Below are 72,089 nucleotides of genomic sequence, written 5' to 3'. Positions count from 1 at the left end.
TTGGCCTTTGATTTTCATCAAGTTGATCAGCAAGTCTTCAACAAGAACCGCCATTCAATATGATAACACCAAAGTCTGTCATTTTCTTCTTACGAAAAAGATGTTCTTAAAGGGTTAATTCACCCAAAAATGAAAATTCTGTCAGTAATTACTCACCCTCATGTTGTTCCAACCCTGTAAGACTTTCGTTCATCTTCAGAACACAAATTAAGATATTTTTGAGGAAATCTGAGAGCTGTCTGACTCATAGGCTTCTAGGCAATTTTATTCTGCCGGTCCAGAAAAGTTAGTAAAAACATTGTTAATAAAATAGTCCAAGTGACTACAGTGGCTCAACCTTAAGTTTATCAAGTGATAGAATGCTTTTAGAGCGCAAAAAAACAAATAAAAATAACGACTTTATTCAACTATTAATTTTCTTCTGAGTTCACAAGAGCGCCACGACGCATGCGCGAGAAATGAGTAGATGGTTCTCGATGTAGTGTTTAAAATGGTTCTAAAGTGTGCATTTCCTGGATGTCTGAATCGTGAGAAACCAACGAGAAAACGTAAAAGTGCCTTGCCAGTGCTGCAAAATGAATGGCTTAATTACCTTTCACACTTTCCCATCAAATGATCGTGAGCGTCTTCTTCTCAGTTCTCATGCATGCGTCGTGGCGCTCTCGTGAACTCACAAATAATGTATATTTTCTTAAACATTAACCTTTTCAGAAAATTTTTGACAACTTCTTAAGATCTTTTTAAGCAGTGCCCTGAGGAATATTCTTATGAACTTCATGGAATTTATCCTGAAGTTGGCATAAAATGGAAGTTTTGATAGTCCTTCATTCCCTATTGTGACATATCCAGGTTAAACATCTTCTAGATTCTCAAACAAGATCAAATGTAGGGTGGGACTTGATTGGATTGATTGGATCTTTGTTGTTGCTATTGCTGTGATCTCATGTGAGTGACATGTTGTCATGTGCTCGTGCCAGTAAACATGTCATAGAGAAGAAATGTCGTTGCAAGTTTTTTTGATGAAAGATTACGAGGGAACTTGAATATTTAAAAAAAAAAGGTTGATGTGCATGGATAATAATTTATAATAAATAGCGGAATATAAGAAAATAGTGGAAAATAAGAATTGTCTATTTTGATTTCATGGTGACTTTTAAAAATGTCTAAAGTTCTTTCTTAAGAAGATTTGCGTGAATCCAGCCTCAGGAAGTTTACATTCTTATACAAGACTGGTTATTTTAAACAGAAGGGCAACTTGTTTCAAAAGGAACAAAAATAATTAAATAGATGGGGTCCCTCATAGGTAAACTGGACAATTTGATTGGGATTTGTATTATTATTATTATTATTATTATTTTCCACAATGGATTTTTTTATGCCTGAAATAGTATATAATATTCTGCAAGCATTCAGGCACTTGCCTAGGGTTTTCCATTTTATAAAAGAATGCTGAGTCCATATTTTCCTAGCTGTGTTTTGTAAGATGATTGGATATCTTAACTATTTAAATGTCTTTTTTTATATGTACACATCAAAAAGTGGAAAGACAAAAAATCTACAAAAATATATAAGAAATCATGAAATTGTCAAAAACAGTGACTTACCTGTGACATTGTATTGTTGCCTTTGACCAATGGTGCCTTCACGTGCTATGGTAATTATGGTAAATACCAAAAGCCGACCTGGAAAATGCACATGAACACCCCCTCATGTGGTATTTTCCACTGGGCAACTCGTAGAATATGAACTGGAAATGGGGATTCAGATTCTTTGTTAACAATGAAAAGGGTAGATGACCTGAACTTAAAGTTATATGGGAATGTAGGGGGAACAATATGGGTGTTCTGTTTTTAAGTAAACTTTTTTTTAACATGGGCCACATGGGTGTAGACAGAAATTACATTACAGTTTTTTCCAATTGCTAACACACTAAAATGACATGCACAGCACAATTATTTAAACTGACATACAGAGAGCAAAAACTCTTCTCAAGTCTCCAAAAGCCTAAACACATTTTCTGCTTTACACACATTTTGCAATTCGAAATGGTACTTTTTAAATGCACTGAACACAGTTATCTGCATAAGACACAACAATCTGACATAAAGTCACATGTTTGCCATTTCAAGACAGTGCCATTCAAAATGACACTACATGAGCTAATTGGCCAATACATGTGCCACCTGGCCAAACACCTCAATGGTTAATTGTTAACACTTCAATCTTTTTCAGTTTACAGTTTTTGTGAGCATATGTTTGTTCAGTCCAATGTAAATATATCTGCTGTGCATATGTTGCACTGACTTGTTTGGTGAAAAATAAAAAAATAAATGTTTCAACAGCATGTGTGTGTGTATCTGCAAATATTTCTGTGCATGTTGTGAACACTCTGAAAAATGTATATGTTACCGGCAAAGTGTGAAATCCCGGTATTGTATAGAATGCCTAGGCAAAGTATAGAATGCCTGATGGTTTTTGGCAAAAATACATTACTTAATTCTATACATTACCTAGTCAAGTCAAGTCAAGTATATTTGTATAGCGCTTTTCACAATACAGATTGTATCAAAGCAGCTTCACAGTATTAAATTAAAATAATACAACAAGGTTTGTTTCTAGTGGAATTTATTGATTGATAAAATTAAATTAAATATCCCCAAAATATTCCCAACTGAGCAAGCCAAAGGCAACAGTGGCAAGGAACCGTAAAAACTCCATCAAGTGACTTAATGGTGACCTGAAACTCCATCAGGTGACCTAATGGAGAAAAAAAAACCTTGGGAGAACCGAGGCTCAGTTGGGGGCCAGTTCTCCTCTGGCGTTTATGAACTAGAGGCCGGATTGTAGTATGAACTGTAAGATTAAAAATATTATAATATGAATGCCTGGCTGAAGAGAAGATGCGTCTTTAATCTAGTTTTAAACTGGGAGAGCGAGTCTGAGCAACGAACAGTATCAGGAAGACTATTCCAGAGTTTTGGAGCTAAATGTGAAAATGCTCTCCCTCCTTTGGTGGATCTGGATATCCAAGATATGACCAAAAGCCTCGAATTAAGTGATCTTAAAGAGCGCGATGGATTATAGGGCGATAGAAGATCTGTTAAATAGACTGGAGCTAAGTCGTTTAGGGCTTTATAAGTCAGTAGCAATACCTTGTAATTAATACGGAACTTTATAGGTAACCAATGTAGTGATGATAAAATTGGTGTTATATGATCATATTTTCTTGATCTAGTAAGAACTCTAGCGGCTGCATTTTGGACTAACTGTAGCTTGTTTATTGAGGATGCAGGACAACCAGCAAATAAAGCATTACAGTAATCTAGTCTCGAGGTCATGAATGCATGAACTAACTTTTCTGCATCAGAAACTGATTGCATATTACGTAGCTTAGCAATGTTTCTAAGGTGGAAAAAGGATGTTTTGTAACATATGAAATATGATTTTCAAAAGACAGGTTGCAATCTAGTATAACACCCAGGTCTTTTACTGTAGAGGATAAAGTAACAGGACATCCTACTATGTTAAAGTTGTATTGTGAGAGGTTTTGTGGGCGGTTTTTTGAACCGATAAGTAGTACCTCTGTCTTGTCTGGATTTAATAAAAGAAAATTACGCGTAATCCAATCTTTTATATCTTTAACACACTCTGTCAATTTGGATAATTTAGCGTTTTCATCCGGCCGTGATGAAATATATATTTGAGTGTCATCAGCATAACAATGGAAACTAATTCCATGTTTCCTTAGAATATTTCCAAGTGGCATCATATATATTGAGAATAATAGAGGGCCCAACACAGATCCCTGCGGCACTCCATAGTTTACTGAAGTTATGATCGATTTTTCTCCATTTAAATAGACAAAATGGTAGCGGTCAGATAGGTATGATTTGAACCAGCTTAATGCTTGTCCTTGAACACCAGTATAATTTTGTAGTTGATATAAGAGTATTGTGTGATCTATAGTATCGAACGCAGCACTAAGATCAAGTAAAACTAGTATTGAGATACAGCTTTGGTCAGAAGCTTAAAGTAAATCATTTGTGATTTTAATGAGCGCAGTTTCAGTGCTATGGTGCGGCCTGAATCCAGACTGAAACTTTTCATAGATGTCATTTTCTTGCAAGAAAGAGCCCAGTTGAGCGGACACCACTTTTTCTAATATTTTAGACATAAATGGAAGATTTGAAATGGGTCTATAATTTGCTAGGTTATTATGATCTAATTGTGGTTTCTTAATGAGTGGTTTTATAACTGCCAATTTAAATGTTCTTGGAACATGTCCTAAAGATAAAGACGAGTTAATAATATGGAGGAGAGGCTCTTCCACTATAGGTAACACTTCTTTCAGTAGTTTAGTTGGTATAGGATCTAATAAACATGTTGTTGTTTTAGATGAAGTGATAAGTTTATTTAACTCTTTTTGTTCTATAGTTGTAAAGCACTGTAATTGTTCTTGCGGGGTGATAATTGAGGCTGAATTATAAGGCACGATTGAAGATCGAACGTTTACAACTGTGGTTCTGATGCTTTCTATTTTCTCAGTGAAGAAGTTCATGAAATCATTACTACTAAACTGTAACGGGATATTTTGTTCAGGTGACATCTGTTTATTTGTTAATCTAGCCACGGTGTTAAATAAAACCCTGGATTATTTTGGTTATTTTCTATTAGTTTGCAGAGGTGCTCAGCCCTGGCCGCTTTTAGGGCCTTTTTATAACGTGACATACTGTCTTTCAACGTGATTCTAAAGACCTCTAAATTAGTTTGTTTCCATTTACGCTCTAAATTACGGGTTTCTCTCTGTAGAACATGCGTAGTATTGTTATAACATGGTGCTTTAATTTTCTCTCTGACCTTTTTTAATTTAATGGGTGCAACAATATCCAATGTCCTAGAGAGAATGGTGCTCATAGTGCTAGTTAGTTCCTCTGTTTGTTTGGGTTCAGGCAGCAGCTGAGACAGATCAGATAAGCAATTTGAGAAATTATCTATGGTGGATGGAAAGATTGTTCTGCCTGGTCGATAACGCGGTGCCGCATGACATATTACAGCAGTACGTAATATGCAAGTTACCATGTAATGGTCAGTGACATCATCACTTTGTGGAATGATATCTATATCGGTTGGATCGGTTCCATATGATATAATTAAATCAAGTGTATGATTTAGACGATGAGTTGGTCCGGTGACGTTTTGCTTGACCCCAAAGGAATTTAATAAATCTGTAAACGCAGCCCCTGACGCATCATTTGAATTATCTACGTGTATGTTAAAATCTCCAACAATTAATGCTTTATCGACGTTGACCAATAGATCTGAGAGAAAATCGGCAAACTCTTTTAGGAAATCAGTGTAAGGCCCTGGCGGTCTATATACGGTAGCCAAAGCTAGAGATAATAGGGATTTTTTTCTTACATCTGAGAGCGTAACATTTAGTACAAGTACTTCAAACGAATTAAACTTGTCACCTGTTTTCTGGGTAACATTAAGAATATCTCTATAGATTGTTGCAACACCGCCGCCACGACCAATCAGACGGGGCTCATGCTTATAACAGTATCCTGATGGAGTAGACTCATTTAGACCGAAATAATCATTTGGTTTAAGCCAGGTTTCAGAAAGGCAAAGTACATCGATGCTATTATCTGTGAGCATTTTATTTACAATAACTGCCTTAGGTGTGAGTGATCTAATGTTTAGAAGACCTAGCTTTAGAAATTGTTTTTGTTCACTTATAGCAATATTTTCTGTTTTAATAACAATTAGATTTTTTCTAGATCCTGCAGTAGATTTATTATTTGATCTCACTAAACGAGGAATAGACACAGTTTCTATGCAATGTTCTACACTAATATTTATATCAGTTAAGTTGGTGCAGCAGAGACTGTAATTTGGACTTTTGGTTACTAGTCAAACAGTATTTAACATCTTGGAGATGTTATCAGACAGAAGATCTGCTCCGATTGTACTTGGGTGTAAGCCATCAGCGCGGAAGAGCCTAGGACGCTCCCAAAACAGATTCCAATTATTTACAAAGAGCAGTTTCTGCTCATTGCACCATGACATTAACCATTCATTTAGCGCGAATAATCTACTGAACTTTTCATGCCCTTGTCGGTACGTGGGAAGCAGTCCAGACATAATGATCGTTATTTCAGGCGATGTGCTGCGTACCGTCTCGATCAGGCTCCTGAAGTCTTTCTTCAGAACCTCCGTCTGCCGCAGCCTGATATCGTTCACTCCCGCGTGCAACACGACAGCTCCGACACACTCGTCACCGTTCAAGATCTCGGGTACCCGCACAGCGATATTGAAAATACGAGCACCAGGAAAGCAGTGACTGCGCACCTTACTTTTACCTAATGCAGCGTGGGCGTGCCGGACGATGGAATCGCCGGTGATGACAGCATCGCGTTCCGTTTCGCGAAGAGGGGAGAAGCGGTTCTGGGTGGAGATCTCAAAAACCGGGAGGGGCAGAGAGATTCTTGCTCTGGTCCTGGCTTGCGTGCGTCTTCCGCTGCGGAACCACCCAGGCTTCGTGGTGGTGTGTCGGAGCCGGAGTGAACGAAACCATGGCTGATCGTGACCTGAGCACTTGGGACCAATGCTGAGAAACGCACGGAGTAGACGAGGTCGGGGTCAGCGAATTAATGTTAGTCACTGATTTGTGTGCATCGGCGCGTGATGTTTCAAGAGTTAAACACCGGTCTCTAATCGATGCAACGGCGCGTAGCTGTTTCAAGAGCTAAACGCCGGTCTCTCAGCTCGGCTTGTTTCTCTAAAAGGTTGCGGATCTGCTTCTCTACAGCTTCCAGCTCAGACAGCACCGCGTGCAGCTCGAATGTGTCCTTACCTGCACCAAAAGGTAGACAACATACATCTGATATATTTGCCATTTTAACAGATGGACAGTAAGTTAACAACGACGCTACCAGTGATGCTATCAATATTAATACTAATTTATGACTGAAGTCTTGGATATAATCTGTCTTTTTAGTGGTACGGGTGTAATGTAGACACACGATAGGCGAGAAAATGTTTGTTTGTAAGTGAGTATAAAGAAGACGCGCTCAGCCGTGACCCACAGGTGAAAACCGGTGTTGGGTCACAAATCGGCTTGAGACGCGTCTGCTTAACAGTCCACGTTGTAACTATGAGGTTTGAGCAGCAGTGCTTCTCAGTGAGGAAAAGTAGAAAATGACCGTTGTAAGTGAGTTTAAAGAGAAAAAAATCACGGATTATGAATCAAATCGATAGAGCTCCAAACACAAACAACGCGTTCAGATGCGACGCATGCGCAGATCAACCTATGCATTCTATAGAATGCCGAATTACACACTTTGCCAGTAACATATACAATTTGAACTATTTTAGTATTATTGAAAAGCACACTAAAGATGAGACTGCTTTTCATTATGCCCAACAGTGTGTAGTTGGTTAGACAAAAATCTGGTAATATGAATGAACTGTGTGCCATTTCGTGCAAAAGTTTTGATTTTGATAATGCTATATGTAGTTTTGGTTGCAGTAGCCTACTTCATTTTGCAGAATGCAGTTTGGGTGTGTGGTTTTGTGAATTGTTTTAAGTATTTTGATAAAACCAGCCTAGTTTGTAAAACTGTGTGTTAGCAATTGGAAAAAAACTGTAAAACAGTATATGCGGTCCCTTGTGAAAAATAAGTTTATTCAAGTGTTTTATATTAGTATGCTTCTTTTAAACTAAAAATAAAAAAGTATACTTTCAGTCTACATTTTATATACTTCTAAGAAATATACTTTATGTACTTTTCAGAAATATACTTAAAGTCCACATGAAATCAAAATTGACCATATTTACTTTGTTTGCCTAAATTGACCGTTTTGTGGTGAACAATTCATCCATGCAAGTCAATCCACACAAAAAAAAAATTTTTGGCTTCGTAATCTTTAATCAAAATCTGAAAATGCCCCTCCCCTCTGCTTTGGAGGACCTTCCCTGATGACGTATGTTTGACGGCTTGGTTTGGGAAACGCTTAACCACTCCCCTCAAACCGTTAGTCTGTTATGAGCAGAGATGGAGAGGAGGAGCGCTAGTAAAACCCTGCCCTCTGTTCAATATTCTGTTTCACTGGGAAATACGTCACAACACTGGAGAAAAGTCATTTGCAACTTCCGGTTTACGCGGACTTTAAAATTACACTTAAGTGTACTTGACTTGTACTGAGAAAAGTCCAAGTATATTTGGCCTGTACTTGTACTCAATCTTTTGATTAAGACTTAAAAGTATAATTAAGTATTCAAAGTATACTTGGCTTGTAATTGTGCTAACTCTTTTGATTGAGTAGCTATTAAATATACTTCTTTTACATTGTTTTTCACATACAGTCGTATGAAACTTACATTGTTTGAAAATATTGATTAGAATATTGATATAAAACAGATGTTTTAATTCTGCGTATCTGAATTTTTGTGTAAGCTAGTCCACTGGTAGTGTACATAGGAATTTACTTTAATTCTACTTTACTCTTTCCCCACCATAGGCCTATTTCACAAAATGGCGACCGACACCGGAAGTAGGGTAGCGATACTTCCGGTCGCACCGCCGCCCGCTACGATCGCCATTCATTCTCAAAATGGACTGTGAACAGCTTGTTTTCTCTGCCATTAATATATCTGGCAAAAGTAAGAATAGCAGATGTTGTCCGTTTTGTTGATAGTTTTCAGGGAGCTGTGACAAGATCGAAATTGGACAAAGGTTACAAATTATTCTTGACGTTTGCTTACATAAAAAAAAAGTTCCATTCATTTAAATGGCATGGCACTTTATGATTAAGCTCACACTTACTATAGCTAAACAAAATAAATAAATAAATTGAAATGATGTCTGATTGTAGGCTATGTTTGAAATCTAGTGAATTTTTCAACTATCTATGTTTTCACTGTTATAAGGTAGGGGGCGCTATGACACATCTTCTAGTACAGAATCTCCGGATCAAAAAACACAGGAGAAGAAGGAGCTGAAACAAGTGATAGAAGATTGCTCACGCAAATGTAAAATAACGTGATCATCAAACATTAAACAGCATGTAAATCAAAACTGCTTAATGTTACCAAATGAATGTCGAATCCATGAAGAGTAAACGACTTTGAAGCTTTGGGGGTTGTTGGACTCGATCCACTCCATCTCTGTTTTGATCATCGTTCTGAATCTGATCAAGGCGTAGTCTTTGACAAAAATCTGGTTTTCTCAACTTTTTAGTTTTAAATGTTGCCTTTCTTTATCAAACTTACCGACATTCAAGTGTTGATAAAAAGGGATGCATGAAGCTAATAAAATGTTTTTAAAATTAGTTAAAATAGCCTACAGTTAAAGATGTCCGCGGGGTCTTAAAGGGACACTAAGTGGGAATTTCTCCCATCTAGTGGTAAAACTGTATTTTGCATTCAAACGAATAATGCTCTCCAGCGCCTCACTTTTCCAAATGCGCGTTGCATCTACGGTTGCCGTTATGTACCAAAAAGCTATGACAGGATGTCTTATAATAGCACTTCGAGTTTTCCTTCGGGTGAACAGGTTTGTTATTTAAAACAAACTGAAACTTGAATCAACGAAAAAAAGAATGTTACAGTATAAATTACTGACTGTGAAAAACATTAACTATGATAGTTAGTAGTAATGCCGCCTTTATTCGTTATATTTTTGAAGTATGTGCATTGTTAGATATCATCATCATCCGTGGCTTCTCTAACGTTCCTTTACTCAATAGCTGCTATGCATCAAAGAGCCTGAGACAATGAATAGAATAGATAAATAGATATAACTATAAATGTTCTACTGTCTATATAGAGTTCCCAACAAAGCAATGAAAAATAAGCTTGTAATTAAGACCGTAACATTGACTTACCTGTCAAAAAGAAAGCAGGCAACTTCAGCATCTCTTTTGAAAGCTTTCTCCTGCATTAGCTATCCCGACATTAACCCTTGTTTTTGTAATCTCCGGTCACGTTTCCTTTTACGGTCTATTTTGGACTTTTTCGCCGACGAGGACTCCTTATCCTGTGACTCATATGTATGAATGTGGTGGTTACAAAAGTATATAAGCATTTGTAAATAAATAAGTAAATAGTAGTAAATATGTTATATGTAAGATATATGGATGACGAGAATTTATTCCTTAAATGTGTTTATTCCGTTGATTAATGTTCCCTGCTCAATCGTTCTATGATTTGATTGCTTTCACCTTTGGGGAGTGTTCGCCTGCTTGGGGAGGGGGTGGGGCACGCGCGCCGCGCGCTGCTCAAACAATACAGACTCTGATAAGTGAAGCAGCAGCAGCTCCGTGTCCTGTATTAATTTATACACATATCTCCCCTCATCAGGTATGAATTACATAAAAGCAATGAGAGTATGTTTTTTGACATGTAAGAGTTTAAGAAATGTTAACTACGTTGTTTAAAGTGTTTAAGTTTACTGTTATGACGGACATGTAAAAGTTCGCTTCAAGTCATGTCTGTGTGCTGCGTCACGCGTGCTAGTTACACATTTTCATGCTAGTGATGGAGACCATGCGGTCTCAGAGAAAATACGCAATATTAGAGTAAGGTCCACAAATAACATGTGTTTTGGTGAAATAATACAATGAGTAAGTTGTAAGTGCCAAATAACTGTGAAAATGAGTGTCTGTACTAAAAAGTGTATCAGAAAGAATAATTCTGGCAAACATGAACACATTTTTAGGATTTAGTCACATGGAAAATGTCATAAATGTTATCAGTGAATATTTCATAGTACATAATGCTTAATCTGTAGACACAGCAGTAAAGGAAAAATACTGTATGTACTGTATATGTAATTCTGTTCTATATTTTGTGATTACTATTGAAGTGATGCACTGTCATTGATTGAGAAAGAATAATTCTATTCTATAAGAGTGATTGAACTGTTTTACATTGTATAAAAAAACAATACAGACTCTGATAAGTGAAGCAGCAGCAGCTCCGTGTCCTGTATTAATTTATACACATATCTCCCCTCATCAGGCGGTGAGGGTACTACATTTTGGAGGCACCGCTGGGATAGATGTTCGATGGAGTGACTCCCTGACCGGTAGAGCCCATTTTGCAACATCGTCCCCTTCTTAGTGACCCAGATGAGCAGCAGTGTGAGATATTCCGGATGAGTGGTGGTAAAGACTGATTGAGCAGTGTGTGCACTTGGAGTTGTCACAAGGTCAAGTCAGTAAGGTAAACACCCTCAAAAGCCTGTCTACACCGCAGCAAAAAGAAAAAAAATGGATGAGTTTAAACATCTTCAAGAGGAAATTTGTGAGAAATTATGCACACTATCACGGGAAAAACTGACAAAACTCAGTGTCTTTCTTCACCTAACACGAGAAGATGAGACAAATGTGACTCGTTTATTCCTGTTGAGCCTCCTTAGTAACCATTTACTAAGAGCTGAGCTAGAGGAGTTAGAAGATGGCGGTATGGCTGAACTGTTAACAATTAATGACAAACTGATCCAGCTCACGGGAATCACAAGTAATGCTCCTGAAAAAGATACAGAGAGGGAGGAAATTAAACTTGGAGATGTTAACACAGCCCAGAGAACAATACAAGAAAGTGGAGAGAGGACAGCTGAATTGTTTTCTACCATGTATATTAGCCCCGCAGCATCACAAAATACAGCAGACAGACAGACATATGCAGCCCAGAACCCATCTTATTCTTCACCCACATATCAGAGACAAGTGAACGCGACATGGCAGAAAGACTTCAAAATTTCTGGTCTAATAGGAGATCTAGGGCAGAAGGACCGTCTGTCATTCTCCAGTCTGGCACGTCAGATAGAAAGTGGACTTAAAAAGGGCTATGCAGAACAGGAAATAGTAGATTCTGTCATCAGGGCTATCACACCAGGGTTTCAGCTGCGGAGTTATCTTGAGGGGAAGGCAGGGCTGACACTCCCGATGCTAAGGCGGATACTTCGTTCTCATTATCAGGAGAAAAATGCGACTGAATTATATAAGCAGCTCACCAAAGAAGCTCAGCACGCTAGAGAAACGCCACAAAGCTTCCTAATTCGAGCTCTTGATCTGAGGCAGAAAATTCTGTTTGCGTCTCAGGAGGATGACTCCGGGTTGAAGTATGATCCCGCCCTAGTTCAGAATATGTTCTTGCACACCGTCTTGACTGGATTACAAAACGACCGCATCCAAAGCCACCTTCAACCATACCTTTCAGATCCCGCTGTCCCAGACGAAGTGTTGCTGGAGAAACTCAATGTAGCTTGTTCCAATGAATCTGAAAGACAAAATAAGCGAAAATATGAAAAAAATGGTACTGTTCATGCTGTACAGTTGAATGAGCCTGCCCCTGAACAAAAGCTTCAGTCCAAACAGTCGAAGTTCGATTTAATGTCACAACTGAAAAGCCTGAGTGATGATATCATACAGATTAAAGAGTCTATCCAGCAGCCCTTACCTGTTCCTCAGCAGTGTTTTGCAGTTTATGACAAAGACCCAGCATCAGCAGTGTCCCAACAGACCTCAGGATGGACCCGAGTCCAAGAGAACCAGACCTGGAAACCCGAGACGGCTACATACCAACGGCAGGGAAGCCCATACATGTCTCCACACCAGTTCTCACAAAGCCAACAACAGGTGAGGGAACAGAAAATACCTCCTCTACCTGCAAACCCAGTTCAGTTGTCCACTGTTCCATCAGAACATTCTCTCCAGCCACGTCAGCATTATTCAATCTTAGAAACTCACCATGGACAGCCATATGTGTACCCTTCTCCTCAGCAGCCCCCCATGTCCATCAATTATGCAACTCAGCCGTCAAACTTTGCAGCACCGCAGTATTATCCACAGCAGTATATGGAGCCACCACGACAGCACCCCCATCAGTTCCGTCAGTCCCATCCCTCACGAGCCAGACAATGTTTCCATTGCCAGCAGCGCAACGCAGAAGAACCTTGCACCCATTGTTACCACTGTGGCAGCAGCGAGCACTTCTCAGCTGGCTGTAAGAGTAAAGGCGCCAGACCTCAGCGTGGAGCTCCGTTAAACAGGAGCGGGTTACCCCCAAGGGACAGGGTGTGACCTGAGCAGCAGAGAAGTCCCAAAAACATGAGAAATGTAGCATTGGCCATCAGAGACAGCTTGAGTCCCAGTCGTTTGATAGTATTTTAACTGCCCCTTGTCAAGTTAACCAGCATTCTGCCATCACGTCCTTAGTTGGAAAACAGTGCCTTGTTACCTGTTATCTACAGGGAAAAAAGATTGAAGCATTATGGGATACAGGCTCCCAAGTATGCATTATAGATGAGGAGTGGAAAGCCAAATATGCACCTGAAGTGACACTGAGAAATATTTCCGAGGCGACCGAAGCACCAGACAGTCTGCGCCTGGTGGCAGCAAATGGAGCGAACATGCCATACAGTGGATGGGTGGAGTTGACTTTCAAGCTGGCATCCCCTGTAACCAATGAGAAAGAGTTAAACATTCCTGTGCTTGTTTTGAAGGACCAAGAATTGCCCAGACCTATCGTCGGGTATAACGTGATAGAACAAATAATGAGACGAAGCGAAAGTGGATCCCTTGATGTGACTAATGCTTGTTTGTACAGAACTGTCAGAAGTGCTTTCCCTAGCATAAAGAAGAAAAGTGTACATACCTTCATCAATTTGGTGACTGCAGAGAGGCTCAGCGAGTACATAGTAAGAACCAGGAAGGAACCTGTGAACATAGAGAAGCACACCATTATGCAAATTCAGTGTCTGGTAAAAATGCCTCATGTGAAGCGAGATAGTGTGCTGCTGTTTGAACCACATGTCAACCCACCATATCCTGATGGCCTTGAACTGTTTGATACCCTCCTCACTCTGAAAAGGGGTGGTCGCCCGGTGATTACAATCAGTGTGCAGAATGGAACAGACCATGACATCACACTCAGCGGCAGAACAGAGCTAGGAACATTGCAGCCGGTTAAGTCTGTCTTACCAACGGCAAACCCACCATGTGCAGCCACAGCCTCTGTTGTTCAGGTTCCACCAGAATCAACTAGTGGAGATGGCAACCAGGATTCATGGGACCCTCCAGTTGATGTGAGCCATTTAACTCTGCCCCAACAACATCAAGTGAAGCAGATGTTGCATGAGGAATGTCATGCCTTCTCAAAGTCAGATGATGATATTGGCTGTGTTCCAGGTTTACAACTGAGCATTGATTTAAACGATAACACCCCTGTTGCCCGCACATACACATCAGTCCCTAAACCATTATACCAAGAAATGAAAGACTACTTACACGATCTGATTGCTCAAGGATGGGTGGCCAAGTCTCATTCCCCTTACTCGTCCCCAATTGTCTGCGTTCGAAAGAAAGATGGCAGTCTCAGGCTGTGTATTGACTATAGGGGCCTGAACAGCAAAACAATCCCTGATCGCCAGCCAATACCCAGGGTGCAGGATATCCTCGATGGCTTGGGGGGCAATGCATGGTTCTCTCTACTGGACCAGGGAAAAGCATACCACCAAGGGTTCATGTCCCCAGAGAGCAGGTATCTGACTGGATTCACCACACCATGGGGCCTCTACGAATGGATCCGTATCCCCTTCGGCCTTATGAATGCGCCTGCAGCCTTCCAACGGTTTATGGAGGAATGCCTGGAAGGATTGAGAGATAAAATTTGCATACCCTATCTAGATGACATCCTGGTCTTCACTGAGTCCTTCGACGATCAGGTGGAAGCGTTACGGAGAGTGCTTAAAAGGTTGCAATCCCATGGAGTCAAGTTAAAACCTAAAAAATGTGAGCTCTTTAAGAAGGAGGTGCGTTACCTGGGAAGAATTGTCTCAGCTGAAGGCAGTAGTATGGATCCCGCGGACACAGTCGCTGTAACGGCACTTAAGGAAAAGAAACCGAGCACAGTAGGAGAGCTGCGCAAGATTCTTGGCCTGCTCAGCTATTATCGGCAATACCTCAAAGACTTCTCCCGGATTGCCAGTCCCCTCTATGATCTGCTAAAAGCTAACACTGACGGTGAGCCACAGAGGAAAGGAAAGCACAACATAAGAAATAACAAGCGGAATCATGTGGTACCATCAAGTAAATCGATTGAGTGGACAGAACACCATCAGGAGGTACTTGAGAAATTGATTGATTGCCTGGTTCAGCCTCCAGTTCTAGGGTTCCCAGACTTCTCCCAACCATTCATACTCCATACGGACGCATCCAACCAAGGTTTAGGAGCAATTTTATATCAGAATCAGAAGGGAAAGCTGAGAGTAATTGCCTATGGCTCCCGAACGTTGACAGCAGCAGAGAAAAATTACCACCTGCACAGTGGGAAATTGGAATTTTTAGCTCTGAAATGGGCTGTAACAGAAAAATTCAGAGACTATCTGTATTATGCACCAACCTTTACAGTGTTCAGTGACAACAACCCATTGACCTATGTCCTGACCTCGGCAAAGTTAAACGCCACCGGGTGTAGATGGGTATCAGAGCTCGCAGACTTCCACTTTACCATACGCTACCGTCCCGGTAGAGAAAACATAGATGCAGACTCACTCTCCAGGATGCCAGTCGACCTGGAAACGACAATGAGAGAATGTACTGAGGAGTTCTCATCTGACTGTGTGGGAGCGGTAGTACAAGCAGTGGAGATTCAGCGTGATCCAGATGTGTCCCTTGCTGTGGCCTTTCAGAGTGCTCCAGTATATGTGGAGGAAGATGATGGACTCCTCAAACCCCTGTCAAAAGAAGAAATTAGACAAGCACAAAAGGATGACAAGGACATTGGAGTAATCATTGAACACTTACAAGCAGGATCCAGGCCCCCTCAGCAGTGGCGTTCAGTCAACTCGCCGGCCAAAGTTCTTCTGAGAGAGTGGGAGAAGCTGAAGCTAGATGAACATGGCATCCTGTTACGCCAGACGTCACAAAGAAAACAGCTGGTGTTACCAACACAATTCAAAAGAACTGTTCTGAGAGAGATGCATGATGAGATGGGTCATCAGGGACTTGATCGCACCACAAGCCTCATTAGGGATCGGTTTTTCTGGCCCTACATGCAGAAAGACATTGAAAATTATGTTCTGAGAACCTGCTGCTGTATCAAACAAAAAAAACCCTGTCGTGAGACAAGAGCGCCTCTTAAAAATATCAAAACGACCCACCCATTTGAATTGGTGTCCATTGACTTTCTCCATCTGGACAAATGCAAAGGGGGCTATGAGTACATTTTGGTAATCGTCGACCACTTCACTCGATTTGCCCAGGCATATGCCACCACCTCAAAATCTGCAAAAACAGTAGCTGACCGGTTATTCAATGATTTCGCCCTGAAGTTTGGGTTTCCATCTAGAATTCACCACGATCAAGGGGGAGAATTTGAAAACCAGCTACTCACCCAACTCAAAAAGTACAGCGGCGTTGCCGGCTCAAGGACCACCCCCTACCACCCCCAGGGGAATGGGCAGGTGGAACGATTTAACCGGACATTATTGCAGATGCTGAAAACCTTGACTGAAAGACAAAAAGCTAATTGGAAAGATGCATTGAACAAATTGATCTTTGCCTATAATTGTACCAGATGTGATGTGACTGGCTTCTCACCTTTTCAATTGCTGTTCGGACGCTCACCAAAGTTGCCCATCGATGCTCTCTTCGGACTCAACTCCGACAATGACTCCCAAAGTTACAGTGAGTACGTGGAACGATGGAAAAAAGGAATGCAGGAAGCTTGTGAGATTGCGAGAGAACAGGCAAACAAGTGTGCAGAGAGAAACAAAAGGAATTATGACCAACGAGTGAGGTGTACTGACCTGTTCCCAGGAAGCAGGGTCCTCGTTAAAAACCTGACTCCAAGAGGTGGGACCGGGAAACTGCGAAATTTCTGGGAGGATGAGGTTCATGTTGTTACACGCCAGGTGGCAGATGGTGCTCCAGTCTACGAAGTAAAACCTGAACAGAGTAAAGGCAGATCACGAGTTTTACATCGCAATCTTCTCCTTCCATGTGACCATCTACCTCTTGAAATCACACCAGCTCAAAGTACTAAACTAAAACAAGGACAGCAACCAAGAAACAGCAGAACTCAGCCCGCCCGGGGAAGAGAATGTGAGTCAGAGTACGATAATGAAAGTGAAGAGGATGAATACTACTTTCAAGTGGAGCCCTTCCAGATAAGACCACAGGAAAGCAGTGATTGCCTAGAAAAAAGAAATGCGTTATCGCCACAGTCAGTACCTTCTGAGCCTCGATCTAACTCTCCAGTGGTGGAACCAAGGCCACAGTCACCTCCAGCTGAGTCAGAGATGGATCTCCCAGAGTCTGTACCTGAAATAAGAAAAGAACCTAATGAAAATGAACCAACTGCTGACCTAATGCAACAAGACTTACCTGATAGGGAAGCAGCTGCAGCGCCTGGGTCCAGAGACAGGATCTCAGAGGGAGAAAACGGGTACCAGTTCACCAGGAGAAGACGAAGACCGCCTAAAAGGTTTACCTATGACAATCTTGGGTCCCCATCATGCTACAATGTGCAGATAGTGGGCAACAACCACTGAAACTGTGGACACTTTGAGTCACTTTGAGACTTTCTTGTTGACACTTTCTGAATCTTTTTTTTTCTTGCTTTAAGGACTTTCTGCCATTTTTGCCGGGGCAAATTAATGGACTGTTTTTTCCTCCCTAAAAGAGACTCTGTGGTTTTAAAAGAACTTTCTTTTTTGACACTAAACCATGGGACTTTTACGAACAAGTGCCTCTGGACTATTAAGTAATATGGACTCTTGTATTGTCAAATGATTGCTTGTGAAAAAAAAAAAGAATGTTGTGCAAGAAAATGTTGGTAACAGTGTTGTGAAATCTGATGTTATGTAAAACAACTGCTGGGTGGAGTTAAATATTGTAAATTGAGCATTGCTGTAGCCTAACTGATTACTTAAACAATGATGTCGGGACGACATCTTATTTTGAGGGGGAGAATGTGGTGGTTACAAAAGTATATAAGCATTTGTAAATAAATAAGTAAATAGTAGTAAATATGTTATATGTAAGATATATGGATGACGAGAATTTATTCCTTAAATGTGTTTATTCCGTTGATTAATGTTCCCTGCTCAATCGTTCTATGATTTGATTGCTTTCACCTTTGGGGAGTGTTCGCCTGCTTGGGGAGGGGGTGGGGCACGCGCGCCGCGCGCTGCTCAAACAATACAGACTCTGATAAGTGAAGCAGCAGCAGCTCCGTGTCCTGTATTAATTTATACACATATCTCCCCTCATCAGGTATGAATTACATAAAAGCAATGAGAGTATGTTTTTTGACATGTAAGAGTTTAAGAAATGTTAACTACGTTGTTTAAAGTGTTTAAGTTTACTGTTATGACGGACATGTAAAAGTTCGCTTCAAGTCATGTCTGTGTGCTGCGTCACGCGTGCTAGTTACACATTTTCATGCTAGTGATGGAGACCATGCGGTCTCAGAGAAAATACGCAATATTAGAGTAAGGTCCACAAATAACATGTGTTTTGGTGAAATAATATAATGAGTAAGTTGTAAGTGCCAAATAACTGTGAAAATGAGTGTCTGTACTAAAAAGTGTATCAGAAAGAATAATTCTGGCAAACATGAACACATTTTTAGGATTTAGTCACATGGAAAATGTCATAAATGTTATCAGTGAATATTTCATAGTACATAATGCTTAATCTGTAGACACAGCAGTAAAGGGAAAATACTGTATGTACTGTATATGTAATTCTGTTCTATATTTTGTGATTACTATTGAAGTGATGCACTGTCATTGATTGAGAAAGAATAATTCTATTCTATAAGAGTGATTGAACTGTTTTACAAAACAATACAGACTCTGATAAGTGAAGCAGCAGCAGCTCCGTGTCCTGTATTAATTTATACACATATCTCCCCTCATCAGGCGGTGAGGGTACTACATATGAATGAACGGTGTATAAATAACCGTGCAGTGCAGCCTTTTAAACTTGCCGCGGCAGTGACAAGCGCCTCTCTCTGCTCTGCTTCTCCGCTTCTGCTGGCTTCAGTCACGTGACGCTGGTTCTGAACGAAATGCGTTGTGGAAACGCGTTGGCCTAGTACTTTTTGTCCCTCTCTGATAAGTTATCATCTCGCTCACTCGGGGTAGGCTACTGCTCTGTGCTCTTACCTGTCGTGAATACAGGGGTGGACAGCTGTCATCCCATTCGACTGGTGTTTGGATTTCATGTGATTTCTCATTGTGGTGATGATATTATGATAGCTCAGTATCATTAATTAATTTGATTAAAAGTAATTCCATTTTGTAATATCATTTAGTAAGATCATTTTCATCCAAGTAATTCCAAACTTCGCGAGGCAGACGACGACATTATGTGATCAAATACAATCAACACGCTCCACAGCGCCACCCAGTGCATTTATATAACTACGAGTTAGTGCTTGGATTTCTCATGGATTCACAGCATTTACTGCCAGCAAAGCAAAGTAATAAAATTAAAAAGTACTGACACTTGCTCTGGTGCATCAAATCAAGCACTCCGTAATCACAGGTAATTAAACTGAATGGCCAGTCAGGCGTTTGTCATGAGAAATGTTCCACAAAAGAGCTATGGTTTGCATACAGTTATAAGAGTTGATGTTACAAATACATCTTTTGAATATACTCTGTGAACTCAAGGTTTATTTTCCCACTTCCAATTGTTTTGTTTATTGGTCTAATCTGGTTTCTCTTTCTAATAAACCTTGCATTTGGGTTCGTCACTCAATTAATTCTCTTGTGCTTCATTCCCACTTTTCTGAATTATGTTGCATTGATAAGGAGTTATCAAAAACTGTTATATAGTATAAACAAGACTGTTTAGTTGTGCTATCTTACAATCAATATAGTAAATGTAAGGTGTCACCGATGTAATGGTTAAAACTTGAAGTGGTGACGAGGTCTTAAAATGTATGTATGATGTATGATTTATGTATGATGTATGATTCCTGTATACCCTGTAAATGTATTTTTCAAGTATAAAACATAATTTGAACATAGTAGTAGGCTATACTGCAAGTGCAAAAATAATATATAAATAGCAAACTATAAGTACAATGTTATGTTCACTTAAAGAAAACTTGTAAGTAAACTTGCAGTATAAACTACTAAACTAGTAGTTTACTGAGAGTAGCCTACACTTCAGTGTGTACTTTCATAAAATAAAAATGTAAACTACTAGTATACTTATAAGTTCACTTGTAGTAGCCTACAGATGCATTACAAATGAGAAACCTAGTTGTATTCTTAAAGTTTGCTACTGTTACACTTATAGTACACTTAAAAGTATATTTTTATATACTAAAAGTGGGCCAATTTAGTTCCAAGCAGTTTTGAAATAGTACACTTACAGGTTTACTACAATATTGATATTAGTATACTTACTACATAAAGTATACTTAAAAATATACTTGAACATTACTTAAGTATACTTCATAAAATTAACTTGAAGTATACTTCTTTTTCTTAAGGGGTTAGATGAGATTTAGACTAGATTGTGCAGTTGAATCAGCATCAAAAAGACTGGATTTTATATAAGCACAACTGACCAGATGTGCTGTTGGACTTTTAGAATAGCCCCATCAGCTACAGCTAAATGTACAGGAATTACATTTAACATTGAGTATTATTATTTTGATTAGAATATATTTCAATAAAATATTATAATTAGAATTTAAAAACTAATTCTTTTATGAGTTATCCAAGGCTATTGTTAAATGAAGGGAACTGACTTACATTTAAAACGGGTTTCTCATATAATTTCACGAACTTCCTGTTAAAGCCCCGCACACTTTTGGATTTATCCGAATACAGCATACAAAAAACAAACAAACAAAAAAATCAGATAGATAGCCTACACACATTGGGTCCGTTGCACACCCCTGGTAAGCTTCACTCGGAGATCTAATCTCACCATCATCAAGTCCTACATGCAAAGCAGGAAACCTACAGACAGCAGACCGCACTTTCTCGACTCACTGCTCCGTTTCGAAAGGTGGCGCTACTGTTCCCAATGGAGTTAGTCAATCGTCGTCACACACAGAAGTTGTTGCGAGACGGAACGGAAGAAGAGTAATACGCAATAGTAATAGCTTGAAAAACAAAAGTGTCCACGATGGGACTAGAGTCTATTTATTCATTCATGATAAAGCGCATGATGGCAGTAGCCGATGAAATATTCGACTCTGTAAAAGACAGTATAATTGAATATGAGAAGGAGATAGAGCGTCTAAAGCAGGAGAACTGTTCTCTGAGGAGCCGAAACTGCAGCTGTGCAGAAACATGCCATGGTCAGTATCACATTCACTATTATAAACCAATAATAAACAAGAACTGTATTCCCTCTATAATGACCTTCTTAAAGAGAGGTATCCAATGTATTAGGCTAACAAAATTGAAGTCATATTCCTATAGAGAAAAAATAACCATGGTTTTACAATGTTTGGTCATGAAAAATGGTAATACCATTATTTGAAGTTAGTTATGCGAAGGTTTCCAAATAACGATCATAAATACGCTGTAAAGATATTTATCAACACCAACATTTTTAATTGGCTATTATTACATTGTTTTTTAATGTAAAGGTGAATAAATAAATATTGTGAGGAAAGACAGACTCTTTAATCAGTTTCTCATTTTAATGTTCTTTAAAGTAAATTTATTTATGATTTTCCGAAAACTATACCAATACCTCTTGTTCAGAATAAAATACATAAGGTTACTGAAGTAAACTGGGTTGTGATCTGCATTTCACATTAACTTGAACACTGCTGTTTATTGTTTCCCTGTTTTTACAGTTGAAAACTAATCTTATGCCTCGTGTCACACAGATACTCAGAGAGATGGGTGTCTGCAAGGTCAGACGGGTTCAGAACTGTCAGAAATACGAGTAAAGTTGGAGGTTGCCAGTGTGATGTCTCATGAGCCTTTGAGTCAAGCTTCTCCTCTTTCTGAAGCAGTCACAGGGCAGGAACACCATGAGTGCCTCTCACTTCTGCCAGAGGTGATGCCGAAGAATGAAGATACACAGTCATCAATCACAGTTAAGTCAGAGCTGTGTGATAATCAGGCCAGTGAATCGAACTCATCTGCAGTGCAGTCTGGCAGCAATTGTCATGTTGAACTTAAACTAGCTGAACAAGAACCGTCGTCTCTACAACTTGAGCTTGAAACCTTTGATGAGGTGTTACAAAAAGCAAGGCGAAAACACCAGAGTGCATTATGCAAGATTTGCAGCAAGTCTTTCAGGAACAATGGACATTTGCGGAAACACATGTTAGTACACCAAAAAGAGAGACCTTTCTGCTGTGGTTCATGTGTGAGACGTTTTAAAACGAAATCCAGCTTGAAAGAACATGAGAGACTTCATGCAGGTGATTATCGCTACAGCTGCCCAAGATGTGGAAGGGGTTTTTCTCGATCAAATCATGTCAGAAAGCACCTTAAGGCAGCTTACTGCGATACGCCTTAAAAAATGAATTTAAATTTTAATGTTTTATTAGATATACTGTATTGCAAATTAAAATATCAAAACAAATATCTGAGAGAGAACTCTGCTTTTCTTCTGATGATGTAATGTTATTAAATGAAATATTATTTAAAATATTTTGACTGCTTTATGCAGCGGCTGTAACTCCAGACAATTAAAGTAATATAATTTTAGATTCCCTTTTGATGTGTCCATATTTAAGGCCCTAGTACAGTCCCAGCCATACGAGGTTCTCAGTCTGGCTCCTTGCGTATATTATATTCTACGCATTTTTAAAGATTAAAAAGCAAATGTGGGTCACATGACATGATGCTGCTAGTTTTTTTTATCTAACAAAACAAAGGTCAACAATCCCTTTATTTATTCTACACCACTCAAAAAGCAATAATAATATGAGTTTTGTAGTTTTAGGTGATGATAGCAGTGATTCTAGTGCATAATCTCTTATACCCAGTGGCAGTTTATATTATATTAGAGCCCTGCGCAGACTGTTTTCTTAATCCCGCTCCTTTCTGAATTTCTAACCATTACCGCCCGCACCTGCAAACATTCTGTCACAGCTTGTAGAAATTGTAGAAAAGGCACACTATTTAATTGAATCACTTATATATCATTATATAAAAATGATATCACTGGTGTTTATGTAGCCTAGGTAATTAACATATAGCAAAAAGTAAATAAATACAAAAAAACATTAAACGTACTTTACGAATGAATTAAATAATGAATCATTTGGCCTAGCCTGCTATGGAGCAAGAGAATGTTAATGATCGACTACGGTGAACTTCATTTGTTGACTCCTTTCTTGTTACACGGTACTGTGGGACCCGTGCTGTATTTATTGACCGTCCACTCCCACCGCAGCAAAGGTAAAACTGCCCTCTCGCACGAGATTTGCGTTGGGACTTGGGACTCGCGGGATCCCAATCCCAACGCAGCTCTCTATATTATATGATCTACCACAGAAGATCTGCCTATGTTAACAAGACTGGACAGGAACTACTGTCATGGAAATGCTAATGTCCTGAAAACAAGTTGATTCCAAAACTAAAATATATTAGGTAGTTTCAGTACTTTCAATGTAATAGACACAACAACTTGTTTTAAAACATCTGTGTTCTTAACTAGTCTAATGACTTGTTCACATAAACCTTGAAAAATCACACAAGTTTGCCTCATCTTAATTTAATCTTATTTTCAACACACAATTTATATTAATTAAACACTTCTTTGTCGGATTAATGCACAATTGCATTCTGTACCACAATGGGTGAAGTGCAAACTGGCTTTGTTGAAAACCTAGCAAGCTGCCGTAGTTATTTAAGGCAGCATCCTACCTGAAATGTAAATATGTGTAGTATGGATGGATTTCCAAGCAATTCTTTGAGCATCTTTATCATGGAGATCATGGTGAAACAAGAAATTCCAGTTCTCTCTCTGTGAACCACTAGGTGGCGGCAATATGCTAATATTGGTGTCACCATCTTGTGTGAAAGAAACAGAACTTCTACTAGGGTGAGACGCTATCAGGGTAGATTCAGCAGAATGTAATCAATCCCTGAGGTATTGAATGAAAGATAAAAATGATTTCATGAATGAGAGCTTTAGTCCAAAAAATACAAGTAATTTGCCAACACTGTGTTTTTAACTGGTCATCATATTTGTAGACTTCATTACAATAACATTTCTTTTCCTACAGAAGGACAAGCAGAAGATCGGTCAGTAGAACCACTGGACTCACAGCTCTCCCATTTGGAAATAATTCTACAACCAGACAGTGTAAATGTGGACACAAACCCACAGCACTCTACTAAATTAAGTATTTCTGATCAGGGCCCTGGAAAATTTCACAGGAAATGTGACAGGCCAATCAAGCTTCATCAGAGCATGAAAAACTACATACGTTTGCCACAAAGTGAACGAAAACACCCCTGTTCATTTTGTGGCAGGAGATTCTATAAGAGATGTCATCTCATAGAGCATTTAAGAATTCACACCGGTGAAAAACCATTTGGGTGCAATAAATGTGGAAAGTGGTTTGTACAATGGAATCAGGTAAAGGCACATATAACTAAGCATCATGAAGGAGATATGTCACAGATATCAAAGAAAAAAAGCCTAAATTTGTAAAACCGGTTTTGTCATCACCTCAAAAGAATTTAGAATAATGTTAGTTGTTAGTAATATTTTATGTTCTACAGAGACTTTCATCTAATTTGTGGAAAGGAAATGGAATTCACATACTGTTTCCATACATCATTTCTGTCATTCAAGGAGATTTCAAAGTGATTTTTAAAAAGTTGCTAACATCTGCACTATATATACGTGTGTGTGTGTGTCTGCACCTGCGCTTGTGGTTGTTTTTCTCCCCGTGGGGGCTTCAATCTGAATGCACACTGTGGCGAGCAGGACGAGGCCGAGGGTGGTGAGAGAACGGCGCAAGGGCGGTGGCGTGATTGCTGATGAGCGACACCTGCGCGACCCACCGGTCTCGTATCTCTCGCGGAGGAGCGGAAGCATAAAAGGAAGAGCGATGATCGTGAAGGATGAGAGAGGACCAGGCCTGGACTATTTTATTTGTTGTTTTGTTTTATTGTGTGTGAATGCAGTCGACCGTAAGTGGCTGCCGTCTTTACTTTCGTTTTTTTGTATTTGTTTATTTATTATTAAAAGTCTTTGAATGCTCGCCGGTTCCCGCCTCCTCCTTCCCACAACAACGAACTGTGTTACACACACTGACTCATGGGGACTCATGGTGTTTTGGAAAATTTAGCTCCTCATGAGGGAACAAGCTTATAAATCATACAGAATTATTATTATAATTTTTTTATAAAGGGTTGGTATAATGCCCTTTTCACCAGATGTAAAATAAGTCTTTGATGTCCCCAGAGTGTGTATGTGAAGTTTAAGCTCAAAATACCCCACAGACTTTTTAAAGGTGAGCAAAAATGCACCGTTTTTGTGTCTGTCCCTTTAAATGCAAATGAGCTGCTGCTCCCAGCACAGAGGGCGGAGCTACAACAGCTTGTGTCCTTTTATCTCACACAGACATGCACCGAAAATTGTTCAAACCGAAGTCAGAAAGATGGAGAGACTCACGAAGAAGTGAAAACATGTAGACAACATTTCTGAATGGTTGGTGAATTTATGTAGCTTTTGTGTAGTTATCTTCTAGTCATTGATTAGCATATTCTGTCTTGATAGTCTATAAATCGTGTTCCAGGGGCAGGGTTTATGTACATTTTTAGGGTTCATGATGTCACTAACCCGGGAGGAATGTCGTGTAGTCCCTACCAGCCATTTGATGTAGCCTAGTCCTTAACAAGCAATTTCTTTAAAAGAAAATCTCCCTTTGCTTTGAACTTTGAGCATCGTAACTTATCAGATGTTGTTTATGCTCAAACAGCAATATTACACACTAACTAAAGTTAGAAAAGTGAAATCATATTCAATACCCCTTTAAATGTAAAACTGCAGATAATTTTCTGTGATGGGTAGGTTTAGGGCTAGGGTTTGTGTAAGGGGATAGAACATCAGTTTGTACAGTAAAACCATTACGTCTATGGCGAGTCCCCACAAAGATAGCAAACCAGATGTGTGTGTGTATTATTTATATAGTGCTTTACAGAAGAATATTGCAGCGCTAATTTCTGAAAATCCAGGTTGTCATTGAGCAGTTCAAGCTTTGTAAATTGCCCATATTTGTTATTATGCCCTCAGAAAGGAACAAAAACCGTAAGGTGATACAAGATATATAAGATATATTTAAAAGGCTTCACATACAACTGATGAATGTATTAATCAAAAGTGTATAAATTATTAATTGATTTATTTTTTATTTTTTTATTGCTTAGTGTTTTAATACTGTTGTTCATCTCACATTGTTTGCTAAGGTGCATAGATGGAATGTACTGCGGTGTTGGTAAAGCCCCATCTAGGATCGCAATTTAAATTGTTCAGTTTGGAGCGTTTCATTTTCAGTTAAGTCCATCATCATTTTCTGAAGTTATACATAAAATGATCAGAAACATCCTCAGCTGTCTGGTTGGTGCAGCTGCAAGTGACATTTTATGAGTAATCAATTATTATTTTATGAGTATTATAATTGTAAAGGGCTCACAAACTTTTTGATTGCAACTCTATTTGATAATTACAAAGAAAGACACAATAAGATTAAAAATAACTTTCTGCTTATCAATCTCCTTGTTATGATGGGGTTGAGACAAAAAGAGAGGTGGATCTTGATGCTGCATAGATAATAAAGAAAGCAGTCTTACACAGTCAAACACGTAGAAACTGAAACAAAACTAAACATTACACTCTAGGGGCCCTATCTTGCACCCAGCGCAATTGACTTTATACACCTACGCATGTATCATTCCTATTTTGCACCCGCGCACAGCGGACTTTTCCCTCCACAGACGCACGTCGGTAAATTAGGAAATGAACTTGCGTTCCCGGGGGCGGTTCAGCGAAAAGACGTGTTCCGGCGCAAACGTTCCCTGGAGCTATTTTGCAGGTTTAGAAAACAATTCTGCCACTGACCAGGAAAAACCTAGTCTAAAGTCAGTGGCGCGTAGCGCATGTTATTCATATGCTATTTTAAGGGCCATGCTTGGCCATAATCAATGTAGAGTGTGCACAACGCGCATGCACTTTGCTTATCTCATCTACACACAGACGCAGCAGTTCTCATTTTTAGAAAACCATACATTATTACAAGGAAAAATATTAACACATGAGGGAAATCATTGTTGTGTCCATGAAGATGTGAAAAATAGGCATAAATCTAGCTTACACATTTACCCAAATTATTATACGCCTGTTTAACCGAAGCTAATTTGGGTGGGTTTCTCCCATCCCCAATGTAACTTCTCTGTCTTTTACGGCCCTGACGAGAACGTCGGTCTCCTCGGCTTTGAACCGCTCCTGGCGCGTGCCTGGCAAATCCGCCGTTATAATAGCAATCCGCCATGGAACAAGCGCCTGCTCTTAAAGGGAATGTGAGATGTCGCTCTGATTGGTTTATTTCACGTTACGCCCAAACCACACCTATGAATAATGAAGCTACTTCAGACCAACCCATTTTAGATTTGCGTCGGGCGCAAGAGTCATTTATGCCGCCGGTATAATAGCAACAGTGCCCAAGACCCGCCCACAAAGTTACTTGCGTTTCGTGCTTGATACTTGCGTTTCAGATCGTTAAAATAGGGCCCTAGATTTCCAAGTGATTGTCCGGAGTTGGTTACTTTTTTTTTTTTATTAGGGTTGTCAGTTAATTTAAAATGTAATCAACTTATGTGGCATGCAGCCTGTGCCAAGTTTTGAAGTAAGCATAATTTATAAGTAAATGAGTTATTGCTGTTATTGCTGAGTTAGGGTTAGGGTTAGATGTAATCTTGATTAAAATGTAATCTACATTAAAATGTAATCTTGATTCATTTACGTAGGCTAATTGTTTAATATAAAGCGTAAAAATGCAGCTTACAAGTTTACATGTATTTTCCAATTGTGCATTCTAATTTTCATTACCAATTAAAATGTTGCACAGTCTGTTTCAATTATTTAATGAAATACCGAGTATTTGATCATGCGTATAAGTATATAAGTATACGTGCTGTGTTGTACGTCACACGCATCACGCATTTGGGTGAACTAACCCTTTAAGAACTGATTTCATTTGACTCATGTAAGTTATGTCATGTAACTCATGGGTAGGGATTGGTATCATTAAGTGGGCATTCATTATTCTTATCGGTCCTTTTTGTTATATACATATATATATATTTTAATTTAGAAAAAACAGAAACAATGTAAGGCCATTGGCCAAATTAGATACGTCTCAATGTAATAATAATTCTAACACTATAATACAAATAAATTATCATCAAAATTCAAAACTTTATTTTTAAAGTAATAATCACAATCTTTCTTCCATGTTTTAATTTTAACTGTAGGCTTGAACGTATCATTTAACCCTTGTGTGGTGTTCATATTTTTGTTATTCAGCCAGTGTTCGTGGGTCTGGTGGACCCACTGCATGTTTGGGTTTTTAATTCAACACAATACAATTTTTTAAGTTAAAATACTCAACAGATATGTTTACTTCATCCCAATTACAAGCAATATAAACTACATATATTGTTAATATTTTCTCGTTACCTCTGTTAGATCACATTTAAGAATTGCAACCCTGTGTGGGAACGGCAGGGGTAGAAACACAAAACTCACTCTTACACACACACACACACACACACACACACACACACACACACACACACACACACACACACACACACACACACACACACACACACACACACTCACTCACTCACTTGGATATGTGGTTTACGGGGACTCTCCATAGGCGTAATGGTTTTTCTAATGTACAAACTGTATAATCTATCCCCCTACACCAGGGGTCGCCAAGTAACTTTGGCCGCGGGCCAATATATTTTTTTAGCCAGTAGATGGCGGGCCAGCTACACAGAGTAGGCCTATGGATACAAATTAAATACTCTTATATAGGCCTATAATCGCGGAATATGATGGGTCCGTCACCGTCCGTGGATCATTCGTTCAATCGTTTTTTTTTTTTCAAATTAAAACCAAAAATAAAAAGATGAAAAACGACTTGTTTTTCCATTATTTATTTCCTGAACTAAAATGGAAAAAAATAATTATTGGATTAGACAAATTTTATTTAATTTTGAATTTAACACCTTAGGCACCTATATCAAGGTAATCATTTTAAACAGATCAAGAAGCCTACTATTGTGGTAACAGATTACAGCCATTTTAATAAAGGTGTGAATAGCAATCATGCCTCATTCGCTTACAGTCCGACTTTTGAACTTTATTCCTTTTTTAATATTATTATTTATTCGGGACACACACATACACACCTAAGGTGTAAGGAGGTCTGCGCGGGACTGTTCTTTTTTTCTGTCCCGCTCCCACAAGGTTCTATTCAGCAACCGCTTAAAATACACTCTGTGTTCACCCGCTTTATTTCCCGACCTGACGGTCCGCAAAATTTAGATCTCGTTTCCATAATCTCACATTCAAATGTCTCTAACGGAAAGAAGGAGATTAAGTAGCCTATAATAATTATAAATGCTATACAAAAATTGTGTTCGTGTCAATATAAATATTAGGCTATTTTAACATTACTGTCAGCAGAGAAAAAAAATGCCACAGAAAAAAATTATGAAATATAAATAACATAAATTAAATAGGACAAAGCCTATCACTCAAATTTCTAAGCAACATAAAAAGAAAATCATATTGCCCTACTGACAAATGAAGTAGGCTTTTTTTCTGCCAAACTATTTCAAACATCCTTGCAAAAAAAGAATGTTGTTGACTGACAATGGTTTCAGTAGCCTACCAAACAGCTCCTCAGAGGTGTACAGGCGGTCAGAATTAAGTGCGGATACGCTGTCAAAAGATGTCGGGAGTGGGCTATTGTCAGTTAGACCGCCCGCTCCGTCCAAAGTACACCAGAGTTCTGACCGCTACCGTCTTTTGACGAGCGAATGGACACAAAGTGGTCAAGCGTATAACTACGCGGCAGGCGCGATATTTGACGCGCTATTCGCGTCCAGTGTGAACGCATAGTTATACTTTAAAATGTAATCCCGCGCCGCATGATTCCCTATAGGCGTTTCACACAGTATGCGCGCGACTACGGCTTTTCTTAAGTAGTGGAAGAGTTTTGTGCAGCATTTAGGACTTCCAAAATAATCCGGCGGGCCAGAAAATATTGCTGGCGGGCCAGTTTTGGCCTGCAGGCCGCCAGTTGTCGTTCCCTGCCCTACACTAACGCTACCCCTAAACTTACCAATCACAGAAAACTTTTGGCATTTTTGGAATGTCAAAAAACACCATTTAGTATGTTTTTTTAAGCCGTATGGTTTATGAGGACACAGATGTCCTCATAAACTATGTTTATGTCGGAACACCCATGTCATTATACACATTTGTGTCCTCATAAACCATACAAAACACACACGTGCACACACACACACACACACACACACACACACACACACATACACACAGTAACAGTGGGCCCTGACCGGAGGAGGACAGAGTAAAGGTACACAGGACTTTTAATTTCCACACTTTTATTAACCCCGGGTCCAGTGGACCTTTGTGTAATATAAATGTTGTAGGGGGGTGTACAGTGTGTGGTCATTGAAAATGTGTTCAGATATATATTCTTCGCAGAAAATGAGCCAAGGCCAATGAGTCTGAGTTTGAAAAAATAATTAAACGCATCATTTTTCTCTTGATAAAAAAAATGAAAATACAAGGGTTAAAGGTAGGGTAGGTAGGATTTTTCTAAAAAAAAAAAACATTCCAAATTTGTTTAAACTGTCTTTATATACCAATACATAATTAAAATGTAAGCACTCTGAAAAAAAGAGGATAAAAATCGAGTGACTGTAGACCTTTTAATCTGCAATAAACACAGCTCATTATTTCCATTCACTCCACCCCCTCCCTTCTGAGCTCCTTCCAAAGCCACGCCCCCAAAACACATGAACGCACGACACCAAACGCTCAGGCTCAGCTGGAAGACGGCGCATTTATTTATTTACCTGAGACGAGTGGAGAGGAAGGAGCGCAGTGCATGCAGTGACATCATGTCAGAATCACATGTAATAAAATACCTAACTTTATCACTATGAATATAAACAAATAAGATTTCTTTTAGTACTGACCAGAGCCATAGAGAGAAAGAGTTGCGACACTCTTTGATGTCGCCGCTATGGCTGTCACGTGGTTCATGCAAGCCCCAATAGTTCCAAAACATAAGCTGGCTGTCATGTTCTTCTATGGGACTGACAGCAGCGATTGCATTATTGACCGGTAAATATAAAATAAAACACACACCCAAGTACTTTTTCAGCTGTTATTGCATTTTGTGAATGTCAGTTTTGCATTTGGAGACAAGTTTTAGGCTATATTTTTGGAGGGAAAAGCTTAAGTGTTCATGTTCGCATGGGTAGTAGCACTGGCTTTAGCGGCTCTAACTTAACTTTTCCATATCATTCATCTGATGATGGACGTCTCATGATATTTATTTTAGCACAACTGGGCTGTATTAGGCTATTGATTCCAGTGATTTTGCTTATAAATTTTGATTCAGCCATTAGCCTACCTTCGTGATCACGCAAAGAGGTCTGCCGTGGCGGACCGTTCAGAATTCGCTTAGAAGCTAGCTCACTTCTTCTGATGAAAGTGGCCACCCCCAGGACCACAACGTGAAACATGATCATGTTAAGACTAAGAATATTATTTTAATATTAAGCCATACACATTATCAAAACTATAACAGATTAAAAACGAATTTAAGCATTGCTGATACAAATGAAGGTTTTCAAATAAAATATTTTTATTAAACAATGACAGACAACAAAAATGTGTGCTTGTGTGAGTGTGTGTGAACAAGAAAAAGAAAAACCAGGGGCAGGTGATCCATGAAACAGACAGGACTGGTGATGGCCATAACAATCCTAGAGGTCCAGCATTGTTCTCACAAGCCGCTTCACTCAAGACAATAATACATAATGAAAAGTTAGTATATCCCAAAAAATTGAATTAAATAAAAGTTGCTATAAAGGTGGCAGCGATTCATTACTGAACTCTTAGCTGACGAAGTCGCGCTAGCTAACTAGAAGGCAGTGCTTGAATATTGGTTGAAACAACCAGTATAAAATATAAATAATTACGCTGTGCATGTACAAATGAAGACCAGTATAAGCATCGCAAAGGGTCTCTGATACAAAATAAACAGTTGACAATTCAAAAGAGGTCGATATTTCAACAACTTAACTCTGGAACAACTCGACGCGCAGCAATGTAAGTGAATGGTGTCCAATGCCCAAATGACAGTGTTTGGAACTATTCCGATCTTCAAATCCCGGAAGTAGGCGGTTAAAAGCGCCGCCATTATTTACAACGGAGGTCTATGGGAGTGTCGCAACTCTTTCTCTCTATGGCTCTGGTACTCACTATCAAGCTAGCATATCGATACTGGTAAAGTTTGATTCGGTAACGAGCTATATTTATAGGTAACAAGCTATATTTATAAGGCAAAGCTAAAAACAGGTTGCATTGATACACGTTTTTCCATTACCATCAGTTACACTGTGATGAAGGTGAATTTCGTGTAAGATTCATAACATATACGGTGTTTTGCATGTAAGAGTTTCCATAATGAAAACATTGTTGACTCTAATGAAGACTAACGTAACTTACACTCCGGAGACAAATACCGCATCGTCGGTTCGAGGACAGGTCCGGGGTCGAGGGCGAAGCAGAGGAGGTCGTTCAAGAGTGCGGGCAACCAGGGTCCGAGGAAGTAGTTTTTGCCTCGTTTGCCTTCGCTGACTGAATATGCAGGTGCTTTGAATTTTGAATGCTCTTTCTCTGCCATCATTTTACTATTCGTAGGTTCCGCGCCTCTCAAATCAAACGTGTGCGCGCGCATATGGGCAGATCTAGCGACAGGGGTGGTAGCCATTGGTTGCGAGAGTGAGTGACAGTCGCCCAAACCAATCAATTGTTTCGTCCCAAATGGAAATAATGAGCTGTGTTTATTGCAGATTAAAAGGTCTACAGTCACTCGATTTTTATTCTCTCTTTTTCAGAGCACTTACATTTTAATTATGTATTGGTATATAAAGATAGTTTAAACAAATTTGAAAAAAAGTTTTTTTATAAAAATCCTACCTACCGTACCTTTAAAGGGTTAGTTCACCCAAAAATGAAAATTCTGTCAGTAATTACTCACCCTTATGTTGTTCCAACCGCGTAAGACCTTCGTTCATCTTCGGAACATAAATTAAGATATTTTTGATTAAATCTGAGAGTTGTCTCACTCCTCCATAGGCTTTCAGAGGGACCGAAACTTGCTGGTTCAGAAAAGTTATTAAAGAGATCGTTAATATAGTCCAAGTGACTACAGTGGCTCAATCTTAAGTTTATCAAGCGACGAGAATACTTTTTGTGCGCAAAAACAAACAAAAATAACGACTTTATTCCACTATTCATTTCCTTCTCTCTGGGCCTCTAGTTGGTTCACGTAGTGTTTTTGCGTAGCGCGCCTGTGTTACACGTCACCACGTAGGCTCACAATTGGCCGAAGCGGGTCATGTGTGTGATGCGTGATGACGTGCAACACAGACGCGCAGCGCAAAAACACTACGAGGCCCAGAGAGAAGGAAATGAATAGTGGAATAAAATCGTTATTTTTGTTTGTTTTTGCGCACAAAAAGTATTATCGTCGCTTGATATACTTAGGATTAAGCCACTGTAGTCACTTGGACTATATTAACGATCTCTTTAATAACTTTTCTGGGCCAGCAAGTTTCGGTCCCTCTGAAAGCCTATGGAGGAGTGAGACAACTCTCAGATTTAATCAAAAATATCTTAATTTGTGTTCCGAAGATGAACGAAGGTCTTACGCGGTTGGAACAACATGAGGGTGAGTAATTACTGACAGAATTTTCATTTTTGGGTGAACTAACCCTTTAAGGGGTATAGGAAAATGTTTTTGATCCAAGCTACCTGATGATGGCAGTAATGCACTGTTTAGTGCGGTTGCCAAAGAAAGAAGAAGAAGAAGAAACGGAAGTTTGTACATTGTAACAAAATGATCAAGATGGGACTTGTGTCTATTCATTCGTTTTTGGTGAAGCGCATGACAGCAGTAGCCGAAGAAATATTTGACGCTGTCAAAGACAATATGATTGAATATGAGCAGGAGATAGAGCGTCTAAAGCAGGAGAACTGTTGTCTCAGGACACTGGCTCACAGCCGAAACAGCGTCTGTGCAGAAACACGCCATGGTTAGTGAAACACTCACTCTAAACTATTTTATTTTGTCATGGTCAATGGGAATACCATGCTTTTTGGCCATGATAAATGGTAGTACTATGGAATTATCGGAAGAACCCTGTTTCAGGTAACCTTCATGTTACCAGTCAGTCACGTTACACGCTGTATATCAACGCTCAATGATCTCACAATGTTGTTCTCACTTTTATCATATTATAATGGATGGCATGATGATAAGTTGTATTTAAATTGTCATTATTAAATTGTTTTTATTTAACCATGTAACGCCTGACGTATGAAATAATAGTAAGAAAAGTCCATATATGTTTATATATTTCAAATAAGATTTATGGTTGGTGTCATATTTGGTACATCAGGCTTTTCTTGCCCATCTAATGAGAATACTCATACCTCGGAGTAGCCTATTCAGTGACCCAAACTGAGCAGTGTTGTGCCGATGTGGTTGTTTATATAGTCAAAAGTTAAGCATATAATAGCTTTGCAATAATTTTTTTAACAGAAATTGTTAGTTTTTTTTATATCAGTTTTAGTTTTGAAGGGCAAAACTTACTGTATAATGCAATGCAATAATAATAATAATGATTGAGAAATGCACAATGCACAAATAAACTATCCTCAAATACAGGTTGTGTCATTACTTTAACAAAGCTGCAAGATTCAGGATAAATTAAATCATCTAAATAGTCAACTAAACAACATGTAGGCCTAAATTAATAGAGGCTCTATACTGCAAATGGCTGCAGTCTATTTTAAAAATATTGAATTAAGTAGAACTAATAATAAAACAATTAAATGAAATCGTTTTGAATGAATGATTCAGTGACACTTTTTTTTTTTTAAATCACTTCCCACCGTCTGGTCTAACGATGTAATAGATACAATCTTTATTTAAATCATCATTACTTTCAGAAGGCGATTTACTCTCTTTTGATTGCTACCGTAGACATCAGTGTTTATATCCAAACTTTTAAACTTTTATCCCTGTACTTCTGTCATAATTTGAATTTTAGTAACAGAAATAATGATACTGTGTATTTGAATGACAACTGCTCTCTCTGGGTCAGTGGCAGCGCCCATGTAGATTTCAATGTTCCGCTATGGTTGTACTTGTCAAATTTGTAATACATACCCGAATCGTTGTCATTTAGGAATGAGATTGTGTGGGTGTTTGAATTGAGATCACAATCTTTTAACAATTAATCTCACTGCTCTATTTTAACATTTTTAACGATTTAATATACTGTATGTTAATGTTTTTGAAAGAAGTCTCATATGCTCATCAAGCCTACATTTATTTGATCAAAAATACAGGAAAAAAACAGTAATAGTGAAATATTACTTGTTAAAAATAGTGGTTTTCTATTTTAATGTACTTTAAAGTAATTTATTTGTGTGATGCAAAGCTGAATTTTCATCAACCACTACTCCAGTCTTCAGTGTCACATGTAACATGATCCTTCAGAAATCATTATAATATACTGATTTGAAACTCCATTACTCTCAATATTGGAAACAGTTGTGCTTAGGGTTGCCAACTTCTGGAAAGGAAAATGAGGGACAATCGTGGTTCTTTTAGGAAAATAAGGGACACTCAAAATATTTGTACTGTACCACACAGTGTTATTTCAGTATCTGCAGTTAAGTGTATAAAAGGTTATCAGACATAAACACATTTGGGTCATTCCGTGTGAAATCAACCAAATTTCAGAAACTTTCCAGGCTCTAATGTTTTTTTTTTTTTTTTTTTTTTTTTTTTTGTGTGTTTACTTTATAAAAATCATTAAAATATGTCACAGCAAAAAGACACGTGTACCATAACCTGAATGAGGATTTTCTTTTGCTTGGAGACCCATGACAAATGTAAACAATATGTGATCTAAAGTCGGCTCTCAAAATATCAAGCATGATTGATGTCCTCCGACTGGATAAAATCATAGTCTAAAGCTAAAAAAAAATCAGTACACTTTGCCTTTTTATTTGAAATGTGTCAACTCTGACTTCACAAACTCTGCAAACTGGCTATTACCTTTGATAACTAGTGTTGACTCCTCCAGACTGTAAATCAGGACAAAAATCTGCCAATTTTGTGTAGTGTATTCCTGTAAATTGGTGGTGAATGGCATTTTAAATTGACTTGAACATTATATTTAGCATTTCCCTGTCTTACAAGTAAAAACTAATTTTGTGCTTCATGTCACACAGATACTCGGAGAGATGGATGTCTGCAAGTTCCATTGGGTTCAGAACTGTCAGAAATCCAAGTAAAAATGGAGGTTGCAACTGTGATGCCCCATGAGCCTTTGAGACAAGCTTCTACCAATACTTCTCCCCTTTCTGAAGGTTTTAAATGGCAGGATCCCTCTCACTGCCTCACACTTCTGCCAAATGTGCTGTCGAAGAATGAAGATATTGGTGGTACAGATACACAATCATCAATCACAGTTGGTACAGATACACAATCATCAATCACAGTTAAGTCAGAGCTGTGTGAAAATCCGGCTAAACATTCATACCCCTCTGCAGTGCAGTCTGGCAGTGATTGTCATGTTGAAGTTCCAGCACCTGAACAAGACCTGTCGTGTCTTCAACTTTACATTGAAAGTTCTGATGAGATGTCACAAAAGACAATTCAAAGTTACCAAAACACATTAATATGCAAGATTTGCAGAAAAATTTTCAGCACCAAAGGACGTTTGCAGAGACACACTTTAGTGCACCAGAACCAGACACCTTTCTGCTGTGGTTCATGTGGGAGTCGTTTTAAATCGAAATTCCACTTGAAAGAACATGAGAGACTCCATGCAGGTGATTATCATTATAGCTGTCAATCAGATTGTCAAATGACACTATGTTTGCCAGTCTTAATTCTTAATCCTCAAAAAAACAAAAAAAAAAAGCCGAAAGACGGGTTGAGTTAGGCAGGTCAATGAATTGGGACTTTAGGCAAAAGAATGAAATTAATTTCAACACTGTGTTTTTAATAGAGCTGTTAAAATTAACACATGCCATTCATTTGTTTTGCACAATTCAAATCTGTACTGGTGCGCCATCTGTGAAGCGGCTCTCTGTGAAAAAACACCTGAAACACACGCACAGAACGTCGCTTCAGACACCGCGGCAGTGCCACACTGAGTTCTCTTTTGCGCTTGAATGGACAAAAAAAAAACAGTGCACAATTTTGTCGAAATGCCCGTTATTGGCGAGTATCATCGTAAGCAGTGTCTTAAATGAGTTAAAAAGTGTTAAATGAACGTAAAGAGTGACACACACCTGTTCTCACCTGGGGCCTCATGTATAAAACTTTCCGGAGTTTTCATCCTAAAAGTGTGCGTACGCACAAAAGTATGCCAGAACCTGCGCAACTAGTCTTTCCTTGTTGCCATCTCTAAATAATTTTCCAAATTTTAACATTGTTTATTATGAAATGCTCTTCATATGCTGATTAATAATGCTAAATGTAATTAATGTGTAGTCTTAACCTAGTGTAGTTAAACGGTCAGAGTTATCTGTATGACAGATACAAAATAATTGTATGAGCTGCAGTTTTGTTTTCTGCTGCCTTTTAGCGAAAGTATCTATTTTGCTGCTCACCGTGTTTCTGCTACTGTTGTTATTTAAATAACCGCGTCGTCTGCAGCTCTAACTTTTAACTTTTTAGCAAGGGAGAGAGAGAAGCAACACGGGCGGAGCGGAAAGGGCTTGAATGAAGCACTTTTGGCTCTAGATAAAAAATATTATAGATATAGCTCCGAAAGATCATTATTATAAACAACACTGAGTGCTTGTGGTGTGGATCGCTCCGTTGTTTTGATGCACTGCTCACTTTAATCTGTAGAAATGTTAAATTTGCGCAATTGTGTCCCATGGTCCGGACCGCATTCCGCCATTTAAATAACACTGATTTAGGCTATCACAATCGTGTATTTATTTTATTTGATCTGTCAGTACATCTCGTCTCTTTATACCGGACTGTCTGATATCCATATTTAGCATATATTTACAGGGGATGCTGCCTGTCATCCATTCGCTGTACCTGCCTGGTGTACAGTGAAGCAGGGTTAAGTAGCAGCTCCAAAATCAACTTACTGGACCATTTCACAATTTGGTTAATAGAGCTCTGGCTCTTTAAAGATAAATTCCAGTACCAGGACACCACAGAAAAAGACTAAATTGATTTGATAAAAGCCCGATAAAACAGAATCATTAGTCTTTTGTCAATTTGAAATTTCCTTAAAAAGAACAAACGTTGATGCCCCTTTTTACACAGCTTCACAGTTGGCTTCAAAACTCAACTTCAAATCAATGATTGCCCCCAAGTATTTATAAGATTGCACACCTTCCACTGTTTGACCCTTAATGGATGTGACTTCATGCATAGAAACCTTTCTAAAATCAGTTACCATATCCTTGGTCTTCAGTAGATTCAAATGAAGGTGAGACTCCTCACACCACTCTACAATGTCACAAACAACTGGTCCATGCCTACTCTCATTATTCTGAAGCAGACTGACAATTACAGTATCATCTGCGTACTTCAAAATAACACGATTTTTCCTGATTGCTTTGGCACATATTTGTGTGAAGAATAAACCGTAAAAGGAAAAGTACACATCCTTGTGGCGAACCAGTAGAGGAAGTGACCTGTGCTGAGGATTATTTATTTTCACTCTTTGTGTCCTATTAGTTAAAAAGTCTAACGTCCATACTACTAGGTTATTACTCAATTTAAATTGTTCTAAAAGTTCCAAATGTTTCAAAAGAAAATGTATCAAGGTGATCGTGACATCCTCTACACCTCTTTTAGATCTGTAAGCAAACTGCATCTGATCTAATAAACCCTCAGTTATCCTCAATATTTCAGATCTCACAAATCTTTCAAGAATTTTCATTAAAACAGATGAAAGAGCCACCGGTCTAAAATCATTTAGCGTCTTTGGCAAATAGATTTCGGAACAGGGACAATCATTGCATCCTTCCACACATTTGAAACATGCTGTACCCTCAAGGACATATAAAAAATTTAGTGAAATACAGGACTGCACTTTCGCACAAAACTTGAGTACCCGCCCACAAATATTATCAGGTCCATAACTTTTTTTTACTCCAACTGAAAGAAAGGCCCTTTCCACCTCCCTTTGGTCTACAAAAAAGGTTGGCTATCATCAAGCTTGTGGCGCAAGTCCTGGGTTTCCTTACTAAAATCAGTTGTATCAAAACGATTATAGAAACCATTCAGGGCGTTCGCAAATTCCAAATCCAAATTATTTCCGTAATCAGACGACCTGATTATTGTGCTTTGAACTACCATACCCTAATATACTTTTCATACTGGACCAGGCTGAACCCAACTTCTTAGCAGCCATCTGGCTCTCTAATCTCACTTTTATAAAAGGAAACAAGGAATTATGTCTCTACAAAAGGCAACATAAAAACAAGTTACATCAGCAAGTTCATCCAAATCATCACCACAGCTTTGTCTAAACATTTTCCAGTCCGTACAGTCATAAAACTCTTGTAAACAGAACACAGATTCTTCAGTCCAAACCTTTACATCCTTTGCTTGTACTTTCTCTCTCCTTAAAACATGTCTTATATGTAGGCAATAGAAACACACAGTTGTGATTGGCCGAGCCCAATGGAGGTAGTGGAAGTGATTTGTAAGCGTCCTTCACTGACCCATAACACAAATTTAGTGTTTTATTCCGTCTGGTTGGGCAGGTGACGTATTGATAATAGTGTGCAAGTGCTTTTTTGCGACATGATTAAAATCTACCAATATAAAACTCTGTGCTTCAGGTGAAATCGACTCTAGTATTTGTACCACCTCAAAAATGGTACTAGCAGCAGAAACAGCATCTTACTTCGAATGGATATACACAACTCTCATAACAATTTGTGGAAACTCTTGAGGCAAATTAAAAGGACGTAATGATACTGTTAAAAGTCCGACATCCGAAGTGCAAATCTGTTCTCGAGCAGTCACAACATGGCTGTATCGTTCGTTATCACTAACATACACCACCACCTAGTTTTTTTCCCGTCACCTCAGCCTTTCTGTTCAAATGAAACAGTGTTCCAAATCCGTCAATGCACAGGTCAGTGTCTAGGTCTTGCTCATTGGACCATGTCTCGGTAAAAGCCAGGATGCCATCGTTTTTTTAATCCTTCTGGAATCGAACGTACCCCTGAAGTTCATCCATTTTGTTCCTCATGGACTGAACATTCCCCAGGATGACAGAGGGCAGAGGAATCTGTCAGACGCTGCTTCCTCAGGCATAGCTTAACACCACTTTGTTTTCCCCGCTTTCTTCTCCTTCCCCTCGTTTTTCCTGATTTTTCGTAGGGTTGTCTCAAAATAAAGTCTGGGAGCTGTGAGACAAAATCCAACAACAAAAATGCCAACAAACGGTCACTTTTATCATGATAGTTTTGCGATCTCGCTAGTTTCCAGTGATTTCTTTCTGATAAAACTTCCATTTGGTGGTGAAATGATTGGTTTGTGTGACGTTGTTCCAGAGAGGCACGTTACAGGCGGGTTTTAGTGAAGCACTGTGGAGCTTCAGGCCTAACGGTGGAAACACAGTGTGGTTTTGGTCTCGTTGCAGGTCTGAGGCTATTAGCCCAGCCCGGCCTGTTGAAAGCCCTTACTCGCACTGACAGGGGAAAAGCGGCTATTATTGTTAATCAAACAACAAAAGACAAGGAGAAAATCTCTTCCTGCTCTTTCAGTTATACTGTAATGTTGAATGGCTATAATTAACCCTTTGGTGTTCTTCGGGGTCTTTTTAACCCGCAAATGACTTTTGCTGAATTTTTAAAAAATGTTCTCTTTGTCCAAATGGCATGAAACTTTGTACAGCTCTCAAACCTTTCTAGATCTACAAAAAAAAAAAAAAAAAAAATTGTAATGATATCTGTTTTAATGTTAGCGTGAAAAAAATAGTCACACTCGTGGTCTTCGGGGTCTCTGGGGACCCAGCATAAAAAATGGACAAAATTCATCATCAAAATCAGAAACAACGCAGAACACACATAGACAGAAATGAAGTGGCACACTTCTAACAGTGCTAAAAACATTCATAATGCAAAATTATCATGCTCACGCACACACACACAGAGGAATAAATTTGTGAGACTATTAAAACTGCTCTTATAATTTGTCACATAAAATAGTCCAAAATGCGGAACCACCACAAAAATAAATTTGGTGACACTGACACATCGACAGTGTACACACACACACACACACACACACACACACACACACACACACACACACACACACACACTCACACATATACACAGAGAGAGAGAGAGAAAAAGAGACAAGTTACTGCTTTATTTGCTCATTTGTTATGCTGTTCAGTTCATTGCATTTTGATGTTCATGTCATGTATTTGTGCTCAATATATAATATAACTGTACATATCTTTGATTCTAATCATAATGTAACATTATTGAATTTATTTATTTATTTTTTAGTACAAAAAAATGCTAAACTTTGACAAAAAAGTCATTTTTATTGTTAGAATTGTGATTTCATATTTCTATATGAATCCAACTGGAAAAAAAATTGTGAAAAGATATCTTTCATTTAGTCAAATAGCAAATAGTATTAGTGGAGCTCTATAGCCATCTAGTGGCTAAAATGATAATTTTCTACTTTTAAAACTACATTTTCCAAAATATGGGCAAAAATTTTACACTAAACCATGTCAAATTATCCATGTTATTCCCATAAATGAAATTTAGAAATTTGGGTCTTTTGTTTTTGTATAAAAACCTATTAAAACAAACAAACACTTTTTTAATTTATTTATATAAATTTAAAATATATCATAACTCCAAAAACTGCACAAATGTGGAGTAAAAACATTAATAAAAATTACATTTGTTAAAAATAAAAACTATTATTCTGTTACAAAATTACATGTTATTGTCTGGGGTCTCTGGAGACCCCAAAGATCACTAGTGTCACTCCAAATGAAGAATATCAGAGGGTTTAATGGATAAAATTGAGAAAAAAATATTAAATAGAGACATCAGTATCAGTACTGGTATCAGTGATACTGACCTTCATTCATAGTACTTAGAAAAAAGATGCCATTAAACAAATATTCAAAATATACAGCCATTGTTGTTTCAACATTGTTTTGGATACTCAGTGTGAAAGTATTACAATATTAATTAAAAAATGTGTGATTAATTTGTTTATATATATATATATATATATATATATATATATATATATATATATATATATATATATATATATATATATCGATTGGCAGCACTAGTTTTTTAACAAATAATCATATTTGTAGACTTCATTACAATAACATTTATTTCCCTACAGAAAGGCGAGCAGAAGATCGGTCCGAAGAACCACTGGACTCACAGCTCTCCCATGTCGAAATAATCCTACAGCCAGACTGTGTAAATGTGGATACAAACCCACGGCACTCTCCTAAATTAAGTTTTTCTGATCAGGGACCTGGGAAATATCCTTTCTATTGTAAGATTTGTGATAGGCCATTCAAACGTCAAAAGAGCATGAAAAGCCACATGCTTTTACACCAAGGTGATCGAAACTACCCCTGTAAATTTTGTGGCAGAAGATTCTATAAGAGCTGGCATCTTGCAGAGCATTTAAGAATTCACACCGGTGAAAAACCATTTGGCTGTAATAAATGTGGAAAGGGTTTTGTTCAGTGGAATCAGGCAAGATCACATATAATTAAGCACCATGAAGGAGATATGTCACTGTTATCAAAGGAAAAAGCCTAAACCTGTAAATTGGCTTTTGTTATTACCACTTCTTTAGCAAGGAAATTAGAATAGTAATGTTAATTTTGAATTTCTGATGTACATTTCTAATAATAAATGATACACGGAGACGTTTATCTCAGGTTTTGTAGATGCACATACTCTTCCTACATCCCATGTCTGTCATTTAAAAAAAGCCATTTTGCTTATATTTTAATTTTTTACAGCATTTTACAAAATATACATGGTTTCAATGCAGCTTTACAGATTTTTTACAGACTAATATATTACATTTCATAGGTATTCATTGTGCAGTTCTTGTTAATGCTTAATTAAACATTATTCATTAATATATTTGTCATTATTCCACCAACCAGCATCCCCAGACAGGTTTGTTTGACTTGTGTGATTGCTCAGTAACACGTGGAATGCTGAACCGTGCCCTGGCCCGTTTGAAGAGGTGGGCTGGGTTTTGGATCGAAAAAATGAATTTCTAAACATCAAATAAGAGTAAAGATGTAAAAGAAAGTGCATAAACTTGTCATAAATGGCGATTTGTCTCTTTGAAAATCACACTTCCTGATTCGCCCTGTTGATCCGCATGACTGTGTATCCATCTGTGACCAGAGAACAGAACGGCTACTAGGCCTACTTGAATGTGCACTAATGTCATCATTTCAACAAACACCTTCTATTACTACTTGGATAGTACACTTTTGAATTAATTTGGGTATATTTATTGTTACATTGTTTTGTGTATATATTTTGTTTGTTTTTTGCTGTTTTTCTGTTCCCTGTTGTTTCTTTATTCCGCTCCTAGGTGTACGATCACTGGACAGGAGCCTGTCAATCATCATGATAACATTGTTCCACTCAACCAACCCGCTGACATGCCAGCTGCATAAAAGGGCTTGATTTCAAGGTGTGGGTGTGAGCAAAGTCAGCAACCCATGTCACTCGAGTTAAAGCTAATTTATACTTCTGCGTCGGACCTATATGCCGCAGCCTCTACGGCGCATGCGTCGGTTTTCATTTATACTTCTGCGTATACAATTGCACATGCTGACCGCTACTAGGCAGTATCCACGGGCATGTTGATGGTGTAATCCATTGTAGAATTATTTGCCATCTGAGAGTCTTTATAGTTTGACAAAGATGTATCAAACAGATGGACATATCTTCGGACTTCCTCGGCCAGTCGTGAATTTACTACTTTAAGTTGTTGCTTGGCTTTGATTTCTAATTTGGTTGATTTGTGTTTGTGGCGTAATTGAGTATTTATTTGTGGTATTTTCTAGCCTGGGTGCCAGCCCGAACCCCGCCCACAAAATTTTTTGGTCGGGAAGTTCGGTCTGGACTCGATCCGTTGAGGAGTAATTATGCTCGGCTCCCAGAAGGCTGAGCCAATCAAATTGCCAGGGCGGGCTTTAATCGATGATGGACAGATGATCTGCGGTTACGTAATCACCCACGTCATAAAGAGCGCTTGGGTTGAATTCGTTTACAACAAAGATGACTGCCGCTGGAGAATTGAGATTTTACGAGTTCACACTTACAAATAAGTCATTTAGAATAAATGCATATTTGGCGTACTGTCCGAGGAGAGGGCTCGGGCTCGGTATTCGACCCAAACCCAAAGTAGCCTACTCCCCCCGTATTCCTGGCTGTGGAAGAACAAGCCGAGAGTGAGTGGAGGGATGCTGAAAACTGTCAAGGAATGTTAGGTGAGTTGACAGAGTGAATAAATATATGCTTCCTCTCATGCTGATAGTGTAGACGGTAATTGTTTGATGACAAGTTGATTGGATTGATTATTTAAACGTGCTCCTCTCGAACTTTGTTTATAAAACATCATGTGTAGATTCCGCCATCGCGTCTGTTATAGAAGATATTGACAGCGCATTAATTTTAAAAGAGGAACAGAGAACCGCGATCAAGGCATTTGTCGATCGGAAACATGAATGAAGAACATACGTCACTTACTCCGTTGCTCTGATTGGTTGTAGGTCTATCCAATTGAGTGCAGAGGCATTTTATTTCCTGGTTTGGTTGAAACACGCCCCATAATCAAAGCTCAATGGACCAGTATCAGACTCACATTCTGACTAGAATCTGAGTATGACGACGTCAGGCTATAGGTATTTTCATTATTAGCTTTTATGTTCAGAGTGATCGCAACCCCCAGTATCTTTGGTCTTTATTTAGCGTAGGTCATTTAAGGCTTTGTATATGCTAAAATATTCGTTTTCACATTATCTTTTTTGTAGTTAGTTTAGAGGGTTTGGGTCATTGGGTCATGGGAATTGCTTGGTTTTGTTCTTTTTGATTTGGCAACACTCTTTTTCCCCATGGAAGTTTTTTTTTTTTTTTTATTATTATTGCCATAGAGTTTCAACTTATCTCTGTTTCATTGATTGATTCTGCTGTTTGCACACATGGTAACAGTTGTCTCACTTAAATGTTTCGTAATAATCCCACCTGTAGTGGAAATTCTCAATACGAATACAGCCTACTAAATCTGACTTCTTCACCACAGGCAATTCAAACAACTTCCAGTTGTTAATATGATAAGATAATATACTACAGTATCTCAAAATAATTCCTTGAATACTTAAAATCCAATCCAATATACTTCCCTGATGACGTCCCGTCAAGAAGCTACTATCACTACCTCAATCACACATGCACGCTGGTCTGACATAGGATCATTAATACTAACTCAGAGTATTACAGCCTCACCCCAAGGGCGGCTCTATAGTCTTCCGACAATATCACTGTCTCTGCGGTGGTCTTTTGAGCGTAGAATCTTTAGCACTTCTTTTCCTCATCTGTGCAGCCTATATCTGACACGACTCCCAAGTTGCTCTTTGTAGAAATGAAGTTTTATTCACGGCTGGGAGATCACTGGCCACAACAACCAAGTGAGTCTCTTGAACAAAAAATACATGTACGTTTAAATCTTACAGTTGAGTAAAAATCAGTATCACTCAAGTCTTCTTCACTGTGATTTGTTCTGGTGATTAGTTAAAAATGATCTAAGCTAATCATATGACTGTTAGTTCTACTGTGTTTAGCACTTTTTGGGTAAGTATATATGATCTTTGACCTGAGCATCCTTAGTCTGCATTTCTCTGTACATTTAATATTGAAAATACCCATTACATAAAATATTTATATCACACACTATAACATCAAGCATGTAACATCGGGTTTATTACGTGTTTGGTTCTCACCTTATTGCTGAACAGGAATTGTAATTTGCGAATAAAGCTGCATATTCCTCCCTCAACCTCAGCTGCCCCCATAATAATCTTGTGGTGCGTGCAGCATGAGAATGATTAAGTAAAAATCACTGATAGGCTATATAAGTGATAGGCTAAATATATTATGCAGCCTATTAGCAAGAGCATGTTTCTGTTTTCTTCAAACAAAGTTGCATCAGAATGACTTAAGCGTGCTCAGTCCTGGAACCATAGACTGGAATGCTAAAGTGCAATGTGAGAGCAGGCCATCAAGGGAGTCAGGAGGGGTGACAATCAGGCTCGTTATGAGGCAACCCTACCTAGTGCGAGTACGTTCTTAGTGTTTATAAGCTTTTACCTATATAGTTTATTGAGGTTCATGTAGATTGGGAAAGTCCCTTCTAGGATCGATGTGCAAAGAATGTGTTCTTCGATGGCAAAGAATTATCTGGATGTTGTCTAGCTTGTCCCCAGATAGAGATACCCCCAGATTTTACTTGTATGACTGTATCTGCTATATTATGTTACCAGTATGGCTGCAGAGATAACTGGTTTGGCTTAAAGAATTTTAATTTGTATTTATTTATTTATTTTTTGATACCTGGGGCCCATTCTTTGTATGTGTATTACTCATCAACTTACTGTTGATGATTTGACATGATCCAGGATTGTTAGGTGTTTCGAAACTCACCCTGGAGTTGCTGTCATAGCAGCAGGTTTGTAATTTTAAAATTAATTTGAAAATAGTTATAATGTTGTGTAGTCTATAATAATTCATGGCCAATTTTACTCATTTATTAGATTTATTTGTGAGCGAATAATTATCTCATAATTTTATTGGAGTCGTACACACATCACCTACAGTTAGTCTGAACCATGCATTGATTTGAAAAGTGACTCATATTATGCCGATTGCTTGATGCAGCGCTGGAGATTTTAAGACTTAAAAGCAACATAACTCATTTATTTGTACTTTACATTTCTTTGTATATTTATTTATGTATTTTTGCTTGTTTACATTTCTTTGTATATTTATTTATGTATTTTTGCTTGTTTACATTTCTTCGTATATTTATTTATGTATTTATTTATAATAAAGTCAGCTTTGGCATTACATACTTATGAGTTTGATGCAATTGTAACCCAGTAGAATACAATTCTTCAGGTATTGGGTTATCTCATTTTATTTGTTTTTGTTTGGTTATAACTGAGCTAAAATGTGATTGAAATATACATTTCAAAATAGTGATGTATAAAGGTGGCTGTGTTCCTTTAAGAACGTCATTCCTATTTCAAGTTTGATTGCTATGTACATGTAAAAACGTGGCATTAACAAACAAGTTAAGTGTTTCATTATTTTATTGGTTTATGTGAATTAAGTCCCGCCCTCACTGGTCTTTTATGTAACGTGAGTGGTTGTTCAAGGGGAAGATGGCAGAAGATATAGAGACAGAGCGCAACGCGTCATAATCTGAAGAACACGCCCACCAAGGGGGAAAACAAACCAACCGTCTCCATTGACTTTGCATTGCGAGAGGCTGCCTCCTTGTCATTTCTTGCTTCTAACAAAAGACAGAAAAATGCCTAAAAGCTGCTATGAGACAAGGTGTACAGCAAACAAGCTAAGAAACCCAGAAATAAGTTTTCATAAGTTGTCGACCCCAAAAAACGAGCGTTTGAGGACATAAAAGTGGATTGGGTAAATTGTGGGATCCTGACACTCGGTATGCACTAAAAATACACTACGTGTGCAGTAAGTTAAACATTTGGTCACTGGTGAGTCAAATATCCAAATGTCAGTTTTATATATTATATTTCTGTAAGATAAACTATCCTGTGTAGCCGATTACGGTCTCCTCCAGCGGACGTACGTTAGTTCTCAGAGTAATGACACACGTGACGCTCTGTCTCAACTGCCTGTATCCACTTTTATGTCCTAAACACTCGTTTTTTTGGGGTCGAGAGCTAATAAAAACTTATTTCTGGGTTTTTTAGCTTGTTTTCTGTACACCTTGTCACACAGCAGCTTTTAGGCATTTTTCTGTCTTTTGTTAGAAGCAAGAAATGACAAGGAGGCAGCCTCTCGCAATGCAAAGTCAATGGGGACGGTTGGTTTGTTTTCCCCCTGGGTGTAGGCGTGGCCTAAATGCGCTCTGTCTCTATGGACAAGTGCGGTCGATCGTAAAGAGACTGACAGAGATTGCAGTAACAAAAAATTGTTAACTGGATAATTCATCTGATTAAAACACTTGTTTGTGCCTAGTAACGTGTAGTACACACAGGTTTGGAGGGAGTGTTGTTTTGTTTTGTAACTGAGTCACCGTGTATGTTCGCTCGACATCGCGGCCCTTTTTTTTTTCTTTCGTGGCGCGCAGATCGCCATTACGGACAGTGTTTCAAGTTATAGTGGAGATGACTGTGGACGGACTCAAGGACGGAAGACACTAATTTTGGTTGTTGTTCGTTGATGTTTTGACAAGAGAATCGGGAGTTTGCCGGCCGCGAGGGACGAGTCTATGTTCATCATCAGAGAGGGCCCCACAGTGTTTTGTTATCATTCTTAATGTGGTTATTCAGTGCACTTAAACTGTGTTTTTTTTTGTTTTGTTTTTTATCAGTTCATCTGTAGTGGAAGTGTGACAGACACATTCATTTATTTTGACATGTAATATATTGCCTGTTGGGTGTGATATTGTGTCCAGTTGTGAATTGAGATAAAATTTGACTGTGTGAATTGCTCACACTGTTTAATTTGTTATATGAACTAATTTGATTTTTTATTTTATACAAATTAAATTTGTTACATTTGGTCACTTTCAAAGACTTTTTTATTCTTTCTGAAGAGATTAAAGCAGTCCATTTAAGCATAATTGAGTAATAGATTATTATTATAATTTTCTACCAGAAAATGAATTCATTTAGTGACACCAGAGGGGCCTAACTTCAACATCTGTAGGCATATAGTTACTAAATATGGAGCGCTGCTGATCCTACTTAATTACAAGAAAGGCAAGTAGGGGGCGCTACATAAAGTGGGGGCTCGTCCGGGATCTCCCTCTGGCAAGTCACAAAATAGTTGCTGAAAGAAGAAAAAGAAAGAAATTAAGCTCAATGCACACCCTGTAATTGCATTATAAGTAACTGAAAAGTGCATAAAGTGTTATCATGGCTCTAACAAAAGACCCCTGTCTCCAAGCAGAGTTGGCAAACTGGTGCAAAGATGCTAGCATTGATGAGACTCAAGCTTTAAAGGTGCATTAAGCAACTTTTCATGTTAAAAATACCCGTTTTTCTAACCCATACATGCTTAAACAATTGCCTGATGGGCTGAATGAGCCTTTCTATGATCTCTGCGATTGCCTCTGTAATCCTGTACAGTAAAATAAATAAGAGGGATTCGGGACGGAATCCACTGGGCGTGACGTCGTGCGCGTTCACGCTCACCTGGCTATGTCTGGCAGGTTTGTGTATTCGCCGCCATTATCCGCATCAGCGAAGACAACTCAAGTGACTTTGGCAAAAGTAGAAGATGGATTGAAAGAGACCGGCTTCTAGTTCATCCCAAACCCCAACGCAAACTCCACGTAACCGCGTGCACAACTCTGGTTGCAGTTTCGTGTGTCGCCAGAAGGGGGCATAGTTCTGCAAAAACTCAGAGACTTGCGCAATGCACCTTTAATGCTGTTAAACATACCTGTTCACACAGAAGTGGCCGAAATTGAAGAGGTTGGCCATTGACCCAAAGTGCATACCCCCTGAAATGTCAAGGGGAGAAAAGAAAGCGCCCTGGTCAGTCATAGTAATCCAGACCACGGAATCTGCATCTGACACAGCTTCTGCAGGGTTTATTTTTTATTGTATCTCCCCCATTTGTCAATGTTTCTTCTTAACATCCTTATAAGACACTAACCTAGCAAAATGAGACGAGGACTTGCAGGTAGATTAAGTTTCTTCTCAACATCAGCTGTAGATGCAGCAACCTGTAGAGGACACACAATACACAAGTCAGAATACAAAATATCACTTAGTAAAGAAGAAAGCCAAATACTCACATCTGCATGCAACACCAGTCCATCTTCATGTTCCTGAAAATGGGACATTAGGAGCTTGATATGCAGGTGTGCCATCTCTGTGTTATCAGGCTAGGACAGGACATCCTTCACCTTTTCATTCTTATAAATATATCCCTGCTGTCCCTCCCACCCCAGAACACTATGAAGGTAAAAGAGCGATATATTAGGTGCAAAACTAACGTGTGCACTTGCAACTAAGTGGCGGCGAGAGAGAAAGGGGGCGGGAACGGGGGTGTTCAAAGGAGCCCTTTTATTGGTTGGCGCCGCCGCGCAGCCAATTTTGCATCATAATATATCGCGAAAAGAGTAGCAAAAGTCAAGGTGCAAAATTGAAGCTGTGAGTGTAAATGTTCACGTACAAGTACGAATATTTATTGTAGAAGTTCTCAAATTCACAACTACGTTTTGCTACTCTTTTACCTTCATAGAACACCATCCAGTCAAAAGCGTAATGTATATTTTCATATTATATATCATATTATTTTAATCTTCTTGTGGGTTTGTCTCGGCTTTGTCAGTATTTTCGGCTCTCACAAGTTGAAAAAAGTCCCGAACCTGGAGGGAAAATTACAGCAACAACAAACAAAAAAAGTTATTGATCAGCAATTGTGAAAAAACATCAGCTTGCTTGTTACATTTTATCACACATTGCTGTGTGGCGACTTTAAATCTTTACTGTAGCTCATTTTCATTAAAAAAAAAAAAAAACATTTCAACAACAAATACAGATTATTTCAAGATTGCCAGAAGTATTTGTGCATTATTACCACTTCCAACTGCTGGATGGGGTCCTTAAACTTGGAGAATCTCTTTTGACAGGGACCGGCTGTGACCCTGTCGAATATTGTTTTGATCCAGGTCTTCAAATTGTAGTAGAGGAGCTTCTCTCGTGTATTTACACTTGCTTCCTTTTCCTGTAGAACACACGATTAGTCTGTAATCTTATGAGACAAAACTGTACAGAAGACACAGTGACATCAGTGTGTCTTTTTGTGTATGTAAATGTGTTTGTGTGTATTTACCAATTTTTCCATTTCAGCAGACAAGCGCCTTATCTCTGCCTCTTGCTTTGAGATGGTTTGCTCTAACTCTTCCATTTCATTCAACAAATGTGGTATTTCTCTTTTCTTTTCCTCCATCTCTTTCCCTTCCGCTACCTGCTGTTCTTCTAGACTTTGCTGGGGGGGGGGAGATTAAAGATTTATCTTTACTGTAGATACTTTAGGTATTAAAACAGGGATAATGTTCAAATTCAAAAAATGCACCCGTTTTGTCTTCAAACATTAAACAAAATAACTCCAGATCTATCTCAATGACCGATGATGATGATGGTTGAAAAAACACATTCAATACTATGATAGCTTTCTTACCCTCATCAACGCAATGACTTCTTGGCGTCTTTGAGGCGTTATTTGTGGTCTCTGTCTAGCCATGTCTGCATCACGAAAACGTTGTGCAGCCTGAGAAGGACTGACACAAGTCTGGGGCCTGAGCTTGGGAAATGTATTGCTATTCATTCTCTGATCTAAAATAGAACGTTGATCCAAAATCTTACTAGTAAAATCTTATGATCTGAAAACGTATAGGCTACAGATCAGAAAGCTCTAATGTGCAATTCAATTGTACTTGTAAACAGACACAGATTACACTGAATAAATCAATCGAATCGTATACTTAGCTGATTCAAACCTGCACACTGATCAAAAGCTGTAGACTGATGCAAAAATCGTATATCGACACTGAACCGCTATATTAAAGCAACGAGTCAAGTAGGACGAGTTTAGCCTGCAGCTCTGTGACGTGTCCAATAGAATGCATTCCGATGACGTCACACAGCAGCGCTTCAAAGAATAGGATTATTGTTTTGATTTAAAAATTGCACCACAAGAAGTCCATGAGAGCGTCTACAAAAAAATGCAATAGCCAACACAGGGTTCTTAATTTATTGGTAAATGAATAATTGCCGGAACAAAAACAGCAATCAAAAGGCGCCGTGGCCGAAATTTACCAACTAATGTTTTCCCGGAACATGCAATGCTTTCACTAAACTGTACGTAAAAATGTTGGCTAGGCTAGAAGCTGAATTTGTCGGTTGATAACAGACAGACTACAGAGCGTCCGGTGAGAGACTTTTACCAGAGATGATCTGGGCTGCGTTCAGCCCCGACAAAACGTTGCACAACGTTTTTTAAACAGAAACGGCGATGCATTGAACACACTGTTCTGATGACGCAAGAGTTGCAACTATGGCAGCTGAGAAGGCCATTCTTTGTGTTATTTGTGAAGAATTTTCGGAGCCTGATGAAGTCGGTATAAATATGTGTTTAATACTACAAAATATGCCTGATGTTACAGTTACTGCACTTGCCGCCCAGAACAAAAGAGAACATCCCAATCGAGAGAGAACCGATTTGTGGAAACTGAAATGGAAGCACACATCTTACCTAATTCAGAGTAAAACACATCTATTTAGCCTCACACGCTGACTTTATTTGTAGTTCATACTGTTTTAATACCCTGTATTTTCTTTCTCATTTTTAGGAAAAGCACATTGTTTATTTCTATACCAAATGTCATACACTTGCAATGAAGCTAAAAATATAAACAACTACATCATTATGTTGATATATGTTTACAGTAAAACTTACGGTAAACATGTCTTCTAATATCCTTAGTTGTTGCATATACCGAGCTGCATCGAACACATTGTGCGAGTTCACTTTAATACCGCGTGCTTTATATAGCCTACGTTGCTGCTGATTGGACTGCAGTTCTGATACACCCACCAAACAAGAGAAAACTTATTTCAAACCCCGTTGCAGTTGCACACTATGGTTGCACATCGGTGCACGCCGTTTCCAGGAAACATGACGTTCAACCCGGAAACCGTAGCAAAACGTTGCGCACCGTTTTGAACTTGAACGTACCCCTGGTATACGGAGGGAATAACCCATTTATTATCACCACAACTCAGTACCAGGGGCGGACTTTACCATTAGGCAAAGGTCGGCAATTGCCTTGGGCCCCAAGCTACCTAGGGGCCCCCAAAATGCCCCATTAATTTATGCTTAAGTTTTTTTTTTAAATTTTTTTTTTAATTTTCGCAAATTATATATTTCTAAATCTCCATTTGCGAAAAATGGCATCAAATCATTAGTCGCAGAAAGGAGGGGGCCCCCCACCTCACTACATTGGACTATTCCATTATCTCACGCATCTGCGAAAGTGACAAGGCTGTATTGCGACAAAAAACTGACAGAGAAAAAGAAGTGATTGACAGAGTGTACAGAGTAGCCTAGTAGAGTAAAAATGAAGCGAAGCTACACAAGCGGTGCTGAAAAGAGGAGGAAAAATTGCAGAATAAGGTAACAAACTTTTTTGTGATGCCCGCTGACAATGACAACAACGATACAGGAAATACACAAACAGAGCAAGATGAGTCTAAACGTGAAAATGAAAAGTTTCGAAGTTACCCAAGCGTCTCAAATAAAAGAAAAAAAGACTCAGATACTGTAAGTAGGCTATTTGGGAAAGCTGCCAAAGATGACAAACTTTTTTATGGCTAGGAACAACAAACGTCCAACGCACAGAAAGATCGTGAAGCAAAGAGGACATGGAGACCGACAGACAAAACAGAGCAGTTTAAATTACTCAGGTCTCAGATTCTGTCAATTCTATTACGAAATAATAAATACCGTTTGGAGCTTGTAATGTGACGTGACCGATCCCTAGAGGCACGTGAACTGATCATCTTCGGTAATAACTTACCAAAATGTATTCCTTTATTCATAATATCGACCAATCAGTGTTTTTCAACCGCGGAAAGAGGTAAAACAGCTGGAGAACAATCGTCACATAACATTTAGCCTAACGTTCCTCAGGAAAGCCACTTAGTTACCATAATATAGGCTATAGCATGTTAGTTGACTAGAAAAATAAGATATAAAGAGTATTTAGCTAAATAGGGCCTATGTGTAGGCCTACTATATTATTTATTTAGTATATTGTTTACTTATAATTTAATTATAATAAAAAAGCATTGTTTAATTTTAGTTATTTTTAACCTTAAATAATACCAGCTGATATGGCTCTCTGTATGTTCACAGCATTATGTGAGTTTTTTTTTTCTTGAGAAAAATTAACGCCTATCTTGTGTACCTAATATGTATCCAAATGAGTCAATATTGAATCAAATCACAAGAATTGAATCGAAATAGTGAAATTTGTCAAGCAAAAAAAAAAAAAAAAAAAAAAAACAGAGCTTACCAGAAATTGTACCATGTAAACATTGTAACGTTTCTGTTTAGGAGTGAATACGTGTATGCAAGGTTTAAAGGGGAAGTTTTATTTCTCCTCTCCAACCTTTACCTGCCTATTCACCATTCAGTCTGTAAAAAAGAGATTTCGCTCTCTTTTAAAGGTGCAGTGTGTGATTTTTAGACGTCACAATAAGTTGATCTTCATAGAAGGGGGTTCCCGCGGTTATGTAGATATAAATGACTCATTCTAAGGTAATAAGAACATAACGGTTCATTAAGTAAGGTCTTTATACACCACTGAAAACATAGTTATGGATCTTATATTGCATTTCTGTCAATAGATCCTCAGAAATATGACACATTGCACCTTTAAAGATCGGATGGGGGGCCCATACATACCTTCGCCTTGGGCCCCCAATTTGCTAAATCCGCCACTGCTCAGTACACTTAATAAATTCTGCTTTGCATGTGTGTGTGGTTTTCTATGAAATAAAGATATAAGAAAAAAAATATGTAGCCTACAAATAACAATAACAAATAATAGTAGTCCAAATAAACATTGTAACAGTAATCTTCCCAATGAATAATAATGTGGGAGGAGACTGGCCAGCAATCAGTTTCAGGTGCAGGTGGCTAGTTATATGATTAAGACAGCATAAATGGTTGTTGCAGCAACAGGTGGTGGTTTCTGCAGTCTGGCGTGTTTGATGTTGTACTCGACGTGCAGCCTCTGTACCTTTTCATATAGGTTTGTTATTAGTAGTGGTGGGCAGATCGAGGCTTCGTGAAGCAATGAAACAGCTGAACCAAATGGGCCATATTGTTTCGAGGCTTCGAATTAATCCGACACTCGTCTCAACGGTGACACCTAGTGGTCACTTGCAGGTGTTGATCTGAAACAACCTTGACGAGCCATTAAAAAAAGTGTTGTTTTTTTATTATTTTATTTTTCTAATATGTGAAGCTTGTAACCTATAGGCTCCTCACTGTGCATAATGTTATTTTGGTCATGAAAAAATTAATATTAATAAAAGAAATCAAGCCACAATGTCTCACTTTTTTAGAGATTTTTTATTCAAAAATATTCATTTCTCTGCTGTGGAAGGACTTAGCCTACTTCTTTTTTTACAGATCATTTCTCCAGCCTTCGAAAAAATCCTCTCACAAGGGACACTTGTTGCTGGCATGCAAAGATATTTTTTAGCTAGGACATACAAATGAGGAAAGATTAATGCTCTCTCTTTCCAGTAAGTCAGTGGATCATGAGTTCTGGGCAAATACGCATCGTTGATGTATTTTTTCACTTCCACTGTGGCATCAGCTGTAGCATTGTGTGTCTCATATGTAGACCTATAAAATGTATATTCACATTAATGTTATATTATATTATATTATATTATATTATATTATATTATATTAATTATATTATATTATATTCACTTTGAAGCTATTTTTTAACATGATTGGCAGTTGTGATTGGGACATTAGGTTGTAGGGCATAGGGCTATGGACTTTCTAAACAGTGTCCCAAAGGTTTGTAATTATATTTCAATTATAATTATATTTCAAACAATGCATACCTTGCTTAGATGGCCCAGCAGTGTCAGTAGCAGGCATAGGAACAGGGGGAATGCCATTCTCTGCACCCTGCAAAATGGCAGGATGAGTGCTCCTCAAATGGCGCATCATGGATGATGTATTGTTGCAGTAGGCTAGCTGCCGATCACAATACACACATCTCACTTTATTTGGGGTTTCTAAACGGAAATGCTCCAACACCACAGATGTACGGCATCTCTTCTGGGGAGCCTCCATTTTATATATCTATCCAAATCTATCTATATGTATCTATCTATATGAATCTATCTATGTATCTAGATGTATCTATAATCTATCTATATATCTAGATATGTATCTAGATATGTACCTAGATATGTAGCCTATCTAGATATAATCTATATATGTATCTATCTATAATCTATCTATGTATTTATATATGTACAGGTATCTATAATCTATCTATATATGTATCTATCTATCTATTAATCTAGCTGTCTATATATATTTATATCTATGTATCTATTAATGTGTCACTATATGTATACTCTGTCTGTCTCGCCTATCAGTCAATGTGTTGTGTAAATTTAAATGTAAGCCTAAATAGCCTAATCAAATCGCACTATGTCACTATCATCAAAAATCCGCTATCTCAAAATCAAACTCCTCTCACAAAAACCCACGAGGTCAATATGCGTTGATTTCACTTTTATACAGATGTGCGATTATGTGGTCTGTTCCCGACCGTGTCAATCAAACGCTGATTCGGCGGACCACACCTGATGAAACACATTAGGCTTGTTCGACTTCATGCAGCTCTGCGCAGACCGATCGGCGGCTGACTTGAAGCAGTGCATGCCGGTTAGAATTTTGTCCGACTTGATCCAGCGCAGAGCCATAGAGAGAAAGAGTTGCGACACTCTCATAGACCTCCGTTGTAAAAAATGGCAGTGCTTTTAACCGCCTACTTCCGGGATTTGAAGATCGGAATAGTTCCAAACACTGTCATTTGGGCGTTGGACACCATTCACTTACATTGCTGCGCGTCGAGTTGTTCTAGAGTTAAGTTGTTGAAATATCAACCTCTTTTGAATTGTCAGCTGTCTATATTGTATCAGAGGCCCTTTGCGATGCTTATACTGGTCTTCATTTGTACATGCACAGCGTAATTATTTCTATTTTATGTTGGTTGTTTCAACCAATTTTCAAGCACTGCCTGCTAGCTAGTGCGACTTCGTCAGCTGTGACAGTAAGAGATCGGTAATGAATCGCTACCACCTTTATAGCAACTTTTATTTAATTTAATTTTTTGGGATATAATAACTTTTCATTACGTTATATTGTCTTGAGTGAAGCGGCTTGTGAGAACAATGCTGGACCTCTAGGATTGTTATGGGATCACCAGTCCTGTGGATCACCTGCCCCTGGTTTTTGTTTTTCTTGTTCTCACACACCCACACAAGCACACATTTTTGTTGTCTGTCATTGTTTAATAAAAAATATTTAAGCGAACTCTGAACGGACCGCCACGGCAGACCTCTTTGCGTGATCACGAAGGTAGGCTAATGGCTGAATCAAAATTTATAAGCAAAATCACGGGAATCAATAGCCTAATACAGCCCAGTTGTGCTAAAATAAATATCATGAGACGTCCATCATCAGATGAATGATATGGAAAAGTTAAGTTAGAGCCGCTAAAGTCAGTGCTACTACCCATGCGAACATGAACACTAAGCTTTTCCCTCCAAAAATATAGCCTAAAACTTATCTCCAAATGCAAAACTGACATTAACAAAATGCAATAATGCAATAACAGCTGAAAAAGTACTCGGGTGTGTGTTTTATTTTATATTTACCGGTCAATAATGCAATCGCTGCTGTCTGTCCCATAGAAGAACATGACAGCCAGCGTATGTTTTGGAACTATTGGGGCTTGCATGAACCACGTGACAGCCATAGCGGCGACATCAAAGAGTGTCGCAACTCTTTCTCTCTATGGCTCTGATCCAGCGCCGACGCCACGTGACGTATGCCATCATAGTATGGCGGGTAGATCATGCCTTTTCTAAGTCTACCCTGAAGAAGGCGAAGGAGCAGTCTACCCTTCCGTCGCCGTCAGTCCGTGTCTATTTTTGAATGGGATTGATAGAGACGTCAGACGACAGACCGGCGGCGACGTCACGGCGGCGTCACAGTAGTAACGTATACCTTACGGCGACGTGGCGACGGCGTACGTGAGAAATGTATAAAAAAATCATAACGTCTGAACCAGGCACATCGCCTAATAAGACGCCTGATACACACGTCGTCCCTCAGTACGTCGCCTAATAAGACGCCTGATACACACGTCGTCCCAATATAATGTTATTTGTCCCATGTTGATAACGAAAAGTGAATAGCATGAGTAAGATTGGATTTGCAATAGGCTATAGGCCTATCAGGAGACATGATTTTTGTTTTGTTTTGTAGGAAGCTTTTCTTTAAAGTGAATTTTTGTTTAATATTAAAGCCTATCTTAATTTTAAATTTGTCATCACCCTATTGCATGGATTTAATAAAAAAGAAGCGAATATTCCATAAACAGGCTCTAACTTGTTGGTCTTTCTACAGCAGTGTTTCAATAAATGGTCTATCTTTTCTAGACAGAAAAGTTAACAACAAAGTAATAAAAAATCTTTTATGTGCAAAATCTATCCTGGCCTCCAGATACAAATGGTCCCCCTTGTATGAAAATATTAATTGGAATAGAGCATGGAGTAACCCACATACATTTTTAATTACAAACAAAGTAAAAGAAATATCATTTAAAATTATTTACCATTATTACCCCTGTAACAATATTATCTCTAAATTTATACCGTAGACGAAAAATGCAGCTTTTGCTTTATGGAAACGGAAACGTTAGACCATTTATTCTATAATTGCTCACATAGCTCTTCTCTGTGGAATGATATAGCCTACAATGTTTCATTAATGGACAACTTGGCTCAAACATAGCCTACATTTATCTAATTTTGATATCTTCTTTTAATTTTCTGACTCAAATTTCTCTGTACAATATATAGTCAACTTAATAATTTTGCTTGGAAAATTCTTTATTCATAAATCGAAGTTTATGAAAAACTACGGTGACGCATTGCTGCCACATACATATATTTTTTTCCACTCAATTATGTCGTAATAACGAGATCTTATGTCGTTTTAACGACATATTTTTCTCGTAATAACGAGATCTTATTTCATTAAAACGACATATTTTCTTGGCCTTATAAGGACGTGTGTAGTCATGTAGGCTACAAAATATGCCTTTATCCACATAAAACTGATAGCCAATCATGTCTTTATCATGCGTTCAAAAAGCTGAAGAAATAACAGCCCCCAACGGACATTCATGTTAAATGATCAAATTCTGTACACACCTTATTAATAGCAGATGAGCCCAGAATACGAACATTGTGTTTAATTGAATATTAGGCTAAGCATTTTCCTCCCATAAAACCCTTATAATAAAGAAAAAGCTTAATGTGGCTTAATAGGCTACTTCAGTGATAAAGATCAAATGCTGTACACACCTTATTAATAAACCATACTATCCTACAGAAAAGCAGATGAGCCCAGAATATGAACGCAATGCATTTAATTATACGTTAAGCGTTTTCCGATAGGAACTGTTGGGAAGGAACAACCAATCAGATCAGTTGTTACTCCATTGCGTCAGTCACTTTCTGTTCCTGATGGGCCGAGGTTAGAGGTGTGCGATAACGCTAGATTTGGTATCGATCCGATACCAAGTAAATACAGGGCCAGTATCGCCGATACCGATACTTTTTAATATATTAAAATATTATATTAAATTAAGGTGGATGCGTCTTCAACCTAAATCCAAATGAATTTTCATGACTTTTAATTTGTTTTTGTGATTTGCATTTTGGGTTATTAATCAGTTAAAATCAGTACTACAAAAGCTTTTGTTCAGAAACAACTTTTGGTTACTTCTGTTTTATTTAAATAAACAAAGTTACAAAATTATTACTTCACAAATATAAAAATGTAAAAACAAATTCTCTTTTCAAGTAGCATGTTAACAAAAAATGTTTTTCCTCTTTAGTGCACTTCTTTTCAGGATTTTTTTCTTAAATAAACAAAGTCACAAAGTTTTACTTAACAACAAATATTATAAAAATGTAAAACAAATTCTCTTTGTAAGATATAATGAGAATAAAATGACGTTTCTCCTCTTTAGTGCACTTCTTTTCAGGATTTTTTTCTTAAAAAATATAATTCCATTCTCCGTCTCTGACTGTGCTGTAGAAATACGCGGCTGAGCACGCGCCTGACTGCTGGTGGTAGCGCGCTAGTGGTGAGTCACGTGACGGTGCAACACAGGAGAGGGGAAGGAGAGCAGTGTCGAGCACTCTTGGGAGGAGGATCACAGAGAGCTTGCTTGCTCTGCTCTGTGACAGCAGCAGCATTTTGACAAACACGGTCAGGTCGCAAAACGAGAGAAACTGAAACTTAAGTATCGATATTTTCACGTTGGTATCGATCAATACCGATACCAACGTTGGTATCGATATTATCGATATTAGTATCGATCTGCCCACCTCTACCGACAATGCGTTCCTCCAGCGCTGAACTTAACTGTCATGGTCAAAGTGGATATGTTTAAGTTGTGCGTCAATGATAACATGTAAGTAATTTAATGCGTGTTTCTATTGAGTGTTACATACAATGAATAATCAAAACATCCTGAGTTCGTTTGTCTCTGATGACGACTATCCTAGAGTCTAGCCTAAGATGTACATTTAATATGTAGGCCTATATTCCAAATACACTTGAGTTCAGTATAATACTGATCACTGGTTAATGCGTTCCCTGTGTATAAATGTATGTTTGAATAATGTATAGATCGTCGTTCTGTAATTATATATATTGTGTTAGCTTATTGTGTAATGACTCGGCAAAGGACATTTCGGATTATTCCGTTTATGAGCGCTATGCGCCACCTAGTGGTAAAAATCGGTATTACTGTAAGTAATGTTATGTTTATAATAGAACGATATTAGGATAATGCCAGTTGTTAATGATGATGGAAATGTTTTATATTAGCTAATTATTGTTTATTATTCACTGTTTCAGACCACACAACATACTACCTCAGATACCACATCTGAAAGATAATTCTGTGCAATGCCTTGTGGTCTGACTGTGCCGTTCATTGTGCTGATTATTCATGCTGGACTTAATTAAATTGTTACTTCTGATTCCTGCCTTCTGTGTTCTGACCGACACCCCAGTGCGAGCACAGCTAGTTTGAACCAGTGCAATACAGTCCTAAGTAAACAAATTAACATTTGGTCCTTCGAGCCGGATAATTGTGCTTACACTGGACTAGAATGGATGAATATCAGACTCAAGGTGCACGTCCTAGACGTTCAGTCCGCCATCCAGCCTACTTGGAAGAATTTGAAGTTCAGTATCCAAATCAAACTAGAGCTTCTCTGACGGCACAGCAGTCACATGGGCAAGATAATTATCAGCACAGTGATAGAAGGATGGCACACGGGCACGATTTCAGTCACCAAAGTATAGATGAGGAGCCTGGCAGCCGAACACCTGATTCGTTAGATGCAGGAGACCCAGAAAGAAAGTCCTGGTATCTCATCAAAGATCAGTGGAGGGAAAGAGATGAGTATTCACCACAGATGGAGACCTATTCAATATCCAGGGGATCCAGGGAAAGATTGTATGACCTTGAAAGAGAGAACAGACAGCTTCGTCAAGCACAGGAAACAATGAAGGAGGAAATCGGACAACTGTTGGAGATCCAGAAAGGTATGCAAGAAATGCTAATGAGAAACCAAACAAGTTTAGCTCCTCCACTTCCTAAGCCACAGCTCTTAGCCCCAACACCTCCATTACCTTCACCTAGAACTGTCTACAGAGAGATTGAGCAATCTGTTGCTAGACCAGTCCCTCAAGTCCATCCAATACCAGCCCCACGCAGACTTCCTACCCCACATAGAAAAGAACATCTGGATGCTACAGATATTGAGGCTCACCATGTTTCATCTCCAGCCTGGAGTCATTACCCAGACAGCTTTACTAGTGATGGATTGACTCATGTTCCTTCAAACATGCCAAACCCCTTAAGAAACCAACAGATGTCACGGCAGGTGGAAACAAAACTGACATCCTCTACTCCTCTAATGCCTACTGTTGCTTCCCATTCTCAACCTTATGGACCACCAGCAAACCCAGTGGCGTGGCATTCCAGTTCAACTAGACAGGAGACAACTTATAGGGGTCCACAGCCAACCATACCCGACTTCATCCATCGAGACCCAGGTGAATTTACCCGGTTAAAGTTAGCTTTGGGTAACTTGTTGCCAGAGGATGCAACTGAACTGTTTAAATATCAGGTGCTCGTTGACCACTTGAAACTAATGGAGGCACGTCTGATAGCAGACTCGTTCTTGAACTCGATTACCCCATATACAGACACCATGATGGCATTAACTGAGAGATATGGCCGTCCTCATCAACTGGCTATAAACAAGATAGCAGCTGTTATGGATTCTGCAGATATCCAGCCTGGTGACACAGTTAGCTTTGAACGCTTTGCTCTCCAAGTCCAAGCACTAGTAGGCCTCCTCAGGACATTGGGGTCAGAGGGAGAAGTTGAACTACGCTGTGGTTCCCACGTGGCGCGACTTCTCACTAAATTACCCTCAGAGCTACGCGCAGCCTTTAGAAGGAGCATCAGCAATGAACCTGGTACCGTGTACACACTTATTAATCTGACAAAGTGGCTGAAGTTTGAGTCATGGTGTCAAGACCATGATAGCTTTGGGGGAAACAGAACCCAGAGAGACCGAGTCAGGCACAAAGTTGACTTAAGCAGAGAACCCAGATTCAAGTCCAGACCAGCTACAATCCTTCATGGTGCAGATCAGACAACTTCAGCTGAGATGGTACGGCAACCAGCAAATAAATTTGGGAAGAGTAATGCATTCTGTCCATACTGTGATAACAGAGACCATTATCTGAGCCAGTGCACCACATTCCAAGCACTCACTAAAGACCAAATCATAGACTGGATAAAGACAAACAACAGATGCTGAAAGTGTGCATGCTCACATAGATCTGCGCAATGTACTTTAAAGAAGCCCTGCCACAGGTGTAATGGCAAACACTTACAAATCTTACATGACGTCAACGTTAAGACAGCAAATGAGGGTACTTGTCTGGTGAGCTCTACTACAAAACCACTACACTTGGACAGAGCCCCAAGTTCTAAACGAGTCCTTTTGAAGGGGGTTAGGGTTGTCCTGGAGCACAACGGGCAGAGTTTGGACACCTATGCCGTACTCGATGATGAATCCGAGCGCACTATTCTCCTGTCATCAGCAGCTCAAATACTAGGACTCAAAGGAATGGCTGAGGACTTAACCTTAAGAACCATCAGGCACGATCTTACTACACTCAAAGGTTCAGCAGTGTCTTTCAGAATTTCAACACCCACTCAACCACACAAGAGTTATAAAATTCAGAATGCCTTCACAGCTGAATCCTTGAGCCTGGCAGAGCACACATATCCTGTGGCAACCTTACAGCAGAAATACAGCCATTTGAAAGGCCTCCCACTCCAGCCCATTCATAAGGCTCGTCCATTGCTGTTGATTGGAGCTGACCATCCTCATCTTATTACCACAATAGAGCCAGTTCGCCTTGGGCTATCAGGGGGGCCAGCAGCTGTTAAGACACGACTGGGATGGGCTCTGCAAGGTCCGGCGCGAGTACTGGAGGTAACGCTTAACACTCAGCAGTGTTTACATGCCACTTTTAGCCCTTCACAGGCAGAGTTGCTCCAAAATGTGGAAAGGCTTTGGCAGGCTGATGTCATTCCAATCAAATCAGAGAGGTCAGTCACACGATCAAAGCAAGACCGAGAAGCTATACACCTTCTCCAAACTCAGACCACAAGAGTAACAGTTGATGAAGTGTATCGATATGCCACTCCCTTACTGCGCAAGAAGGACATGCCACTCCTTCAGGCCTCAATGGAAGCAGTGCTGCCTAATTTAAGGAACACTGAAAGGTGCCTTGAGAGAGACCCAGTCAAAGCTGCTGCATATAAGGAAGAAATAACGAAGCTGGAAGTTGCTGGCTATGCTGTAAAACTTTCCCCCAAGGAAATCAGCAACGAGAGTGAGTCATGGTTTCTACCTCACCATCTAGTTCAGCATAATGGCAAGAACCGTGTAGTTTTTAACTGCTCATTCCAGTATCAAGGGCAAGTTTTGAATGACTTCCTGCTGCCTGGTCCAGCTCTTGGCCCATCCTTGCTGGGCGTCCTTCTACGCTTCCGTGAGCATACTGTGGCTGTGAGTGGTGACATCAAGGGAATGTTTCACCAGGTCCGCCTTCTACCTAGAGATAAACATCTCCTGCGCTTTGTGTGGCGTGACCTGGACAGAAACAGGCCTCCGGACATATTTGAGTGGCAGGTGCTACCCTTTGGTACAACTTGCAGCCCGTGTTGTGCCATTTATGCTTTGCAACGGCATGTCAATGACCACAGTGAACCTGGTGATGAGGTCAGATCCACAGTCGAGAGGAACTTCTATGTAGATAACTGTCTGCGGAGTGTTCCATTCCCTCAAGAGGCCAAACAACTAGTGGATAGACTGTGTGGACTCCTTGCCACTGGAGGTTTCCAACTCCGTCAGTGGGCAAGTAATGTGCCTAGCGTGATTGAGCATTTGCCAACTGAAGCATTATCTGACAGCACTGAGCTATGGTTGTCCCAAGACCGAAATGACACCCAGGAATCCACTTTAGGATTAAAATGGTACTGCCAATCTGATAAATTCGGATACAAGCCCCGCCATGTAAAGCCAGAAAAATGTACTCTGCGTCACATCTATAGAGTATTAGCAACTCAGTATGATCCCCTTGGCTTTATCCTTCCATTCACCACACGGGCTAAATTGCTGGTTCAGAGACTGTGGGATAAGCAGAGAGAATGGGATGACCCTAATATGCCTGAGGACCTCCTGGAATCCTGGAATAACTGGGAAAAGGAACTCCCCAACCTGGCCACTATTACACTGCTTCGTTGTCTTGTGACATCAGATACAGACCAGTCTAAGGTTACCAGACAGATTCACATATTCTGTGACGCTTCGGAGAAGGCATATGGGTCCGTCGCCTATCTACGGACAGAAGACCCACAAGGCCAAGTTCAGCTAGCCTTCATTATGGGGAAATCCAAAGTTGCTCCTAAGCGACAACAAACCATTCCCCGACTGGAATTATGTGGGGCATTGAATGGTGCTCAGCTGGCCAAACTCCTAGAAACTGAACTCACTTTAGAAATCAGTAAAGTGGTCATGTGGACAGACTCCACAACTGTCCTTGCATGGATAACCTCTGAATCCTGCAGATTCAAAGTATTTGTTGGGACGAGGATTGCAGAGATCCAAGAACTGACTACTGGATGTACCTGGAGGTACGTAGACTCAAACAGTAACCCAGCTGATGACCTTACTCGAGGTAGAACGCTTGCAGAGCTATCATTACCCAACAGGTGGAGCCAAGGTCCATCATACTTGCTCAAACCCGATTCGGAATGGCCAGTTACCCCTCCTATACAAGCTCCCATGGATAAAGACGAACAGCGAAAGGGTATTTTCTGTGGATTACTGACAGAAACTACTGCCCCTAACATTCCTGACCCTGCCATCTATACTTCCTGGAGTGACCTCATTGAAGCAACAGTTCAACTTCATAAAACAAATGAAACCCCATCTGCGACAGACTACCAAGCTGCGGAAATGCTCCTCTTTCAGAAATCACAAATTTATAGTTACTCTGAGGAGTACAGACTGCTCAAAGCGAAAAGACCTATACTCCCCACCAGTCGACTGTTGACCTTAGCCCCAGAATATGATGAATCTAACCAGGTCATTCGAGTTGGCGGTCGTCTTCGTCATGCAGAAGGAATGGAGCCATCAGTGATCCACCCTATAGTGCTAGATCCTTATCACCCAGTCACCAAACTACTAATAAAAGACTATGATGAGAAATTATGCCACCCCGGACCAGAGAGAGTATTTGCAGAAATACGGCGAAAATTTTGGGTACTGAGAGGGCGTGAAGCCATCCGTAGGCATCAACATCTATGCAAAGAATGTCACAAGTGGAAAGGCAAACCAGTCATTCCAAAGATGGCAGATCTGCCACCAGCCAGACTGAGACTGCAAGAACCACCTTTCTATAGTACGGGCATGGACTGTTTTGGACCATTTCAAATCAAAATTGGCAGACGCTGTGAGAAGAGATGGGGGATAATCTTTAAGTGCCTCACCACAAGATGTGTTCACCTCGACTTGCTTACCTCTATAGATACTGATTCTTTCCTAATGGCCCTGCGGAGGTTTGTAGCCCGTCGTGGCAAACCATGTGAATTATTCTCAGACCATGGCACAAACTTTCATGGTGGAGAAAGAGAACTTAGAGAGGCCTTTGCATCCCTCAGCCCTCAACTGCAACAGCATCTGGCCAGGCAGAAAATATCTTTTCATTTTAACCCACCAAGTGCCCCACACTTTGGGGGTGCCTGGGAACGAGAGATCCGCTCGGTAAAGAATGCTCTTCGTATCACCATCGGCTCACAGACAGTATCTGAGGAAGTGCTCCTGACAGTGCTTATTGAAGTGGAAGGGATCCTGAACAGTAAACCTCTTGGGTACACATCTTCCAATGTAGCTGACTTTGACCCAGTCACGCCCAATTACCTACTCATGGGGCGGCCTGATAGTTCACTACCACCTGTTGTATATCCAGCTACAGAGCTTATGGGGCGGCGGAGATGGAGGCAAAGCCAAGTGCTAACCGATCAATTCTGGTCAAGCTTTATTCGCCACTACTTACCAGCACTCCAAGCTCGTCACAAATGATGTAAAGATACGAGTGACATTTTCCCGGGAACTATTGCTATGCTTGTAGACCCACAACTACAGAAGATATACTTAGCGAACGAACGTTTCGGGAATCGTGCCATAAGGTTAAGAGAGAGGTTAAGGAATAGGTTAAGAACTACTTAGAGATAAGAACGCTTTGGGAAACCGGGCCCAGATTGCTAATTGTAAAACTGTGTGACGGGTGTTTGCCCATGTGATGAGTCAGTGTACATATTTGAATGGCAGTGTGTTCCTTGTGAAAACAAGATTTTCTGCATGAAAATTGTGCCAAAAGCAGAGAATTGTGTGTAGTGTTTTTTTTTTTTAAGTGTGTTTTAGAACTGCAATTTGAGTGTAAAGCAGGAATTGTGTTTGTAGTTTAGCAGAATTGGTTCAGGGGGTTGGTGAATGAGTTACATGTTGTGGTCATTGTGTCTCAAGTACCAGTATTTGTGTGTAAACAATTGAGAAAAACTGTAAGAGGGACTGAACAAGGAGGATGAGGACAAAAAAAGAGCAAGGTGTGGATACAGTTTTTTACGATTGCTATGACAGATTTTTCAATACTTTTAGCAATTTTCCAAAACTCTTAACACAGTTAGCACTACATCCGTCTGTGTAAGCTATACTATTAACACATTTCTTGTTGCTTTAACACAAAATGCATACAATTAACACAAATTTAAAATGCTTGAACTTATTTTACACACAAGCTCAAACAAGAACAAAACAATGGATTTTTACTGCCAAATTTACCAATGCTTTAAAGGTCCCGTTATATGCCCCTTTTCACAAGATGTAAAATAAGTCTCTGATGTCCCCAGAGTGTGTATGTGAAGTTTCAGCTCAAAATACCCAACAGATCATTTTTTACAGCATGTTTAAATTGACATTTTTTGGGGCTCAGAAAAACAAGCTGTTTCAGTGTGTGCCCTTTAAATGCAAATGAGCTGCTGCTGGACGACACAGGGGGCGGAGCTTCATGAGCTCACGCTCAGTCTGTCAGGACAAATTCATCTCATGGAATGATGATAATATCAGAAACTCTCAGTAACGGCGTTCATTTCGAGTCGGACAATAATGCCTACAGAGTCAGAGTGCTGTATAGAGATGAAACAGGTATGGTTTAGTAGTTTAATTACGGTTATTATAACGTATTTGTCATCTGCTTGTATGTATCCATTATTTATTACAGTTTTTTTCAGTCGCTAACAAGCGTTTGTCCAGCCAGTGTTCACATTTTCAAAACTCTAAACACAATTAGCACAGCATCAGTCTTTTGTGGCCATACCATTCACACATTTCTTGTCGTTTTCACACAATATGCAGTCAGTGAACACATTTCCATAATGCTTAAATTTTCTTAACAGACAATCTATACCTCCCAACAAAATTATGGATTGTTTTTGTAGTATTTACAAATGTTAACACACAACATCCCACAATAGCAAAAACAATATTCCAAACCTTAGATACAGTATGGACTGCATATATTTACTGTATTTACCATTTACATGAAACTTTTACCATTTTTGTAAATTTCATGATTTTAGCAAAATGTGATTTTAATTGCTAGCAAAATGTGTTGCTTTTGAACAATGTCATGAAGAAACAAGCTTTTCGAGTCCATATGCATCTTCCTGGAGTAATGATGCTGAAAATTCAGCTTTTCATCACAGGAATAAATTACATTTTACACAATTTGTTACATGACATACATATTTTTAAACAGAAATCAGTTATTTCAAATTGTACTAATATTTTACAATATGAAAGTTTATAAAAACCTCTGCTTCTGCAATGATATCAGTTCAAAAACAATATATCAGTGAGAGAGTCAAGGAGCTACAACGACAATATGTCCAGGTATAGTGTACTGTATATTCAATTCAATGTCCAGTTCTATAAGCTTTGCACTTTGCAAGTAGGTAACCTACACAGTAATAGTATACAGTAATGACATGATTTACATAATCTTTGTTTTGAGAGTTATGGAATTGGAGGCCAACCAGGCCCCTCATGAATTCATATACATAGATGAGGCAGGATTCAATCTGGCCAAAAGGCGTCGACCTGGACGAAATGTAATGTGGAGGTGGAAGGTTTATGACCATCAGCCACATGAGCAGATGTCCCTCCTTGAAGCCATGGATGCTGGCTCCAAGGGTGGATCCGACATACCAAGCAGTTTTATCCCAGGTGCATCGCCTTGGATGATATCAGATGTGATCTTGATGAAAACATGTGGCCTAACCCTGAAGATCGCAGAGATTAGATACAGTAATTTACTAATTTTATGGTTTTTTTGTCCCCCTCCCCCCTTTTTTTTGCTGTTGTTTTTTTGTTCACAATGCTCTTGTGAGTTTCATGGATATTTTGTTCACTGTAAGCAATACTGTAAAACTTTTTCTATCAAACCGTGTTTCTACTGTACCTCCTTTAGTAAACAGTAAAGGAATAAAAACTGATTTGCTTTTTACTGGAATGCTTATGAATGTGACTGTACTGTACATGTGGACATACAGTTCCCAACCAAGAAATTTAGTGTAAAACGGTAAATTGCACGTTTTGCATGCAAATACCTGTAAAACTGAAACATAAAAGTCTATGCAGTTTTAGTAATGTCAACAATAGCCAGTATTTTGAAACCTGGTGTACTTTGATTGACTGCATGTACCTTGTGAAGTGAAAACAAGTGTTATTCTTTGACAGAATTATTTCATTTTGAGTCAGATTTCCAGTGTTTTGGTAAAGTTAGTGTGTGCGCAGAGAAACATGTGTTCTGTTTTGAAATGAAGAGTTAGTATATATTTAACAAAATGTGTTTTTGAGAAGACAATTAACCATTTGGCCAATTGTGTTTTGTAGGTGTGAGTCTGTGTTAAGAGTTTAGAAAAAGTATTTGAAGTATGGGTAAGCGCTGTTAGCGATTGAAAAAAACTGTAACAGCCCACAAGTCTGCTGTCTGAATGATGATCAAACATGTACTGATGAGTTTAATAAAGTTTATTGTACATCACACAAAAGATGAAGCGTCAGTTTTACTTCAGAAAATCACCGTAAGAGCTGAGTAAACACAGTAGCCTAAGTTATAAGAAGTGCGCAAGTAGCCAGTAGAGTTGAGGGAGCATTCCTGTGGGCGGAGGTTAGTCTAAACACGGTTCTGGTGATGTCACTAATGAAGGAAGTAGAGGGGTGTAGTCCAATCGAGCCGTTTTATGTAGTCAACTTCTGTTAAATAAAATATCTCGCTTGGCATTGAACTTTGAGCTTTATAATTTTACAGATATTATTTATACTCTAACAACAACATTACACACTAACTAAAGTTTGAAACATGGGATCACGTAGAACGGGACCTTTAACACTGTATGTCAGAACAGATAACACCATGTTCTAAACCTAACCTTACAGGCTAAAGTCAAGGTAAACATCTGTTTATAATGTGAACTGAAACACAAATATATCCCCTGTATTTTATTCTATTCTTACTGAGAAACAGCTGATTGAATTATGCAAATAATTAGAAGATGACTTTTTTTATTATTATTATTCTGGTGCTTTTTTCAACACTATCTCACGACCAATTCGTACGAATGATAAAAAGATGGCTAATTCGTACGAATTTGTACGACCTCACTCGTACGAATTTGTACGATTTGTCTAAACCCACGTGATGGGTAGGTTTAGGGGCGGGGTCAGGGGTAGGTCATTCGTATAAATTCATACGAATTGGGCAATTCGTAAAATATGTACGATTTAGCAAAAAATCGTACTAATTTGTACGAGTGAGGTAGTATGAATTCGTACGAATTAGCCACCTCGTAGAATTTGTACGTTTTCCCGTGAGATCGGGTTGGCTTTTTCTGTTCGTATATTTTGTATTTTCACATTATTCCATTGCTAGTGAGAAACAGCTGATTGAAGTAATGCAAATATGGGACAATGTGGCATTCCACCATTCCCGTCTAGTCACAGCCTGGTTTGACGCCCATCAGAGGATGATGTCTATTTTCCTTGCCCCTTACTTCCCTTTCCTCAATCCCCATTGAGGAGTTTTCTCAGCCTGGAGATGAAGAAAGGTTTTTGACCATAGTCCACAGGACCAAATGTCCCTCCTGTATGCAAAAGATGCTGCATGCCAAGACATCACAGCTGAACACTGCCAGGGGTGGATAAGGCATGTTACTGTAAAAGATTCTTCCCAAGATGCCTTGCCAGGGAAGATATCAGGTGTGATGTGGATGAGAACATGTGGACAAATGCAGAAGACTGGGCAGGTTAGAAGATGGCCTTTTCTGTTTGTATATTTTGTATTTTCACATACAGTACAGTAATACTGTAAATGGCAGCTATATTGCATATTTTTGTTATATTGCAGAAATGTCCTGTTGCAAATAAAGCTGTTACTGCAGCAATTCTGTCTCTGTCTTCTTTATTCATAAACCATACATTCTATAAAGCTACTCTAAGAAGGGTCATTTATTTTGTTGTATTGAATTTCTGCTGCAAAAAAAACAACAACAACAAAATGCATGCATTTTACATTACAAACAAAACAAAAATATAGAGATTTCCAAAAAAAAAAAAACTGCAGTGCAAAACACAATCTATGATCAATACAACATACTGTCTATTGCAAGGGCAGACCTGACACATAAAATAATGCAGTTTCAGTCATTTCAGCTGATGATAGTGTTTTTTTGTCATTGTGTTATGATTGACTAAATGTTCCTGTTGGAAGAGAACATGTGTTAGTGTTTTGAATTATTATTTGACTTTGACACATGTTTGCAGTGTTTTGTTAGACATTGT

The 72,089-nt window shown here is 39.0% G+C and overlaps 3 protein-coding genes and 1 long non-coding RNA gene across 7 annotated transcripts in view; 3 read left to right on the top strand and 1 right to left on the bottom strand.

Annotated features, from left to right (window-relative positions):
* The window catches only part of cdh27 (cadherin 27), a gene marked incomplete at both ends in the record, with an annotated part of 19,010 nt that extends 12,644 nt beyond the window's left edge, over nucleotides 1-6,366 (top strand). The window contains one exon of the mRNA XM_081357046.1: nucleotides 6,162-6,366. Within this exon, the coding sequence (XP_081213172.1) occupies nucleotides 6,162-6,366 (205 nt within the window). The remainder of the gene's footprint in view (nucleotides 1-6,161) is intronic.
* Nucleotides 6,367-16,221: 9,855 nt separating this feature from the next.
* On the bottom strand, nucleotides 16,222-16,730 carry LOC308685867. Its single transcript, XR_014029506.1, has 3 exons — nucleotides 16,609-16,730; nucleotides 16,403-16,518; nucleotides 16,222-16,293 (listed from the first exon to the last, which is right to left on the bottom strand). It is a non-coding gene; the product is annotated as an uncharacterized lncRNA (long non-coding RNA).
* A 4,323-nt stretch (nucleotides 16,731-21,053) lies between these two features.
* On the top strand, nucleotides 21,054-25,225 carry LOC308685596 (uncharacterized protein). Of its 4 annotated transcripts, none has more exons than XM_081357473.1 (3): nucleotides 21,054-21,340; nucleotides 21,881-22,423; nucleotides 24,239-25,225. In XM_081357473.1, the coding sequence occupies exons 1-3, from the start codon at nucleotides 21,166-21,168 to the stop codon at nucleotides 24,667-24,669; spliced, it is 1,149 nt and encodes a 382-aa protein (XP_081213599.1). In that variant the 5' UTR covers nucleotides 21,054-21,165; the 3' UTR covers nucleotides 24,670-25,225. The 4 variants fall into 4 exon arrangements, with proteins under 4 accessions (XP_081213599.1, XP_081213602.1, XP_081213601.1 ...); XM_081357476.1 differs by having other exon boundaries at nucleotides 21,066-21,340; nucleotides 21,881-22,092; XM_081357475.1 differs by having other exon boundaries at nucleotides 21,097-21,340; nucleotides 21,881-22,325.
* Nucleotides 25,226-34,127: 8,902 nt separating this feature from the next.
* LOC308685431 (uncharacterized protein) lies at nucleotides 34,128-43,524 on the top strand. The gene is made up of 3 exons (XM_081357203.1): nucleotides 34,128-34,400; nucleotides 36,613-37,215; nucleotides 42,767-43,524. Exons 1-3 carry the CDS (start codon nucleotides 34,205-34,207, stop codon nucleotides 43,195-43,197), a joined length of 1,230 nt encoding a protein of 409 aa, XP_081213329.1. The 5' UTR covers nucleotides 34,128-34,204; the 3' UTR covers nucleotides 43,198-43,524.
* Nucleotides 43,525-72,089: the final 28,565 nt, after the last annotated feature.

This window comes from Scardinius erythrophthalmus (assembly GCF_964197995.2).
Source record: "Scardinius erythrophthalmus genome assembly, chromosome: 25".
Lineage (NCBI taxonomy): Eukaryota > Metazoa > Chordata > Actinopteri > Cypriniformes > Leuciscidae > Scardinius > Scardinius erythrophthalmus.
This window is presented reverse-complemented; position numbering and strand designations above follow the sequence as displayed.

Coding starts and splice junctions, on each gene's coding strand:
- LOC308685596 (XM_081357473.1), top strand. CDS start 21,166: ATGGGACTAGAGTCTATTTATTCATTCATGATAAAGCGCATGATGGCA. Junction 21,341..21,880: donor CTGTGCAGAAACATGCCATG/GTCAGTATCACA, acceptor CGTGTCACACAG/ATACTCAGAGAGATGGGTGT. Junction 22,424..24,238: donor ACATGAGAGACTTCATGCAG/GTGATTATCGCT, acceptor CTTTTCCTACAG/AAGGACAAGCAGAAGATCGG.
- LOC308685431 (XM_081357203.1), top strand. CDS start 34,205: ATGATCAAGATGGGACTTGTGTCTATTCATTCGTTTTTGGTGAAGCGC. Junction 34,401..36,612: donor CTGTGCAGAAACACGCCATG/GTTAGTGAAACA, acceptor CATGTCACACAG/ATACTCGGAGAGATGGATGT. Junction 37,216..42,766: donor ACATGAGAGACTCCATGCAG/GTGATTATCATT, acceptor ATTTCCCTACAG/AAAGGCGAGCAGAAGATCGG.